Below are 56,335 nucleotides of genomic sequence, written 5' to 3' on the forward strand. Positions count from 1 at the left end.
ATATAAAGTTTGTCAAGTGCTTAACACAGTGGCTAGCATATGCTAAGCAACAGCACACTTCTGAAAAGACAGGAAGCATGGTGCTCGTGGTGACTATTCCCATTACAGTTACAAGAAATTTGAAGCAGCTTTGGACTTGGAGTCAAAGATCAAGCTGGAGTCCAGCTCTGGTTCAGCAGATGGAAGCATGTGATCATTCCCATTACAGTTAAAAGAAATTTGAAGCAGCTTTGGACTTGGAGTCAAAGATCAAGTTGGAGTCCAACACTATGCTTACTAACTGTGTGACCATAAGGAAAACGGTTTCCCTCGTTGAGATTCATTTTCTTCATTTCTGGGATTAGGATTAGTTCTGTCCGTTGAGCATAATAATATATACACTTGCCTACTTCAAGGTATTGCTATGAGGGAAATACTTTTTAAACTTTAAAGCCCCATACAATTAATTATTACCACATAATCATTATAACTATTATTTTTATTGATAGATGAGGCAGCTAGGAGGCATAGGGGATAGAGCGCTGCTTCTGGAATCAGCAGAACTTGAATTTTAATCTAGCCTCAGACACAAACTATATGGGCAAGTCAATCACAACCTCTCTGTGCCTCAGTTTCCCCAACTATAAAGTGGGGACGATAATAGTACCTACTTCCAGGGCTGTTGTGAAGATCAATAGAGAATATTTGTTTAAAAGCGAGCAAACAGACTCTTGGCATATAACATTCCTGTTATTCCTATTATCAGTTAAGAAAACATGCTCAAAGTGATCTGTCCAAAGTCATATATGGGATTAATGGCAGAATCCGGGGAGCGTCCAGAATCTCTGATCTCCCCCCTACACGTGCTATTTCTCCCTCTTTCCGCAAAGGGGCGGGGCCATGAGGATTAACGAGGCTTTGGGATTTTGGAGGAATTGGGGGATTTTGTGGATTAGAAGGGTTGATGTTTAGAAGGTTTAAATCCTATGGGGAAATGGAAGAGGGGAAAGTGTAGCCGGAGACCTGGGAATCCTGCGAATTTTCAGCCGTGGCCCTTGACTCCCTGGCTGGGTTAGGGTTAAAAGTCTTTTTTTTTAATTTTCTTACCTCCCCCGCATCGTCACCCCGCCTCCTCTTCAGGCTCTTCCTGTCCTAGCAGCAATTGCGACACCCTGCTTTCTCCCTCCCTCTTCCCTCCTAGCTTTCTCGGCTACCGCTGCCTGCTTAGGTTCCGACCCTGTTCCCGCCGGGCTTCTGGTACCTGCCGCGGCTCCACTTCTGTCTTCAGGGTTGTGGGCACCTGACTTAGATCTCCATCTCCAAGAGTCTGGCTCGGGTCTGGGACCTCGGAAGCCCGGGCTCCACTCAGGACTGGCTCCCTCGCTCGCTGCTCCCGCAGCTGCCGCGCTGAGCCCTAATGGGGGAGTGAGAAGCTACAGCCAGGCCGGACATGGGCCACCCCACCCTGCCTGGCCTGGTGCCACTGGTGAGAGATGGAAAGAGAACGGGCAATGGTCGGGCTTGGGGGTATGGCTTTTATATAGCGCACTAAGGTGCCAGGCAGAGTTCCTAGGGGGTCAGACCCCGGCTGTCTTGTACCATTCCTGCCCGACCTCCCCCTATCAATGAAAAGAACCCAAATGTAGGTCCTGCGGCAGGTCACCATATTTGTCCCTTAGAGACAGGATCGGAGAATGAAAGGTCTGGGGTTTTGGGGAGAGGGAGAACAGTCCATATGGGGAAAGACAATCAGAGTCTTTGGGGAGAGACAGGTCCTAAGACATTGAAGGGATGTATAGGTTGTCAGGACCGGGCAGGGGACAGGTTTCATAAGGGGTTGTGGGAACTTGAAGTCAACTGAGGAAGAGTGTATTGTATAGTGGGTGGCCGGGCCAATCTGAAGGGTCATTTTGAACTTTGTTGTGCCTGGCAAGAATCCTGGTGAGAGTGGATGAAGAGAAATCTCTGGAGAAAGGAAAAGACAAATGCTAGAGGTGACGGTATAGGGGAGGGGCTGAGCAAAGTGGTCAAGGGGAACAGAATCCTAGGGTAGGGCCTAAAGGGTGGTGGACTGTTTTGAGGTTCTAAGTAACAGGGAATGCTTTTTGAGGGAGGCAGGGACTGAGTAAAATATTCCTGTCTCCCGTTCCAGGCTTATCCTGTCCATTCTTTGACTTGGAAGCCACCCCTAAATTTCCACAGAATTCTAAACATTTACCCTAGCCTGGGAGGTTTCTTGGATTGTACCAGTCATCTCTTTGAAATGATCTGGTAGAGTGTGCTACTTTGTATACCACCTATTCCAACCCTCAAATGGGTATAGTTCAGTTTCTCATCCTACAGTCCCATTTGAGGAAGTTGGAAAGTTGCCTTCGTCATTAGAATGTCCCTTTTCTCTCCCCTCAACCCTGCTGGCTTTAGGCCTCCCTTTTTTCTCTCATTACATAGGTCTTTCTGAAGTCTTCATCTGGATCTTGGCCCTCTTATAGCCTCCCTATCTTCCTGAATGTTTTGTTCTCTATGCTTTTCAGCCTCTGTCTTGTCCATTTCCCCTTTTTTTCTCTTTCCTTAGCCTCTCAACCATTTCTCCTCCATTTTTTTCTTCTGTTTGTTCAATCTCTTTCCCAATTTGGTTCCTCTCCCTCTTGTCTTTTGCCCATATCCTTTGTAATCCTCTTCTCATTTAACCCTGTATTACATCTCTTCTCTTCTCTCTATCATTTGACTTCTCCTTTCCTTTGTTCTTTATGAGGGCTGAGTGCTTAAATCAGGAGAGACCAGCTCAATGCAATGAGTTGGTAGGTTGGATACACAAAAAGTGGTTTAGGGTCCTGGCTCTGCTACTGCAAATCACGTAGTCACCTTTCTTCTGTAGACTTTAGACTCTTCCACCTGTAAAATGGGAGTTGGACCAGATAATCTTTTAAGTTCCTTTCAGCTCTAAATTCTACCATCCTAAATGCATCATAATTTAGTATACTGTGGGGGCAAAAGAGAAATTGGTAAGAAGGGATTAAGCATCCTATGCTTCAAGGAGATGTTTTGAGTTGGGAGACACTGATTGGGAGAGAAGAGGAAGAGGGGAAGATAAGGAAAATGATGTAAGCCATATAGAAGGAAGGGAACAAGCTTGTTTAGTAAGGAGGGCAGTGAGTAGATCAGCTTTGGTGGAGTACAATTAAGAAATGGAAATGGAGAGATCAGGGAGGAAATGAAGACTTTAAATACAAATCTAGGCAAAGGAGATCAGAATTTACATAAGGCAACAGGAAACCATTAAGTTCTTGGGAAGAGGAATGACCAAATGATTATAATTAAAGTTTTTGAGGAAGATTGTTATTTGTTCTTGAAAAGGATTAAGATATCAGAGAGGTGATGTCATGATATGCAAGTGAGTAAGGAAGAACTGTGCAAAGTCACCAACCTCACTTTATCCTCCAGAGCCATCTGGGTCCAGGATGACTGGAGGTAGTCCTGGATGTAGTGGGTGAACCGGTCTTTTTAAGCTAAAGTCCTTAACAGGTCTCAGTTTGATTCAGTCATTGCCCATTCTGTGATGTAGGTCCTAGCTTCTTAAACTGTGGGTCTCAGAACTGAATGTGGGGATTATGAAATTATGATTTATTGTCAGTAAATATTTGATTTGTATATCTGTTATGTATACCTATATACCCAGTGTCATGTAAAAATTTTAAGAAAAAAGTTTAAGAAGCCCTGATTTAGGCTAGGTAAGAATTAAGGAACAGAATCCCTCTTCTACCTATTCTAAAAAAAGAAAAAAATCTTATTGTGGAGGGGTGACCTTCAGAGTTTGGGGCCAGAACAAAAACATTTCCTATTTACATTCACTCTGAGTCAATAAGGGTCCAAACAATGACCAGCTGGGGTTTTGGCCTGGAATCTATTGTTCAAGAAAGAAAAGTTCCTTCCAATCACTGAGCTGTAGATATCTGTTCATTTTCATTCACTTAGTCAACCAGTAGTTGACTCCCTGAGTGAGACATGAGAATGAATTACTACAGTTGTTTGGGGGATGAAGGGAGCCGGGAAAAGCCTAGAAGTGAGACAGTGAGGATATGAACTACTGGGGAGATCGGGAGGATAAAGAAGGGGGTGAATGGAGAGGAAGCCTTGCCAGGATTTACTGATTGATTAGATACAAACAGCACAGAAGAAAAAAAAAAACTGAACCGCAGGAATCATGAAAATGTTAGTACGTGATGATATCTTGGTCAACATAGAAAATGATGGCTCTGGTTTTGGTAAGATTAAGTGGCAAACATTTGGGAAACGTCCAACAGCAGGAGTCTCCAAAGCATCTAGAGCGAGGAAGATGACAAGAACTAGGAGCTGAAGAGATATAGTTCCTTTTTTTTTTTTTTTTTTGGTGGCATTTGAGGTTAAGTGACTTGCACACAGAAAGTGTCTGAGGTAGAATTTGAATTCGTCTTCCCACTTTGACTGTATTCTAATCTACTGCGCCACCTAGTGGTTTCTCCATTTGATTCTTTTTTCCCCCAAAAAAGCATTTATTGAATTCTATGTACAAAACATTGTGCAATGTGGTCGATATGGTTCTCAATATCCAGGAACCTACCATTTAAGTAGATATGTTGTGAAAAGTGCCAAATGAGCATTGTGGACATATTACAAATGGCAAAAGATCATTGTAGCCCAGGAAGGCTGTGGGAGCTCAAGGAGGAAGAAATCATAACCGGATGAGGTTAGCCAGGGAAGGCTTCATGGGAGAAGTGGGAATTGAGGGGTTTTTGGAATATCGAAATCTGAGACTGGATGAGTTCCACCGGGGCAGCTAGGTAGGTGGCGCAGTGGATAAAGCACCAGCCCTGAAGTCAGGAGGATCTGACTTCAAATCCAGCCTCAGATACTTAATGAGTCCTAGATGTGTGACCCTGGGTGAGTCACCTAACCCCAACTGCCTCAGCACAAAAATAAAAAATTAAAATTAAAATTAAAAAAAGATCCACTGAATCCCCCAAGAGTCCTGATAATTAGTGAGTTACACTTATAGGTGTGGATTGAGTTAAAAGCTTGAGTACTTTTGGTAAGTGACTTGGGGGAGGAGTAGGAGAAAGGGTGGAAAGAAGGAAGTAGTTGAGAAAGAACTTGTTATGGGGATACTTAGGGTCAAGATTGGGACTTAAGAATTGTGCTATAACTTTTCTTCCTCTCTCTGACTCTTGATCCCCACTCACCTTAGCACAGGAAATCACACTGAAAAACCCTCCACAACCGGAAGCTGTGGAGGAGGCAGGGGGTGGGGGTGGTTACTGGGCCACCCCCTCAGTGGCCTCCCACTCTCACTGAGTCCCAGCTTCCTACACTTCCTCTGTTCCCTGGACTGGGACCCAAAAACCCATCTCGATTTCTGCTCTGAAGCGCCCTTTTTAGGGTCACCAACAACTGGCCACAAATATTTATTAAGCGCTTCCCATATGCTAAGCACAGGGGTTACAAAAATTAGCCAAAAGAAAGTTTTTTGATGCTGGTTAAGAACTTACATAATAATAGGGGAAGGCAATACATAAAAGGAAGCTGAAAGGGTGGGGTGGGTTTAGAAGGCCCTCTTTAGACCCCGGGTTGGTCAAGTCCAGGGAGTCATTAACACAGCAAGGAGGAGAATTTGAGTTTGACGTTGTTTAGTTGTGGGATAATAGATCTGGAAAGAGAAGACAATGTTGTGTAAGATGTCTGACTTAAATAGTGGTTCTTTTTTTTTTTTTTTAAACATTTGTATGGAGTTTCATACTCTAGAACAATGCTATAATTTTATAAATGAATAAACTAAATCCTATGTGTTTATATAACATGTTCAAGTTTACATTGTCTCTCTCTCTCTCTTTTTTTTTTTTTTACCTGTGTGACCATTTTGTTACATGTAAATCGAGGGGATTGGACTAAATAGTTTTCCAGGTCTCTGTCTGGCAGCTGTATTTCTCTAAGGAGTAGGATTAATTGAAATTTAGCTGAAACAGGATTACTCAACTGGGAAAAAGATGTAGAGGGGGTCTCAGTGGGAAGACGTTAAGGATTATTATGGGAAATAATGAACTGAAGGGCAGGGGGATGGACCGTGATCTGATAGAAAGGAAGTGGAGATCAGGGGATATTTCCCTTTGGGATAGATTGGCAAAGGGGAGTTGAAGTTTCTTGGAATTTGTGGGCTAAACAGCATTGGGGATTGTTAACAGACCTTTTTTGGTTGAGGGGGGGATGTGAAGAGGGGGACCTTGCATGTGAATGCAAGGAATGGGCAGGCACGTGATAGTAGAGGAAGGGGGTGGTGGTACATCCCTGCTGCTGTCTTATCCCTTTCTCCATGTTTCTGGTGAGTCATGACTCCTTCATGACTAGGGAAGCTGCCTGTTCTCCCTCCCACCTTCTGGCCTGAGTCACTAAGGCGGAGTTGCTGGGAAGAGATTTCCCTTTCCCGGAGTTGGATTAACTCCTTAGGTACTAGAGTAGGAAGAAATATGAACCACAAGACTATGTTTTTCATTCCTGGAGTTTAATACTCAAAAGCCCAAGGCAGAATTCTTCTGGAAAAAACCTTCTTAGGATAGAATGGGAGTCTAGGTTTCTGGATTCTGGTTCTGTTGAATAATCATGATACACCCATTTCCTAGGTTCCACTCTTCAGGGGAAAAAAAATCATTCACAATCCTTAGGGTTGCAAAAATTCTTCCCCATAACCAACTTATACCTTTCTCACGGTGATTTAAAACTCCTGCTTTCAGAGGAGGTGAACTGCTTTGTTCTGGGAAATCCTGTATTTTCAAAGGAAAAGAATGCTGGAATTGATGTGGCTGCTGTATTATTGTGCTTGTGTTTGAGAACTTTGCTTCCTCAGTAGTCCTGTACTTGAAGCTTCTAGCTATGTATAAGATAATGAACTCATTTTATCCACTGCAGTGTTATATGGGGCAGCTAGGTGACTCAGTGGATAGCGTCATATTGCTGAGTTCAAATACAGCTTCAGACAGTTATTGTGTGATCCTGAACAAGTCACTTAACTGTTAACCTCAGTTTCTCCATCTGTAAATTGAGCTTGAGAAGAAAATGGCAAACCTCTCCAGTATCTCTATTAAGAAACCACTCAAATGGGGTTGCAGAGAGTTGGACATGACTGAAATGACTCCATAACACCGCAGTATTTTAAGCAGTCCAAATGGTTTATGCATTTGCCTTCTTTAGAGCTACAAAAGGGCAATGGATCAGGAGACTTGACTTATCCACCAGGTGGTGCCATATTCAAACTACCAGCCCAGAAGTATTGGAATCTGTTGAGGGGTGAGGATACCCTAACAGCGATGGGGGTCCCCAGTCCGGTGCTACAGATTTTGCGGAAAGTTTTTGGCAAAATGACTTTATTTCACTGAGAAACTCTCTCTCTGTGGGCCTCTTCCTGATTAGGAAGATAGCGAAGTTTGGGATACAGTCTTGTTTTTTATTTCGCCATCTATGGTTTGCGGCTAGGGAGCGATTATGGGCTAATTTCCAAATCAATAAGGGTGGTGATTGTTTCCCCGACCAAAGTGTTTCCCAGATCGATTCTAAGTGGGAGTTTCCCGTGGGAACCAGGTAGGAGGATGGGGAAGAGTTAAGATTCATGTGGAATCTCAAAGAATTTCCCAGGCCAGGTAGCCCACCCTCCACAAAGATAGGGGACAGAGTTCTATTACATCAAGAATATGGTACTCATTCTTAAGTGCCTCCTTATACCAGAGTCACACAGCTGGGTAAATTAAGACTCATACTAGCTGGGTTAATGGGAATGACATCAAATATTTCTCAGGAAATCTATTGCTCCCTTCCATTTTGGCTTTCTTCTCCCTGCTAAATAACCCCTTTCGTTCATAAAAACACACTGCCAACATTGAGGTCACCTAATTTACTGGGGATAGTAAAAATGCCTTCAGTGCAACTGTCTCCTGTAACTCCCTGTTCTTGGTGCAGTTTAGGGTTCTTGATCCTCACTCATCTACAATTCATTGAAAAGAAATAAGGATAGACATGAGAAAATCATGTCTAACACTCCATAATCTCATTTTGGGGTTTTCTTGACAAAGATACTAGAAATGGTTTGCCATTTCCTTCTCAAGCTCATTTTAAAGATGGAGAAACTGTAGCTAATCCCTAGGGTTAAGTGACTTGCTCAGGATTACATGAGTAGCAATTGTATGAAGCTGGATTTGAACTCAGGAATATGACTCTTTCTGAAGCACACGTGTCCATTGACTACAGAATGTAAGCATGGAGGGCAAGGGCAGTCAGGAAGTGACTGGTCACTACATGGACCTTCACAGTAGCTGGTAGTCTCCTGTTTTTTGGCGTCATCCTCTAATCCTGTTCTTCACTTCTACGTCTGGCCTGCTAACAGCACTGGTCTGAGGCCTGGTATGCAGTTAGCCACAGTCCAGTTTCAGATTTTCTACTGTGAATCCCAGTCACTACAGATACCAATGTGAGTCTTGTGGCAAACAGTAACCCAGATAGCCCACTGTTAAAGTTCACGGGTCTTAGTTGTGTCTTGCAGGGATCCTTAGTCTGATTGTAGGCTTCTTATTTATAAAATGCTTAACAGAGTGCCTGGAACATAGTAGGTGCTAACACACTCGTTCCTTTCCCATCTTCCTTAATTTGCAAAACTCTTTTGAGGGCAAAGAATAGGAAGGAGAGAAAACCCATTTCTGGACACATGTATTTAGTTCTTCCTTCCTATCACATGATTTCCTTCTGAGGTAGAATCCCTTCCACATCTTCCTCCAAGGCTTCTTACCTACTTGGAGTGCTCTCTCTCTTAAAAGTTAGTAGGGGGAAATGGCATAGTGATTCAGCAATGTTGTCTCACTAGTCCTGAACTCATTGTGCCCCGGAGGTCTCAATAAATGATAATTTGGAATAGCTAAAGGCCCAAGGTACATTTATCTGAAAGAGTTGATTTTTGATTTAGCTCTGTTACTCTGCTGAAGGAGCCTAGATTCCTCCTGGTTGTATTTTCTCTGATATGGTTATAATAGGGGTACATCGAGTTCACATAATGAAGTTCTCCAGGATGGCTTCCCTCATGAGAGGGAGATGCTGTTTATTAGGAGAAGCTCTTGCACACATTTTGAGAGTTTAAATTAGAGAGATGATGAAGGACTGGAGCTCATGAAGAACAAAATGGCAACCCTCTTGGAGGTATATTTGCTCTGATCTTGGCCGTGGCATGCCAGTTGCTTTTGCAGATGACAGAGTTGATCTCATAGGTTGCCAGCCTTCCCCTGTCTCTGTAAGGGTGGATGGCATCTTCTGCTAATAACCTGTTCCAATGTGGCTGCCTGCCAAAAGCAGCCCAGGAACATACTTCGCCTTTTCTTTCTATGTGACTCTTTTCTCCTCTTCTTCCAATATAATCAGTGAGTCCTGGAAAAGTCCTGAGATTCTTACTCCTGGAGCTTTCTGTAATGAGCTCCCTTGCCTTGGAGATTATGGGAATTTAAAGCTCCACTTGGAGAGCTCCTTTATGAGCACGTGATATACTGGTACCATTGATGTATACCACCAGCTCATAGTCCTGATCTCCCCATAAGTTAAAATACTTTGAGGACTTGTTTTTCTACTTAAAGAGGGATGAGAGATTGTACTCTCTGAATTGCAAATGAAAAAACAGATATTTCTAGAGAATAAGGAGCTTATCTGTGGTCATACCGTTTAATTGGAGATCTAGGAACTCAAGGGACCTGTTTTAGCATTATGGTAGTGAACCAGGGGTAAATAACCCAAGCACACAGCCCAGAAAGGGGTTATGAAGTATATCTCCCAATTTGGAGGCAAAACATAGAAATCATGGTTTAGGAACTTGATTATCTCTTTGAGGTCATTCAGTCGAATTTCATTCATCCTCGAAATTCATTCATTCATTCATCAGTGAATTTCATTCAATCTAAGGTCAGATCTGTTTATGACCTTTCTGATCCATATGCCTTTCCCCATTCTTTCATTTACCTAATCTATATATTATCACCCAGCTCCTGACCCATGTACTTCTGGCCCCCTATATACTTTTTCACTTTAGTCTTGGGATGATGGTGGAAGAGTAGGTATATTAGTATTCTAGTTCTTGGCATTTGCCTTGGAACATTAAAAAACTAACCACTAACTCTCCCTCTTCTCCACCCCACCCCCCAAAAAAAAACCAATCCAACCCATGATTGTATTTCCTGCCCAATCTCAGTCTTTTTTCTTTGTCTTCCCAGTCTTCTTTTCAGGGCTGTTCATTGGAAAGAACGTAATTAAGAAGGAAAACAAATTAGGAGAGCTGAACTCAGTTTGAGGAGAAAGATGGAATGTAGGCAAAGCATAAAATGTAATAGTTGTCTTTAAGCCAATTGCTATTAATAGTGGAGGGACAAGTAAGAATTGGTGAAGTAATTAGAGAAGGAAGGCTTCCTGGAGGAAGTGAGTCAAGTTAGATCTAAAAAGAGGATGAGATCTGGATAGAATTAAGATCTCTCAAGTTGCTGTGCCTTCACTATCTTTTCCCTGATGGGTTGTTTTTTCTGTCTGATTTTTCTTCAGGTGGCCCTGGCCCTGATAGTGGAACTGTACCTTCCTGTGGTTCCTGGGATGTCTACTCATAAGAGGCATCAAGAAAAGAGAGATATTCAATGTCCCCAGGGGAAATATCCGCATACCACAAATGAATCTATCTGTTGTCTCAAATGTCACAAAGGTATAAAGTGGTGATAGTAGTGGGTTCTTCCCCACTTTTCTGGTAGAAATAAATTTTTGTTAGTAAATCTTGCCTATATCATTTACATGTCCTTAAAATATTTTGGGTAAATTTTTGTTACCTTTTGTAACAGTTTTGTTACCTAAAATATCACCTATATATTCCTTTCTTCTCCAACCAATTTTTTTTTTTTTTACAATTGAATAAAAACAAGTTCAGCAAAGTTGTATTATATTCAGCAAAAATGTATTTAAAAAAAGTCTCATAGTATATGCAGCATTCAACACTCCAAAGCCCGACACTAATGCAAAGAATTGAGAAGTACCTTCTCTTGAGATCTTTCTTGGGGACCAAATGTGGTCATTACCTAGGTGCTTTTCCTAAAGACATCTTGCCCTTCCATACCCAAGATCTCCCTAATGTATTGATTTCTCCAGGCTTCAATTCTCTGGTTTCTCTTCAAGTTGGATCCCCATTTGCCTTGGCCTTGTCCCTGTTGGGATAGGCATTCTCCCCAACCCACAGTTTACCCTATTGCTCTATCTCTCATGCCCCATTGGCCCATTTAGTCTAACTCTCAGTCTAACTCTCTCTCTTACTGTAGGGACTTACTTGAAGGCTAATTGTGGTGGTCCAGATCTTGCCCCTCTCTGTGAGACTTGCGAGGCAGGCACATACACAGAGATAGAGAACTACTCAGAATCATGCCAGCCTTGTTCTGTCTGCAGAAAAGGTGAGTCCTTAGGAGGCAGAGGGAGCCCCTTAGCAGGGAAATGTCACAAATGGTGTCCTCAGGTAAGACTGGTTAGAGGGTGGAGAGCAGTGAGTGAATAGATGTTTGTGTGGTGGAAACCTAATCTGTGTGTATGTATTAAACATATATAAATATAATGTACTATATGTATAAATGTATTTATATATAATATTATATTATTTATTATATTATATATTATTTATATATGATGTAATATATATAAATGTAAATAAATTATATATACACACCCTTTTTAGAGGATGTGGAATGATAAGAAATGATATAAAAGAAGATAGAGTTAAATTTAAAGAGGTCTGTCATCTCTTCCTAACAGAGATGGGTCAGATACTGAAGAAAAAGTGCACAGTCTCATCAAACACAGTGTGTGGATGCCGGGAGAACCAATATCAACAACATCAAGGGGAAAATAAGGGACTCTTTAGATGTGTCAACTGCAACCCATGTCTCAATGGCACAATACAACATCCATGTGAGCACATCATTCCCCAGATCCTCACAATTTCTGCTGTCTATAAGTTCCTCTCCTTCCTTTCTAGAATAAACATTTTAATTTCCCCACTAACAATTCCCTTTTTTCTTTCTGTTGAATGAATATTCTTTCCCCCCCTCCAACTTCCTAAAGAGGTCTCTATAGATCATTTCCCAAAGGCCTTCTCAACTACCCAGACAGTATATCCCCCCTCCCCCTCACTCCTTCCCCTTTCATCCTATCTTGAGAGTTCATCTTAATGCATTACCTTTCCCCACAGGTCAGGAGAAACAGGATACTGTATGTGTCTGTAATACAGATTTCTTTTGGTACAATCACAAATGCATCCATTGTAATGAGTGAGTATTTCTTGTCAGTCCTGGGGGTGAGAGTTGGGTATTGAGGCTGGGAAGGAAGAGAAGGGTTAGGGAAGCTCCTGGGAGGAATGCTGGAAATATTCATGGGGGGTGGGAGGGTACCACATATCCCACTGGCTCTTTGCTTCTAAAGACCAGAAGGCTCACTTCTCCACTTTTCCTCTTCATATTGACGTCCCATGTCCAAGCTCTAAAGTGACATTTCTTTTTATCATTAAGGTCTTTCAGGCAAACTATCCTTTCCATTTTTGTTTTTGTCATGCATTCTGGGAGACCTAAATCCAGTTCTCGTCATTTCAGGATTATATCTTTTGTACAGTCATTTCTTTGTGACTTCGTTTGAGGTTTTCTCAGCAAAGATACTAGACTAGTTTTCCATTTCCTTCTTCAGTTCATTTTAGGAAACAGAGGCAAGCAGGGTAAAGTGACTTGCCCAGGGTCACACAGCTAGGAAGTGTCTGTGACTAGATTTGAACTCAAAAAGATGGGTTTTACTGTCTTGAGGCCTGATATTCTATCCACTGCATCACCTAGCTTCCCAGGACTATGTTTAGGAATGATCAAATATGTGACTGACTGGACTATATCATTTTTCCCAATTTCATTTCTCAATCCCCCAATCTCATTAGCTTTTACTCAGTCCTCAAAACTGAAATACATTTTGGAAATAAGGCATTTAATAATGACAATTTAAGGTAGGGAATTAGGCCTGGCCTACCTGTGATAGTGCCCCATTTATTGTGGCTGTGATGGTTCCATCAGTTTTGAGGATGGGAAGCCTTTCTATGAGATGAACTCGATTTATTCTTTGGACCATGTGCAGAATTCTAGTTGTTGCTATCAGGTGAGCATCTTCCCCCCCTACCCCACCCCCGACCTTTATAGTTTTAGGACTAGAAGACCAAGAACCCAACCTATCTGTTATTTAGATAAAAATTAAAATGTTACTTTATGACCGAAAAAAGTCAATTCAATTCCAAAGATAAAGTAGAATTAAAAAAAAAAAAAGTGCAAAAAAGTAATCTTGTGATTTGATTATCATAAAAGCTCTTTCTTCTCCATTGTTTTAAGTAAAGTCATTGTTCTGTTGTTTTTAAGTATAGTTATCTCTTCCACATCCTCTTGTTAGGGGTTTGGGGTTAGGGATTTCGTGACATCCTCCCCACCCCACACTCCTTGCCATCTGGGTAAAAATTTTTGGCCTTCCCTTGGTATCAGAGAAAAAGTCTGATTTTCCTCTTTTTCTTTTATGGGGTGTTTATATTACTTTATTATAAAACTTAGGTTAAGTATTTGGTCATGGGTTCTGTGTCATTTGCTGGCCTTTGAGTGTTGGCTGTGACTTCCACAAAACTTCCCTAAAATTCCCATTTAATTTCTTATTCTTACTAGTGATATATCAAAACTACATTGGGGAAAGTTGAGATATAGAAGGGATAACTGTACAGTGTTAGTGTTTAAAGACTGTATGAATAAAACTTTGCAACATACTCAGTTACCAAAAGCTGCCCACCATTTGCTCCCCCCCTATCTCCCTAGCCCTATTTTCTTTCCTTCATGCATTCCCACCCAAATTGGGCTACTTGTCCTTCTCCAGACTCAACATTTTACCTTCTGCCTTTGTCCTTTCACATGTGCTCTCTCCCCTGGCTGAAATGATTCCCTCTTCACTACTGCCTTTCTCAGGTTCATTTGGGGCCTCTGCTCAGGTGCCATCTCCTTATGAAGCCTTTTCTGATTCCCCTTGGGATATTGGTGTTCTCCCCGCCTTTAAACTAGTCTTAAAACTCTTGTTCTGATCTTGTCTTTGCGCCCTTTCCTCTTTCCTTTGTATTATGCTCATCTGTGTACATGTTACTTCTCCAGTAAAGAAGGTTAGCTCCTTGGAAACTGAGACTTTTTGTCTTTATGCCATGCATTTGGTGAATGCTTAATAAAATATTTGTTGAATTCAAGCAAAGTTCCTCACAGGAGTATTTGAGCAGTCTTTTTTTTTTTTTTTTTTATAGAAAACAATCTTTTCTGCCCATTTGCTAATTATATTAATCCTACTATTAGTAATTATATAATTAGCCACCTTTGACTGGTGTTTGGTGAAAGTCAATATTTATAACATATATAAATTTATCTACTCAGAATAATTCAATTTAATTTCCTTCTTTACATGATTTATTTCAGATTCTACTTTGGGGCATTTTTACTTGGTATCTGCAAAATCCTTCCTGGGGAACACTCCTCACAGCAATTTTAGTACCCTGGACCCTGCACATTTTTTCCTACCTGTTCAACAGGTCTAGTCTCTTCTGGTTCCGAAGCCTATGCAAGAGAATTTCAGTCTGTGGTATCCCTAAGGGCAAGAGCATTAGCTTTGGAGTCAGAAGGCCATGTTCTAGTTCTGGCTCCAGTACTCACTAGCAATGTGGCCTGGAGTTAGTTACATAAATAATAATACATTATTATGTACATCATACAATAATATGTGATGAAGAAAACATTTGATAAATCTTAAAATACCACATAAATGTAAGGAATATTCCCATAGACTCATTATCAAACTATTACAATCTTTCTTTGTAATCCTTGTCAATTCTCACCTCCTCTAGGAAGTATTTCTAAACTAGCTGGACTCAGTTTTGGCTACTTTAAAACATTTCAAAAGTACTCACATTTAAAAAAAGCTTTCTACCCAGAGGCTCCATGGTAAATGTTTAACAATAGATTACCAGGACACATTTTCAAGTCTAATTGCTATTGTTAACCGTATAATCCATTACTTTCTTAAATTACTTATTTAAACCGACAATAAAACTTTAAACCGTCAAAAATAAATCTCTGATTTGTAGTGTTTTAAGATTTCTGAGGAATACTTAGTGAACTATACCTTTATACCAACTGTTTGCATTTTTAATTGTGTTTGTTTCTATTGTGTTTTCCATGAGCGTATATTTGCTTTATTTTCTGTTAGGCTCTAAATTAAAGAAAGTCTAGGACAAAGATGGTTTGATTCTGGGCAAGTCTCTTAATGCTTCCATACCTCTGTTTCTTCATCAATGGAGTTGCATCAAAGGGTTACGGGGTTGTAGCTTTAGAGATAGAAGGGAGCTTAGAAATCACCTAGTTTAAGGGTTTCAAACTCAGATAGAAACCGGGGCCACTCGAGTGTACATAAGGATCCCTGTGAGTCACATATTAGAAAATCATATATTAATATTATCTGTGTTTGGTGCAAATAATGCAGATATATTATAAATGTACATACATATGTGTATATATGTACATATACCTATATGCATATGTATATATTTTATGAGCAGCTGGTGAATAAAGTACCAGGCAAGAAGTCAGAAAGACCTGCCTTAGATATATGCTAGATGTGTGATCCTGGGCAAGTCATTTAACACTGTTTGCTTCAGTTTCCTCATCCAAAAAAAGAACTGGGGAAGGAAATGGCAAACCCCTCCAGTATCTTTGCCAAGAAAACCCCACAAAGAGTTAGATATGACTGAAAACTACTAAACAACTGCATCTTTTATTTTAATATTTTCCAATTACATTTTAATCTGATTTGGGCTATGTTTCGGAATGTTGTGGACTGCTGACAATGTGTTTGATACCTGTGATCTAGTCCAATTCCCAGGTCCCAGGGAGATTTAAAGTCTTACTCATCCCTTTCACGTCTAAAATTCTTAGATTCTGAGTTTTATTTCTCTATATTTTCCAGTAATATGTAATGCAAGACAAATGCCATTATACTGAATAAAATAACAATGAAAATTTCTGTATGCCAAGATTTCTAAAACCCCATCAAAGCCTGTTTTGTTGAGCTTTTTAAAAATACATTTAGTACATTAAAATGCATTTGAATCAAAATAACCACAATTGTTCAAAAGCCTGTTTGAAAATTATTTCTTGAAACATTATTCAACCAAATTCCAAATATAAGTTATATGAACCACATTTTGGAATTTTTTCAGAAGAGATGACTTTATATTTGACCTTAATAGGAGGTCATGTTTTTATATTGCTGTGATGTTTTTTATATTACTTTAAACTTTGCAAAGTGATTTACATAATTATCTCAGTTGATCTTAACAACCCTGGAAGGTATTTATTACATAGGACACTGAAGTCAAAGAACTCAAGTGATCTCTGTTAAGGAAGCAGAATTTAAATGCAGGTCTTGTTACCTCCAAGTGGACTGGTCTTTCTATCATACCACACTACTTGTTGCTGAGACTTTAGATACATGTGCCTTCCATCGTCATGCTGACTGACTGATTTGTACTTGGCCAGAAGTATTTACTCATTTCTTTCTTGTACTTCAGATGTGTGCCCGAGAAAAACTGCAGAGATTCCTGTCCCTTAACCAGTGTTAACCCAAAAGAAGCAGGTGAGACTTAATCAACTAGGGTATATAGGATGCTCACTTACTCATTTTCCTCCAGCCATGTTCCCTCCATCCATAATTTCCCCTCTGTCTTTCCCCACTCCTCCCCTCCCTCCCCAGTTCACTTATTCAGACTTTCTTTGCCCCTAGGTCCAGTGTTGATGTATTTGGTGATCTTTTTGGGGTTTTGTTGCCTCTCCCTCATCTTCATTGTCCTCATCTGCCATTATCCACGATGGAGGTCCAAACTGTACGTAATTGGTGAGTAGAGCCTTGGGATGATATTTGGTTAGGGTAAGAAATAAGAACTCCTATGGGATGGGCTGTTGGGTAGTTGGCAATGACTTCACTTGTATATAGCTTTATGGTTCACATAACTTCTCGCCCAACATCTGCGAAGTAGGTAGAGCAAGCAGTATGATTTCTGTTTTATAGCTGAAAGAACTCAGGCTGAGGGGGGAAGTTGATCAGCTTGCTGAGGGTTACTACATAGCCCGAGTCAGAGGGTCATAGATTTAAAGCTGGAGGAAGATTAGAGGTCATCTTGTCCAACCCCCACATTTTAAAGATGAGGAAACTGAGGTCCCAGGCGAGGGAAGCGTTAAGAAGTGTACGTCTGCAGCAAAATAACTGTATGGAGATGTATCATATATTGCATTTAACTTATACTTTAACGTATTTAATATGTATTGGTCAACCTGCCATCTGGGGGAGGGGAGGGGGGAGAAAGAGGGGGAGGGGGAGAGGGAAGGGGAGGGGGAAGGGAAAAGTTAGAATAAAAGGTTTTGCATTTGTCAATGCTGAAAAATTACTCATGCATATATCTGGTAAATAAAAAGCTATAATAAAAAAAATAAAAAAGAAGAAGTGCACATCTGGGGCGCGGAGGACTCTCTGCTGAGTCAGGAGTTCCCTCTGGTCCGTGAGAAAGCACACAACCTCTGTTGCGTGTCACCGCAGATCCCTAATGTAATGAGGCTGTTTGTTGAAGGGTGGGAGGTGGGGTAGAGAAGGGAAAGGGAAGGCACGAATGGGGAAGTGAAAATTGTGTTTCTGTTTCTGCTTTTTCAGTCTGTGGCAGGCAGTCTCCTCCTGTAAAAGAGGTAATGATGACACTCTATGTGGGACCCCCTTTAGCCCCGCCTCTCCCTTAGTGGTGGTCTCCGGCTAAACTCTATCCCCCCACATCTCACTCCCTGAATCTCTAACCCCTAAATCTCTCCTGCCTTCTCTCCCTTCCTCGGCACTCCCCTAATCGCTCATCTTCCCTTCTTTCCCACTCCCCTCATCCACAAACAGCCCTCGGGCTCGGGGATAGGAACTCGCCTTTAGATGCCCCAAGGGAGGGATACAGACCGAGACTGAGGGAGGGCCCCGCCCTCTCCCCCGCCCTCTCCCCCGCCCTTCCGGATTGGGGGCGTGGCTCCGGACTGACCCCTCCCCTTTATTTTCCAGGAAGAAAAGGAGCGGCCTCTGGTTTCACCCCTTACCTTGGACTCCCCTCCTGCCCCCACCCCAGCCTTCATCACCATTCCCGCCCCCGCCGCCACCCCAGCCTTCATCAGCACTCCCGGCCCCGCCCCCACCTCCTCCTCCTCCCCCTCCTCCCAGGTCCCTACCTGCCCCTCCGCCCACTCCGCAAGCAATTGGTCGGCTCTGTACGGGGGACAACCAATGGTGACGTTGGCCCCGCCCCACCAGCAGGCCGAGCGCTGCACCGACATCCCATTAGATTACGTCACGCAAAACGTCACCACCGTACACCTTGACAGTGAGTGCTCTGCCCATCCCGCTTGCCCTGGGAGGCACCTGGCTCTTGTCCCCAGCATCGGAAAGAAATGCGCTTGCGCAAAACGGTGTTCGGCAAGGGGAAAGGGTGGGTGGGTTGTGGGGCGATGTGGAGGACAGACGGGGTGAGAATGGTCGGAGTTAGGGAGACTTAGGAGCTTTGTGATCCCAAACGAATGACTTTGCCCCTCCGTGCCCCAGCTACCCCATCCGCAAAATGGGGAAAACGCTAATCTCCATTTATTACTCTAAATGCTTGCTGTCATCTAATAACAGATTTTATGGCTTTTCTTAATATTTACTATTATTAGTAGCACCCGCCTTCTTGCTTTTAGGATAAAACGAAATCATGTTGGTAAAGCCCCTTTCAAACCTTAAAAATGCTATATGAATTTTATTTTATAGAACTTTATGGAATTTTTTAATGAACTTATTATTTTGTAGATGAAGAAATTGAGATTCAGAGGGGATATAGTTTGCCCAGGGTCACAAAAGTCGGGAGTAGGTCACAGAGATGGAGTCCAAGTCTAATTCAGTCCACTAAATAGTGTCTGCTATGTGCCAGGCACTGTGCTGAGCAATTGGGGCGCAATTTAATAAAAAGTACCTCAAGGAGTGGAAAACTTCAAAGGGAAGAATCAAATACTGATAAAGCACTTACTATGTGCAAAGCATTGGACTGAATTCTGAAGATATAAAAATGCAAAGGAAGGTACCCTGGGAGGTTGCGTTTGAAGGAGGAAGAAAAGGCCCATGGGGAGGTTTCAGCTGCAAGCTAGGCTTTCCATGCCCTGTCCCTTCATATGTGCTTCCCTCCTTCCCACAGAGCCAGCCATGCTCTATGCAGTGGTAAAGGAAGTGCCCCCCTCCCGCTGGAAGGAGTTCATCCGTCGTTTGGGACTGAATGAGCATGATATTGAACTCATCGAGATGCAGAACAGCCGCTGCCTGCGAGAAGCACACTACAGCATGCTGGCTGCATGGCAGGAGACAGTTCCTCGGCACCAGGCCACTCTGGATGTAGTGGCCCAGGTGCTCAAGGACATGGACCTATGTGGCTGCCTGCAGAACATCCAGGAGACCTTGAGGCAGGGCAGCCCCTCCGCACATTTGTCCGCTCTCCCTAGGTGAAGCTGTACCAAGCACAGCTTTCCCTTCTTGGGACCTTCACACATGAGGGTCCAAGTCCCCAAGATTTATCTCTCTTCCTGGGAAGGGCTTAGAGGAGCCCCGGGGCAGGCTGGATGGACAACTCTGAAAACACCACGCACCTATCCAAGTGGTCAGGCTTTGGGGGCTCCTAGCTCTTTATTTATTTGGTGCTATATGCTGTCAGTTGTGTGCCAGTTCCGTGTACCCTGACTTTCTCAGCCATTTGCGCACTATGTGAATGTAGAAGAGGGAAGGAACACTTACTTAAGTGGAGTGTTATTTTACTGAACAGTCTGCGTTGTCTCGGTGGGATTGGGGATTCTTGTGGCTGTATCTGAGGATGTAGTTAAAACATGGCGGTCTTGTGCCTGGACTGAATGGATGTAACATGAGCACAGACTACAGAGAAGTATAACGGGTCCAATGGCTTAGTCACCGCTCCTCTGTACATGGTAAACCAGCAATCTTTGTAACAGTTTTTTTACACTAATGTAAACCCAGCATCATTCCTTCCTCCTTATGGTACCTCACGTGGTTTCCTCTCAGCTTAGGGGAATGGAAGCCAAATACTAGGTGTCATAAGAGCTAGAATGCTGGGGCAGATCTTTTTGTAAATAGTGTACACTAAAACTTTTGGAATTAAAGCTCTACATCATTTAGCAAATGGATTGCATTTCTTGGGAGGGAGGGCTTTGGGAGTGAGAGACTGTACAAAGGATATTCTCAGAGGGAGCAAGAGTTGGGTCATAGAACCAGACGACTATCATTTGGACCAGCAGGTGTGAGGACTGAGGACGGAGGCAAAGCTGGAAGACTTCCCAGGAGGAGGAAGATTGGGAGCAATGCCAAAAAGGGATCCATTTTCTAGTTTCTGTGGTGAAAGAACAAAGATGTTGTCCAGACATGTGCTGCCCTCTTCTGGTTTCATCCCAGCTACCACTTTTCATCTCACACTGGACCACTGCAATCAATTTTATCTATAATACAGAATTTTATTTGCATTTAGGGAGTGTTTATGATACAGAAATTTACAGTCTTGATCCCAAACTTTACGTCACAGAGCCTGCATCTGGTTCTTGCGCTGAGGTGGGTGGATGACCAATACTTCTTGGATCAGATAAGAAATCTTAGATGTCTTAGATGAGGCTATACCTCCCTGGAAAAAGATAGAGAGATAGGGTGAGGGGGGCGTCTCTAGCAATCTTATATTCCAAATATATGGGAAAAGGGTGAAAGAGTGAAGAGGGATTGCATAAGAGTGAAGATTCTGGAGAGGATCCTTCCCTCCCTTTGACCAACCCCCCCCCCCTTTTTTTTTTCTGAGGCAATTGGGTGCCTTGCCCAGAGTCACATAGCCAGGAAGTGGCTAAAGCTAGATTTGAACTCAGTCCTTCCAAATTCAGGGCTGGGGCTCTATCCACTGCACCACCTTGCTGCCCCTTGACCAACCCTTTTATTGAGCATTTCACTCTTCATATGACCCCTACTGTTCTTTATACACCCCCCCCTCAAGCCTCCACTGACACTCTTCTAGGCAGTACTTACGATGTGGTTAGCGGGGTATCTAGCTGTATGATTTGAGACCCACGCATCCTCTGGAGTTCACCTATGGTCAGCTTCTTGGGCCGCCCAGCGCTGGACTCTTGGACTGTCTCTGAGATCCCATCGATCCGCTGGCTGGCCAGGTCCTCCCGGATCTCCTGGAGCATTTCTTCTGCCCGTAAGGAGTAGGGCGTGGAATAACGTTTGGGTACCACAAACAGAGGACTTTCTTCCTCATCTTCCCCTGAGGAGTTCCAGGGGCTCTCTCCTGCAGAGTCTACCAGAGATGGCGAGAGAGGTACCTGTCCCCGAAGCCGAGCTCGGTGCAGAGTTTCCATTACCACGTCCCCTCCTGCCGGGGACCCTTCTTCTTTCTCTTTCTCGGACCAGGGTGGGGTCTCCCTCCTCAGAAGGCTGTGCCCTCTCGGGATAATACCATCCTCAGGAAGCTCAGGGGCACTCTGTCTTTGAGGGGCATGGGGATTGGAAGGCTGGAGTCTTCGAGGGATGTCCCGGAGGTCAAGATTGGAGAGGGTCAGTCGGGGATCCTGGCAGAGGGCAGGCCGGAGTCTGTGGTTCAGTGGGGATTGGGACCCCTGCACGGAGCCGGATATTGTGCCGTAGCCACTGTCAGAACCATCATCCAGGCCTAGAGAAGAGTCTTCTCTGTCTTCTGTGACCACCAGGTGAGGGACAAGGACTGAAAACTCTGAAGTTCTGCTAAGGAGGGGAAAACAAGACCGCTCAAATTTTGTCTCTAAAGTTTTTGCTCTACCTAGAAGTGATCTTCCATTCTGAGAAGAGAATATTTCCTAAGAGAGACTTCTTTCCTCTCCCTGATTTCAGTACCAGTGAGAAGGAAAGAATACTAGTTTGGGAATGAATTGACCTGTGTGACCTGAAACAAATCACTTTGAGCCTGTTTTCCTAGCTACAATATGGAAATTTAAGGTTTCTTCTAGCAGTAAAATTCTATAGCTGCATATAGATAGCTTGAAGGTGTGAAAACTCATAATTTGTGTCTCTGTCACTACTTCCCATTACTGATTAACCCCTTAGGCCTATCTAATGCCCTTCAATTAATGTCTGATGCAGATAACCATCCTGGACTCTAGCTAGCCTGGGCTCCAAATACTCTTGACCCATTCCATTCCCTCTGAATGATACATCTCACCCTTTGTTCTCCCTTCCCATAATTCTGTTGCTTGAGGATGTGGATAATTGCATATACCTCCTCTCCAGATTGTGGTCTTCTACACTGCTCTGAGAGCCATTGGGAGACGGGGTTGGGGGCCTTGTGCTGGGAGATTCGATGTCCCTATATAATGCCAGGAGCTCCCTCTTCTGATGTACATATTCCTCTGTCTTTAATTTCTGTAGGGTGGCCTGTTGGATGAAAGAGGAATTAGACTTATTCAGAAGGATCTTAAGACTTGGAGGCAGAAGTATAAAAAACACCTCCCTCCCTAAAATCAATAATAGCTTTCCCTTGCCAGCTCTACCTTTGAACAATAGGCTCCCTTCTGCTGGATTAACCAGTTTGGGAGAAGATACCTACCTTCCAGAAATCCCTCCCACAATTGAAAAGGGGAATAGGATGAATACTCAGATTGTTTTTTGAAGTAGAGTACCCTACCACTAACAAGGCCCTTGGAGGATGATTTGGGTTGGGATGATCCACCTCTCATCAGGGAATTCCAGAGGGAATTTTTCATCTATTTTTCATCTTCTCTATATTTTTATTTTTTTTCCTCTTGCCCCTCTCCCATTACTCTAGGTAAACTTAACTTCCTTATTTGCCTTTAAATCTCTACTCCCTATCTTAAAAACAACAATAATATTTATCTACTCTGAAAAAACATACAAATTATTGTCCTATATTTTTCTTACCCTTCATTGATAAACTATTAAAAAGAGTAATTTGGCTCTACTCCCTTTCCACCTATTCTTCAACCCTTTGCAATCTGTCTTTTAATCTTAGCACTGCATTCAAATTACTCTCTCCATGGTGACTAGGTGGCCTAATAGATAAGAACACTGACCCTGGAATTAAGCACATCGGAGTCCAAATTCAGCCTCAGACACTTCTTACTAGTTGTGTGTCTGTGAGCAAGTCACTTAACTGCTGTCCCCTTCAATTTCTTCATCTGTAAAAAAATACTAAAAACAACTCTTCCCTCTCAGGGTTATTGTAAGAACAAAACAAAATAATATTTATAAGATGCTATGAAAGTCTTTTTTTTTTTTGACTAATGCAGTTGGGGTTAAGTGACTTTCCCAGGGTCACACAGGTAAGAAGTGTTAAATGTCTAATGTCACATTTGAACTCAGGTCCTCCTAATTTCAGGGCTGGTGCTCTATCCACTGCACCACCTAGCTTCCCCTATGCTATGAAAGTCTTAAAGCACAATGCTTACAGATTTCAATAACAGATGAGATGTTCCCTACTTAAAGTAGGTACTGATATATAGTGAATTATTGGGCAGTAATATGGCAGAAATGATTATTTTTCTCTTGTATTTAATAAATAATCATTTAATTAGAACCAAAGGTTTTCCCCTTTTCTACTTCTTGATGAGGTTGGGAAGGGGGCTGGTGTTGTGAGGTATCTCAAAAGAATTTGCAGGCTTGAACCCATTTTCTAGTCAAGGGGCAAAGTTTTATTGCAATTGTAATGCCATTACACGCGGGTTAAGTCCAAAAGAAAGTAGCTAGGAAACCGAAGCAAAGAGACACATTTATCCAGCTTTCTATCAGTGACATGCTAATTCTATGGCCCAGAGAAATGATCTCTGGAATTTTGTTATCACTGAACCACAGGATATCTATCTGACAGCAATGAACTGAGGAGTGATCTGTTTACTATTGTCTCAGAAGTTTGGTCTGTGGGACTATCCTGAGTCCAGAAGCTATCTGACAGAGGAATAGTCTATTCAGAGTCAGTCAGATTGGGCCTGGGAGTTTCTTGAGGCAGACTCCAAAGCCAGATTTAAGATTACGGACTTTTCATTAGAACAGAAGCCCTCTCCCCTCCCTAGAATCAGGGGACCTCAAAATCATTGCTATATTACATCATTCTCACCAGTGGCTTTTTATTTGCCTAACCCAATGGTCTTTCTCAGTTATTATTTTCCTTGGTCTTTTTTCCCCAGCAATTTATATTCTTGACTTTCCTAGCATTATTCTCTTTTAGTTTAACTTTTATTAAGTGACCATTCCTCAGTCTTATTTACTGGGTCACTTTCTTTCTCCCATCCCCTAAGTGGGAGATGCTATGAAAGCTTCCCCTTGCCAGCTCTACCTTTGAACAATAGGTTTACACCTCCTAAGTATGAGTATCTTCCAAGTATCAGAGAAAAATGAGAAAGTCCTCTGTCTTCTGTTTGTGGTACCCAATCTTGTCTCCTTTCTCTATTACATCCCTTGCCAAACATTCATCCCTATTATTTCAATTGTTTTTTTTTTTTTTATGCAGATAATTCCAAAATCTTTATGTCTAGTCCTAATCGCTTCTTTAAGTTCTTCTAAAACAGTTGGACTAAATGGCCCTTGAAGTCCCTTCCAACTGGACATTCTATACTGATATGATCTGGAACAGACCCTTGGAATATCTCTTCATGTCGATATATTACATGAATATCTCCAACTCGACATTTCAGAAACAATTCACTTTCTAACAAATTACAAACTTCCTTTATTCTGGTCACTTGGACACAAAATCTTTAATTCTTTGCCCTTCTTTACATTCAGCTGATTTCCAAGTCTTGTACATTCCATCTCTGCAATATATTTTCCTGCTAGCCCCTCCGCTTCATGTACATGGCTACCATCCTTGGTAAGGGTGGTTGGGGGTGGGTGAAGCAGAAACTAATAATATTATTACAGAATGATATGTAGTGGGACTGAAAATATGGGTCATGGAATCCTGTCCCTATGCCTCCTTGAAGATCTGAAATGGTCACTATTCTAGTTAAGGTGCACAAATATTCATATTATATCATGATTCTTTGTTACACTGTCTGTGACACAGCATTTGAAATAATCCTTAAAAATAACAACAAACTTATTTATACACATGTTGCATCTCCCTTCTTGATTAACTTATAAGATCTCTGAGAGAAGAAACTCATTTTTCATCATTTTATCTCCAGCACCTAAGCAGAATGTCTTGTACTTTTGATAACTTCATTTAGCTGCTTAATTAGTGCTGAGTAAACTGAAATGTTGAACACCTTCATCTATGTCTTCATTCCTTACTGGTATACCTTAACATCTCTTTTTCTACTTGCCATTATGGTACGTATTTCTGGAGCCAAAATTCTATCTCGCTAAAAAAAGGTATTTGTAACATATAAGGAGTTTGAGAAACATAGTTTCTGGGTAATCAATCATTTAATTTATTATGCTATATTATTAATAAAAGGATCATCATTTGGCCATCTCTTTTAGACTAAAGACTCTTCATTGAACCTAATCAAATTTATATGCCATTAGAAGAGTGGATGTTCCTGAGGGTAGAAATCAAATTGGTGAGCAATTAATGAATGAATATTATAATGAGACGTAGACCTATTCTAATGATGGTCTGATGCACATGACTGATCAGTCAGTTTTGGTCACAGAGATTATCCATATTCATATCATCTATCTGACAAAAGGGAGAATTCATATTTTCCATCAAATGATGGAAATGAAACTCATCAATTGACCTAACTTTACCTTTTGAACAGATTTGAGTTCCCCTTCTCAGTATCAGCCCTTGCACTTCAAAGACTGCCTGAGTAACAACTTATAGAAGCTAATTTCTGAATGAGGAAGTAGAAAAGGGGGAAAAACCTTGATTCTAATTCAATGATTATTTATGAAATATAAGAGAGAAACAATCATTCCTCTCATATCCCTGCCCAATAATTCACTATCTGTCCATACCTAGTCTAGATAAGAAATCCTGGGACCATCTCATCTGCTCTTGAAGTCTGTAGGTTTGCGATTTCCTCTGTTCCCAATAAGTTCCAAGTCATCATCGCTTCATGGCTGGATTATTCCTTTAATAACTGACCTTTGTGCCACAGGTCTTTTCCCTACTCCCACTCCAGGCCACCTAAGGTGTGCAGTTAGTTGCCTGGCAAATTTCTCAAATATTGCATTAATTGTGGTACTTCCCTTCTCAAGAATCCACAATGTCTCCTTATTTTCTGCTGCTGCTTACAAATCTAAATTCTTCCCAACCCTGTCCCCAAGCTACCTATCCAAACATTTCTTCCCACTGTTTCCTAATTTGTGACCTATGTTGACTCTCAAACACTGTTCATTCTGCCTTTGCTCACACTATTCTTGCTGTCCGGAAGGCCGTCCCCTCATGTAAATCCTACTCACCCTGCAAAACTCAATTCAAACATCATCCTCTTCCATTTCACCAGGAAAGAATAAAATGAGATGATTTCTAAGGGTCTTTCTAGCTCTAATATGGGCAGCTAGAGGGTGCAGTAGATAATGTCCTGTGGGTTTGGAATCAGAAAGACATCTTCCTGATTTCAAATCCAGCCTCAGAAACTTTCTAGCTGTGTGACCTTGGGTAAATCACTTAACCCCTATCTTCCTCAGTGCTCTAATCCATAAAATGGGAATAATATTAGCATGTCATTTGGGCAAGTCACTTAACCCTGCTTGTCTCAGTTTCCTCATGTGTAAAACAAGAAAGAGAAGGAAGTGGCAAAGTGATTCAAAACCTTTGCCAGAGTTGGACATGACTGAAAAATGACTGAACCATAACTCAAATTCCAGCTCTAAAGCCTCTGATTCTTTGGCCAGTGTGGAATGATGGAAAGAACCTTGGACTTGGGGGTAGACAATATAGCTATAAGAGAAGGCTTCCAGCTAAGTGTTAGATCTGAAGTCAGGAAGATCTAAATTCAAATTTCTTTCAAATTCTTTCTAGCTATATAAACCTGGGCAGAGCTCTAATCCATAAAATTGGAATAATATTAGCATCTACTTTCTAGGCTTATTGTGAGGACAAAATGAGATAATGTCTTTAAAGTGCTTTACAAACATTAAAGTGCTATATAAATTATGGCTATCGTTATTATATCACCTCTCTGAACCTCAGTTTCCTCATTTATGGAGTTGGACTGGATCACTAAGCTCTCTTCTGTTGCCCAAATCGATATTTCTGTAAGTCTCTTTGACTATCCTGGCTCACACTTCTCTGAAATGTCTAGTGTATTCATACTATGCAGTTTGGCACTTAATTGTTTGAAGTATGTTAGTTCTGTCTCAGATTTGCTGGATTATGAAGGCTTTGAGGATATGGATTACAGCCTATATTTTGTTTAACTGGTGACTCTCCCTCATCCTACTTTATGTATCAGTGAGTAAACCGCATCCCTTCATCCAGAAGATCCAGTACCCCAGGAGTCTAGAAGCTACTTATAGTTACTAACCTACCTAGCTGTTTTCTGTGAAGTAGTGATTCTCTCTCTCTCTCTCTCTCTCTCTCTCTCTCTCTCTCTCTCTCTCTCTCTCTCTCCCTTTCTCTCTCTCTCTCTTTCTCCCTTTCTCTCTCTTTCTGTCTGTCTCTCTGTCTCTGTCTCTCTCTTTCTGTCTCTGTCTCTCTCTCTGTCTCTCTCTCTTTTTCCCTTTCTCTCTCTCTCTCTTTCTCCCTTTCTCTCTCTTTCTGTCTGTCTCTCTGTCTCTGTCTCTCTCTTTCTGTCTCTGTCTCTCTCTCTGTCTCTCTCTCTTTTTCCCTTTCTCTCTCTCTTTCTCCTTTTCTCTCTCTTTCTGTCTGTCTCTCTGTCTCTCCCTCTCCTTCCCTCCCTCTCTCTTTCTCTCTCTCTCCTCTTTTTCTTCTCTCTTTCTCTCTCTCCTCTTTCTTTTTTCTCTGTCTCTTTCTCCCTGCCATTTTCCCCCTTTCCTGTTCTATTTCTCAATCGCTCGCTGTGTTTTGCACCCACTCCTCTCCAGCCTGCAGAGTACCTGGGCCTTCTGTATCTTCTCTAGCCAACGGCTACATTCATTTGGATTAGGACAATGGAAAACAAGGGCGCTGGAGACACACTGGAATTCAGTAAGATGGATCATCAGGAAGCTGTCTGGGGTGGAGAAAAAATAGGAAATGTAGGGAGACAGAGGAGAGACTGCTTCCCTCTCCTGCTTCCCCCTCCCTCTTCCCCCTTCACTGAGCCAGCTGGACATTGGGAAGAGGAAGGAGGAAGGACTGAGGTAAAAAGAGGAGGGGTCCAAGGAATGGACTAGGCTAGGAACAACATACTGGGGTCGCGAAGGGCCTGACACACAAGCTTCTCCAGCATGAGAGGTGGGCGTATGACCTTAGCCTTGTCTGCCTTGCGCTGGGGTTTGGTCACCAGAATCACATCAGAGAATAGGAACAGGTACACGTCCACCTAGGAGCAGATGGGGAGGAAATGATGATAAGCTTGATGTAGGATGGTGGGAAGGATGGGATGGGGGGATTCTGGGTGAGAATGTACAAGGACACAGAGATGTATGAGCAGACAGCGAGCACATATCAGAGGGCCAAAGGGGACCTTGAGGGACCTTCACCTAATCTCATCCGCACATTTTATAGATTAAGAAACAGGGCAGGTGAGATCCTGGAATCATAAGCCCAAAGTTCACAACTTGTTAGGAGCAGAGTCAGGGAGGGAACACAACCCAAGTCTCATGACTGAGGTCCAAAGCACATGAGCACATAGTCCAGCGTCATTATGCCATATAGTGATAGACTCAGGAACATAGACATGGGTGCCCACAGAGCCCTTGAGAGTCCCTGAGCCCTCTCTGTCCCACCTTGCAGCTCTCCTGCCCTCCATTCTCCATCCCTCTCCCCATTCTTACCATCTTCTTCCAGCTTTATTGTCTCTCCCTGTCCCCCAGTCTCTGCGCTTTCCCTCACCTTCCCCTCTCGTCCCTCTTTCATTCGAACAGAACCCTCAAGTAGCAGCTGCCGGGTGTGTTGATGGTCGACTCCCAGCATGGGGGAGGTCAGATCTAGGTTGGAGAAGGGACGCAGGTTCTGGGGGGGGGGGGCAAGGAGACCATATTAGTGGATAAAGTACATGACCCCAAACTCCGACGGAACAGATATCGATGCTCTCTCTCTTCCCGTCCTCTCTGCCTCTGGGACAGTTTCATGCTTCTCACTTCCTAAGGCTCTTTCCCCTTCCTTTTCCCTCCTCCTCCTCTTTTTGCCCTGATGCGGGGCTCATCCCCCTCCCCACCCTCCTCCTTTCCCTCCCAAGTCTCTGCCTTTCTTACCTTCTCTATCTCCTCAGTGGATGGTTCCAGCACTTCGTAGGGCCCGATGCGCTGGGCAGCAGCTGCCAAGCTGTCGTGCTCCTCCCCCTGACGCACTTGGCTGTTGATGTGGTGTAGGAAAGCCTCCACGGAAGAAACCTAGGCCCAGGAAATAAGGGGACTGTCACGGGCCAGCCTGTGCTGGTTCTGCCAACCCTCGCCCAAAGAGGGCCGGAAGGATAACGTAGAGAATCAAGAAATGAAATACAGCTATAGTCTAGGAGAGATAGACCCACCACTTCATTTTGTCGATGGAGAAGAGGATTTTCCTCAGGAGTTCCCAGAGACCCTTAAACTCCCTGAAAAGGCCAAACCTTTGTTTATCCATACCATGGAACTGAGAGCATCCTGGACCTGGGGCTCAGGGGTCTTTCTGAGCACAGCCTGGAGCAGCAGAGGGTATTTGGTGATTCTTTGGTGAGGTTTGATGAGCAGATCACTGAGTTGCTGGCGACCAGATCTTTTGTGTTTCTCACACCACTGTGGGAGGGGAGAGAGAGAGAGAGAGAGAGACAGAGAGAGAGAGAGAGAGACAGAGACAAAGAGAGACAGAGACAGAGAGAGAGAGATACAGAGAGACCCACAGAGAGAAACAGAGACAGAGGAAGGTGGGGGAGAGAGAACAGGAGTCAGGAAGTGCCATGGATGAAGGCTGTTATTTGTCCTTTGTCCTTGAAGAAGACCTTGTGGTCAAGGAGATGATGCCATGACATTCGAATGAGTTGGATTTCAGTGAGGTAGGGCAAGGTCACCTGCCTCGCTTTCCCCTCCAGAGCCATCTGGGTCCAGTGGCCAGATATAGGTCAGAAGATGGCCCTGGCTATAATGGGAGACCTCAGCTTTTTAAACTACTCTTTAACAGGTCTCAGTTGGACTGAGGCTACACCCAGTCAATGATTAAGGCTGGGACAGAGTCAATAATAATTATATAACAATAACTTTCACCAAGTGCCTGAGGCTTCACAGTGTTTTCATCTTTTCCTCCTTGAGATTAACAGAGCCTTGGGCTCTTGGAGAGGGGGATGGTTGTTCACTACCCCCTGGAGCAGCCAGTAAAAGCCCTTGCCTGTCCTGGCCCCGATCCTGCCCCTCACCCCCACCCGGATTTCGTCATGGACTAACCCACCTGCACGTAAGTCTGGAAGAGAGGGTTGTTTTCCTGTTGTTCCCGAGCATAGGCCATGGTTTGTTTCACGCGAAGACAGTACTGCACGTATGGCTGGAACCGTTGGCTGAACTTGGGGTGTTGAAGGGTGGGAGCCCAGAGGAATAGGGTCGGAGAAAATAAAAATGATTCAATAGACACTTCAGACCTGTCTGTGGAGACTGCTGGGTGGGCAGTGGTGGTGGCGGTGCGGGAGAGCATCATTGCTCCCCAGACAAACCCTTGGTCATTGGCTTCTGCTGATCCCGTCTTATGTTGAAACTTGTGAGCACAGAGTTGTGGGAGCACTTTTTGATTTCCGCCCTCACTATTATCCTAGATAAAGGTAGCCTTCCCCTTTTCTCTGTCTCTGCATCTAGGGTCTCTGACAACCTTCTGGCCCTGCTGTCCATTTCACATCAATAAGGAAAGAGCAATTTTCATAAAGTGGGCAGGTTCCCATTTCCCTACTGGAGGCAAGGGGGATTTCACAGGAAGCCTAGGGGGCATCTCCTCTTGTAGGTAGAAAGCTTGGGGGTTCAGGAAAGGACTGTTATTTTTGCTATACCGTCCCTCAGTAGGATGTATGGAGCCTGTTCTGGAAAAAACTGTCCCATCACATTTGTCTCTGGGACTTTTGCTCCCTCCCAGTCGCTGTTTCTCTATTTCCATTAAAGCAAACCCATGAAGTGCTTGCCTCCTTCAGCCATCTATTCTTGTTCTTAGTAGGCTGTCAATGGATATTTTATCAATAATTTATCAATTACTTATTTACCAATTTATCAATATTTATCAATAATTATCAGTAATTAAGAGGTTTTCTTGATAAGGGCTTAAGTGCTAATGATCCTTCTTAGAATTATTGTCATTGTACTTTGGGATGCCTAAAGATCCCCAAACCTTTAAGACCTGAAGAAATGAAGTTAAAACAATAGAACTACTGTGGGGAGTTGATTCTTTGAGATGGAAAACTGCCCCTTGTGCCTCCTCAAATCAGAGTGTAGTATAAATCATATAGTCTCTACCTATCTGAAGATCTGACTTGTGGCTCAAAATCTGGAATAATAGGTCAATATGCCAGGTATTATCTGAAGTCCTCAAGCATGACTGATCTGAAAGTACCCCCTCCCCTTAATTCTACCCATTACTCACTGTCAAGAAGCCATCTTGCAGGCCCAGAGGGTCCAGAGGCTGGCCTGAGACCCGGGTCTTCTTCAGGATAGGTCCTAGCACCTCCTCCCAGAAACTCTGATGGGCACGAATCAGGTTTGGTACATTTCCAAACAAGGACTCAACTGGAATCTTGGGGAAAAAAATATGGAGATGTCTCAGAGCTCCTGTTTTCAGCTTCCCTCCTCCCACTGATAGCATTGATGATCTGTGGGCCTGAGGCTCTAAATAAAACAGGCAGCAAGTAGAAAGAGACCCAGACATGGAATGTGAATAGTTCTGCTTTTACTGTTCTTATCACCTAGAGTTTCAGAATGGAGCTTTGGCTACAGATAGTCTGAGTTCTTTGCACCTGGGGAGGGGGAGGACAGATGGGACTAAGAAAAAGTGGGGAGAACTCTGGGAAAAGGGGGTTAGGTGAGCATGACTGGTAACTGGGGCGAACCATTTGTAGCACTGAAATTCATTGTTTAAGGTCTTGCCAGGCCACATGACCAAACCTTGTACATACCCTAGCCCCATACTCACTTCTGTCAGAAGCCCCACTCTTTGTAGATTCAGCAGACCGGCTGCCAGGAGCTAGGGATAGAAAGATTTAGGAACAGACCTCTGAAACACGAATCTCTACCACAATCTTGCATCAAATAATTGATCCCCTCCCTCCCTTGGCTTAACAGGTCAGGAGGTCTGAGGTCAGGAGATATAAACCCAATCCAGAAATTTATTTTTCTTTTCCCTTCTTGGACCTTACAATTGAGGGTAGGATGGGAGTGGGTGCTGAGGAATGCCAATGAAAGCTGGGGAGTTGGAGGACCCCCGTGGGTGGAGACAGGCCTTGGGAATGCTTACATCAGTCATGATCTTCAGCTTTCGGATGTAGGACAGTTCAGTGGTCACTAGCTCCCATAGTGCTTCTTGCTGGTGACAGAGCTCCCGGCTCATCTCCTACGAATGGATGGAGGGCTGGTTCAGTGGGAGGGTGAAGGAGAGGCAAATGGGGAGGGGGAGAGAGGGAAGGACAGACGGATCTCCCAGTTTCTTTGGATCACCTTTTCTTAGAAGTGTGGGGGCCAGTATGTGTTTGCCCGTGACTGTATGTGCATGTACACATGGGAGCATCATTTTATTTTTATTTATAAAGCTCTTTATTTTCACAGATAATTTTTCAACGTTGACCCTTGCATAGCCTTTTGTTTCAGATTTTCCCCTCCTTCCCTCCCTTGTGCATAGGATGGTAATGTGTTCCCAGCCTCATCTGCACCTTATGTCCAGGTACCAGTTCTATCCAGGACTTCTCGATGGTCAAGCCTCTGTACCAGCTCTCCCCGATCTCCCAGTATCTCCGATCCTCAGGGGGCAGGCGAGGCATCCCGAACATGCTGAAGGTATGCAGCCTCATCTCCAGCTGCCTGGCCTTGGCCACTTCCTGGGTAATACAGGGACCGAGGTCAGGGCCGGAGCCCCCAGGCAGAGTGCTGACCCTGAGCAGCGGGAGCCCCCAGTCCAGTCGCTGGCAGAGGGGAGGGGCAATTCTAAGGTTTAAAGTAGGGTGGTGGGAAAATGGCTAGAGGGAGCCCAGTCCTTCAGATCCCCTCTCAGACTGTACAGAGGAAGCTTTCTAAATGGACTTTTCTCAGTGATTCAGACAGAAATCCCAAAGCATCTAGGGATCCTGCCTCTTTCTGCCTCATAGAATCCAGGTAGCAGAGCTAGAAGGGACATTAGAGTTCATTTCACCCAACAACCCATTGGACAGAAGAGAAACTTTGAGATAAAATGGTTTACTCAGGGTCACTAAGATTCAACATCACAGTTATAATTAGGACTCACATCTTCTGATTACCTATCCAGGAATCCAATTTTCCACCATGCCATTCTTTCTTTAGTTTCTTCTACTACTTTCTAGTTTTTTTTTTTTCTTTGAGATATACTTTACACAGCTGTTGTGAGGATGAAATGAGATAATATATGTAAAACTTATAATTGACTCCTCATTTTTTAGAAGAGAAGATTATATTAGATGACCTCTGTGATCTTTTACTAAGCAGATAAATCATGGGGACTTGCTTAAGATACATAGAGGTTCAGTGACTTACCTAACATAGAGCAAGAGAATGTCGAAGATGAGGTGTGCACATAAATGTCTTTTCAGACTAGGATATGTATGCAGTTTTTTTGTTTTTCTTTTTCAGATATATAATCAATTTAATGTTGCTTTCAAAGTTGTCTTGTTCATCTCTGTTTCCTTTGGAATTTCTTTCTATTAACTTGTGGGGTTCCCCCCCCCCATTTTAAAAAAGCTCTTTATTTTCAAAACATATGCATGGATAATTTTTCAACTTTTTTTTTTGCTGAGGCAATTAGGGTTAAGTGACTTGCCCAGGGTCACACAGCTAGGACGAGTTAAGTGTCTGAGATTAGATTTGACTCAGGTTCTCTTGAGTTCCTGGTGCTCCATCCACTGCTCCACCTAGCTGCCATAATTTTTCAACATTGACCCTTGCAAAACATTGTGTTCCAAGTAATCCAGTATATGTTAAACATGTTAAAAATATGTTAAATGCAATATATGTATACATATTTGTATAATTGTTGTGTTACACAAAAAAAAAACCTGAGAAACAAAACAAAATAATAACAAAAAAAGTGAAAATGATTCACACTCAGTTCCCACAGTCCTCTCTCTGTGTATAGATGGTTCTATTCATCACAAGATCATTGGAACTGGCCTCAATAATTTCATTTTTGAAAAGAGACACATAGAATATGTATTAATAATAAAATAACTTAAACTTACTTAATTTCTTTTTTTCTTCTTTTCTTCCTTTCTATTTTCTTTATTCTTTTCTTTCTATTTCTTTCTTTTCTTTCTCTCTCTGTCTCTCTCTGTCTTTGTCTCTCTGTCTCTCTCTCTCTTTTTCTCTTTCTCTCCCTCCCTCTCTTTCTTCCTTTCCCCTATTATAGGAGCTTGCTAGGGCAGCAAGGAAGGGGAACTTTGGAAAAGGTCCTTTACCTTGACTTTGGGAGAGTTTAAGGGACTCGACCCAAAATATCCACCATGCTTTTTGTCCGGCTCTGGCTCTTTCAGCCTCAGTGGCGACAAGCCTCTGGATTGGGGAGAATTCTTGGTGAAGGGGACAAGGTCCTGCAGTCGGTGGTGGGAAGAATCCTAAGACAGGGAGGAGGGATGAGAAAGGGGCATTTCTGGGAATGTTCATGGGGTGGTCCACGCCAAGCTTTTGCTCCTGGCACGCCCTCTCCTGCCCTTCTCCCTGGGCTCCGTTTCCCTAAACTTCTCCCTCCAAACGAGTTTGGTGCAGGGGCCCCTCCCAGCCTTGAGTCACAGAAGGCGCTGCCAGAGAGGCTTGGCCGAGAAGGGGCATGTTGGCCTGGCACTGGGAGCAGGCCCCGGGGCAGACACAACTTCTCCCGGGAGAAGCACAAGCCCCTACTCGCACTCTCCCTCAGGCCTTCACCCAGGTGGGCGCTTGCTGCCCGGTGGTACATCTCACACACATGGCTCCATCCCGTGTCCCCTGCAGCCATGGGCCTGCCGGACCCATTTTACAGCTTGGTTCCCTTCCTGTTCCTGTGCGTTCCCACCCCCCATGTATCCCCCTCTCTGCTGCGCTCCCACATGCATGTTCATGTACGGAGACTGTTCACGGTCTGTTTCCTCCCCTGACTGGGAGGGGGCTTGCCCTTCCCTGGGCAGGTCCAGCCACATTCCTCGGGCCTACAGGTGGCCTGAATCATATCTCCTCTCCTCCCCTTCCCTAGGCCATATGCACTCCCCTTCACCTTCCCCCAGTTTGAGCCCTCAAGAGGTGCCCTGGAGCTCCTCACTCTCTAGGAAGCAGGAATTTGGGAAAACAGCACAGTGTAGAGGGAAAAAGTGAGGGATGGCATCAGGAGAGACCTGGGTTAAAATCTGATCTTTGAACTGTGCCTGTGAACACACCACTTGAAACCTTCAAACCTTAATGCCCACATCTGTAAAATGGGGATAATCATAGCATCAACCTCAGGGGGTTGTTGTGAAGCTCAAATATGGTAACAAGGGTAAATATCTTCTTGACTACAAAAGAGGCGCAAGGGATAGAAGTGAAGGGAAGATAGTAAAAGAAGGAAAAGAGGGTGGGGAGAAAGAAGAATGGGGAAATGAGAGTGAAAAAAAGGACAGGGAGGAGAAAAGGGGCAAAGGAAGAGGAAGAGGACAACAGAGAAAGGAATGGAGGAAGAAAAGGAGGGATGAGGGGAAGGAAGGCAGTGGGAAGGATAAGAAGCTGGAACTGAGGAAGAATAAGGAAGCTAAATAATTCCCTGTCCCACAATTCTACCACCACCTTAGTCCGTGCAGGGAAGTGGAAGAAGGTTTACCTTTCTTGAGGAAAAGGGGAAAAAAAATAATAACCAAGATTTATAATGCTCTTTAAAATTTGCAGACATCTACATTATTTAACTCTCACAATAACCCTGTGAGGTAGGTAATTATTATGTATTTCCATTTTATAGATAAAGAAACTGACATATGTATTAAAGTTTGCAGAAGTCTATATTTTTATCTTATTTGGTTCTCACAACAACCCTGTGAGGTAGGTAATTATTATGTATTTCCATTTTACAGATAAAGAAACAGGATATATATAGTGTGTATGTATATATATATATACATATACATACATATATATTTGTGTGTACACACACACACACACACACACACACACACACATTTATATGGGAAGGGCACTCCGGAGCAGTTTATACATGTCCAAAGAGGAAAGACTTGAATTAAAGTAGCTAAGAAATTCTGCCTCCTCACCGGTCAAAACCCCAGGAAGATGGAAAGAAGGCAAGACCAGGGTAGGGGAGAACGAAATAGGGAAGCCAAGGTTCTTACCTGTTGAGCAGTCCCTCGTAGGTACAGGTTCTTGATGTTTTTATGGTTTGGGGGTTTCCCCCCATAGGTTTCAATTCGAGAGGCCACCAATCCATGGACCGGGTGGCCCTCATCTGGGATACTGAACCCCTTCATTCCCTATGCTCTCGGTCATCTCTGAGGTAACATGGTTAAGAAGGGAGGGATCACCTGAGGCTGCAATAGAAGGGAGAGAAAGGTCAGTCTCATAACAGATTTTGGTGTGGAGATGTGTGTGGGGTATGTGAAAGTCGTGGGACACACACCCAGGGACAGACTGAGTCAGAGACTGAAAGAGAGAGAAAAACAGAAAGAGAGAAATAGGGATCCCTAAGGCCTGAGAGGGGGATAGGCAAGAAGGCCCAAAGGGAAGATTTTTCTTGGGTAAGATTGGTATGTTCTTGACAAGTCATGGAAGGGATGGGCTGGATCATAGTGGTCTGAGGCTGGCCAGCTAGTACGCATGAGGGGGTGTTTGTTGACATTGGTGAGTATGTGTGGGCAAACTATCTATATAGAAAAGTCCTTCTTTGGGGAGTGGAGGAGGAGGATGAAAGAAACACAAGCATGCATATATAATACACACACACACACATATAAATGCATACATATAAATATAACAAAACTAAACAAATACATAGGGCAAAGTCCTCCAATCCTGTTCTAATTTAGGAGGAAGACCTAGACTCAACGGGGAGCTGTGGCTGGTCTCTGAGTCGCTGAGCCCGGTCTCTTGGCTTTCTTACCTGTATATTCCCACGCACTATTAGCACCCTTCTCCCTTGATCCTAAGACCCTTGCCCCTTGGTCTCACCTTATACTTCCTGTTCCTCTATCCTTGGGTAAAAGGTACAGGGGGAAGCTCCAGGATTTAGAAAGCCAGGTAGAAGTATTCAGGGGGAAAAAAAGGTCCCGGAAAGAGAGACTAGGGTCCAGGAGTAGAGACAAAGGAAGCTGAAAGATGAGGGTCCCCGGAGGGAGGGAGAGTAGGAGTTTAAGTTCTTGTTCTATTCCACACCAAGCCCCCACCCCTGAAGAAAGACTTCAGATTCTCTGAATCAATATCCTAGAGGTGCTCTGCCTCCCTTGCCTCTCTTCTACCTCCCTTCGCTGACAACAAGCCTTTCTAAACTTTTTTGTGCATTATCTAATTACCCATTACCAGTCTAATGAAGACTAAGAACTCCTCGGAAGAATGTTTCTTAAATGCATAACATAAAATATTTTTCTTAAATGCATAAAATAAAATATATAGAATTGCAAAGGAAACAGACTTTGTATTGAACTAAAGCTGTAATATTTTTCCCCATATAAGTTCCGTTCATGGGCCCCTTGGGAGTCCGAGGATTTCAGAATAAGAACCTTTGGGCTAGAGATTCCTCTGGCAGGGGGTGGGCCAGGTTGGGCTGGGGGACTATGGGAGCAGAGAGTCAAATAGTGACTGTGGCTACATCCTCCTCCCCTCTGCCTTAAGTCTGCAAACACTTTTCATTGGGCTCCTTGGCCCTTTGGGAGCTGCCCATCTCCGCCCCCCTCCAGTTTTTCACTCTTCTCCCCCTTCTCGACTACCTCAACTCCCCTCTTTTCTCCCGCGTCAGAACCGCTCTGCTCCTTATTGCCTGGACTCTGCACTCCCATGCCCTCTTCTCCCAGCACCTGCCCAGCCTCTCCACCCTCCCTCCGGTGCCTTCCTGCCTCCCCGAGAGCTGCCGCCCGCTCCCTCCGGGGCACTCCTTCCCCCCTGCGTCCTTATGTCCCCGGGGCCTCCTGCGGGCCCTCGCTTCCCCCTCCGCCCTCCCTCCCGCTGTCCACACCTGCCCCTGCCCCCTCCCTCCCTGCCACTCCTCCCCTTCCATCCCTCTCCCTCTAACCTGTTCCCCCAGGTGGCCCCGCTCCTGTCGCCCCTCCAGGAGTTCCCTCCTATGCGCAGCTCGCTGGATACGGCAGCAGGGCCAGCCCGGTCCGTGGTCCGGCAGGCACTGGGACAGAGCGGCCCGGCCGGCCCGGCAGCAGAACTGGTGTCAGGTCGGGGAGGCCGGGAAGGAGAAAAGGGCGGGGCTGGGCTACGGTCCCGCCCAGCCTCCCCGGGACTGGGACAGTGTATGTACTCTGTGGGAGGCTTCCCTCCGATTCCACCCTGCAATTTACTCACTCTTCTCCCTACTTTCTTTTCTATCAAGATATTGTCCTGCACAGTCGGATACTCCTCTGTCAGTCCCACTGCACCTTTTAAAAAGGGATCCTCTTCCAGACACGGCTAAATTAATTACTCAGGTGCGCCAGGTCTGCCTCCTTCCTCCTTGTAATCCACAATGTGCATCCCCTACCCCGCCAGGATGGAAACCGCAGGAACAATTATTATTGTTATTAACGACCACAGCAGTAATTGCGTCACTATCACTGTGGCTACCACTTCTATTAGTACTAAATTTTTTCTAAACTAATGGAAACCCTAAAAGTCATGGAACACATTGAAGGAGAAATAAATAGAAGTGACCATGGGAAATGGGAAGGTGTCTAGAGCAGGGCTTCTTAAACTTTTTCTACTCGTTTTTTTTTTTTTTTTTTGGCCTGAGAAATTTTTATATGATATATAGGTATATAAAATAGGTATGCAAATCAAGCATTTACTGATAATAAATCATAATTTTATGACCTCACATGGAGTCATGATCTCAGTTGAAGAAGCTTTTGTCAGAGGAAATATATATCCAGAATATGCATTAGAATTTTTCTTTGCTTTTTTAAAAAAAGTAATAGCTTTTTATTTTCAAAATACATGCATATGTTTAACATATATTATTAGATTACTTGCCATCTAGGGAAGGTGGGAGGAAGGGAAGGAGAAAAATTTGGAGCACAAGGTTTTACAAAGGGGAATGTTGAAAACTATCTTTGCATGTATTTTTTTTTAAAAGCTTTTTATTTTCAAAGCATATGCATGGATAATTTTCAACACTGACCCTTCCAAGACTTTGTGTTCCAAATCTTTCTCCCTCCCTTTCCCCTATTCACTCCCCTAGACAGCAAGTAATCCAATGTATGTTAAACATGTGCAATTGTATACATATTTCCCACATTTATCACGCTACACAAGAAAAATAAAATGAAAAAGGAAAAAAATGAGAAAGAAAAAAAAACAAGCAAACAACAACAAAAAGATGAAAATACTCTGTTGTGATCCACATTCAGTTCCCACAGTCCTCTCTCTGGATCCAGAAGGCTCTCTCTATCATAAATCTATTAGAATTGACCCAAATCACTCTATTGTTGAAAAGATCCAATAGACTTTTTCTTTAATCAAACATATATAAAACTTGAGAGTGGTTTTTAATCTGTGTTATGGTTTTTCTTTTTAAAACATTTCACTTTAGGAATCTGTATTCAAGGGTGGCCTATATTTGGATCAATAAAATAATTTCCATTTGGACTTTGGTTGTTCCTAAATGGACAATGCTCCTCAGATTCTCCACCGTGGTCATTGGTGGTAGCCCAGTGGTAACCACAGACTTTGTGAAAGGTACCATAATAGATAGCATGATAAATGCACAATAGGGTTCTCTAGGGAAGGAGACTTAGTACTGTGGGCAAGGAGGGAGGATAAAGTCATGAGCACAGAGTACCACTCTGGTTGAGCTCAGTGTCCTAAGAAAGGATAAGATATTTCCCTTATCTGACTCTGACAGTTTCTCCCATTTGACTTGACAGAGACACATTTCCTAAATAGGAAAGGAATATTAAAAACAATGAGGATAGGAAGATGGAATCCAGGTATCTTTTATCCTTAGCCTCTGAAGAGTTAACAGTTGGGCTTGCTTGATTAAAGAGTTCAAAGTGTGACCCTTATCTCTAAGAGAGTCCCCAGCATGTTTCCTCCACCCTGGTGCTGGGAAGAGGGCAGTTTGATCAGACATTGTTCCTGGACTTTGCTCGTAGGATAGAACCTTTTAGGGCCTTGTGCCAGGCTGAGATTTCCCTCCCCATCCTAAGAGGCCAGGTTCAGGCTTAGGCCTTAGATCTCAGATATATGGGAGGGAGATCATTCCCAATTCTCATAAAGGCTCATTTGTTGCCTGGGATGTTCCCTCCTCTTTTCTATCTGCCTTCTCCCAAATTCTGCTCAAATTAACTTCACTGGATTTGGATTATCTTTCCACTCAGTGTTCACAGACTTAATATTCCTTGTCTCACTAGTCCTTCTAGGGTGCATTCCCTTGGAACTTGTAAGAATCCTCACTGCAGCCATGGTGAAGAAGGAAAGGGGAGAACATCTTGTTAGGCTGGATAGTGGATCCCAAGTGATGGCTATATTTCAGTCACTTTATGAAAGGCAGCAAAGAATAGTGGATAGAGTCAGGGCTTGAGGTCAGGAAGAACTGGATTTGATAGCTATCTACTTGTACTGGACCACTTCTTTTTTTTTTTTTAATTATTTATTAAAGCTTTTTATTTTCAAGACATGTACATGAATAACTTTTCAACACTGACCCTTGCAAAATCTTGTTTTCCAAATTTCCCCCCTTCTCCTCTCCACCCAGATGCCAAATAATCCAACATTTGTTAAATCCAATATATGTATACATATTTATACAATTATCTTGCTGCACAAGAAACATCAGATCAAAAAGGAAAAAAAATGAGAAAGAAAACAAAAAACAAGCAAACAATAACAAAAAAGTAAAAGTGCTATGTTATGATCCACACTCAGTCCCTAGAGCCTTCTCTCTGGGTGTAGATGGCTCTCTTCATGACAAGATCAGTGGAACTTATCTTAATTATCTCATTGAGATTAATTATCTCATGAAAGAGATACTGGACTACTTCTAAAGCCATATTTAAATGTTAGCTTTTATCATGGACAATTGCTGCAGATTTGTCATAACCTTTATAAAATGAGTAAAGAAGGCTATTTATGTGAAACAAATGGGCACTATGATCTTGAAAAAATCAGACCTTCAAATAACTAGATTTTTGGCATTGATTGGGACCAACTTCAGTTTGTTCAAAATTCTGGTAGAATGCTGCAGAATGGAGGTTGGTACTTGAAGATCCATAGTTTCGATGCTTACAGGAAAATAGAAGATATATTAGTGGGGAATGTCTAGGAAGCATTGATTTCTCCAACTTAAAAGTGGATTGAAGGAAGTTCTCTTTTTTTAGTTCTTCCAAGCTCTGGAAATTAGAAAGATTACCTGAGGAAGAAACGAGGTGATACAGTATTTCTCCACCAGGTCTGGACCTGGAGTCTTCTAGAACTATGTTCAAAGACAACTTCAGACACTTGTTAGATATATAAGCCTGGACAAATCACTTAATTTCTGTGTTTGCCTTCACTTCTTTAAATGTAAAGTGGGGATGACAACAAAACTCACCTTAAAGAGTTGTTATGAGGACTAAATAAAATACTTAGCATATGCCTTACACAGATGTATAGTAGTAAGTATTTGATTCCTTCCTATGGTTGTCTTATTTTCATTATGTGAATGGGGTATGGAACATATATAAGGAGTTATGCATACAACCCACTTTTTTCAGAGTGCTATCAGAAACTTTCTCTTTGAGAAGAACTTTAGGGACCATTTGAATGGGGCATCTTTGTTATTTTTTAATTTATTTATTTTTCAATTAATGAAAATCTTCCTTCTCTCTCTTTTACCTCCCCTATCAATCACTAAGAAAGAAAAACAGAACTCCCTCCTATTGCAAATATATATAGTCAAGCAAAACAAATTTTCAAATTGGACACACATGTATGCACCTATATGTGTTTGTATAAATGTATATATGTGTGTATATAAACATATATATCTCAGTCTTCACTCTATGTTCATGAAGTGAATATTTTTTTTTATTCTCAGTTCTCTGGAATTACTCATGTTTGGTCATTTCATTGATCAGAGTTCTTAAATCTTTTAAAATTATGTTTACAATATTCTCTTTTTATTTATGCATTTTTTAATAGTTCTACTCACTTCACTTGGTATCAGTTCATTCAAGTCTTCCCCATATTTTCTGAAACCATCTCCAAAAGGTCATCTTTGGCACTGTCATAGAACCCTATAATCTATATGTCTCACACATAGGGATGGTATGCAAGAACACTTTGAAGATTAGGGCGTATCTGGACTATTGGACTTTGAAAAAGCAGGTGAAGATGGATCATTGTACCATGTCATCAGAAAAGATGCCCTGACTTATAATTGGCTGCTTCCTTCCTTCCTTCCTTCCTTCCTTCCTTCCTTCCTTCCTTCCTTCCTTCCTTCCTTCCTTCCTTCCTTCCTTCCTTCCTTCCTTCCTTCCTTCCTTCCTTCCTTCCTTCCTTCCTTCTTTACTTCCTCTCTTCCTTTCTCTCTCCCTTCTTCCCTCTCTTCTTTTCCCCTCCCCCCTCCCTCCCTCCCTCTCTTTCTCCTTTCCTTCTGCCTATAATTTGTATATATTTCAGGGACTAAAATTTTCTGACGGAGGGGGATGATGTCATATAGCAAGACTCCTACATTTCCCAGTGTGCTGTGCTGCAAACACAAAGTTATCTGACTATTACTTCACCTTCTAGGAAATTGATACCTGGGTACAGGGAAGAGGAGAAGAAAGAATCCAAGGGGGAGGATGAGATGTGGTGTCTGGAAAGTCCTGAGTTTCCAAGGGTGGAGTGTTGAACTACAATGACATATCAACTACTTAGCAATGTGTCAACTCTAAGCAGGTGAGGCACTAATGCCATGGAGACTGCCAGAACTGCAGGCCAAGTGGAGTAGTGGACAAGAGTTATTTGTGTCAGAGCTCAGGGTTCCCCAAATACCCACTGTTTCCCCCAGGATTCAGGCTAGAACTAGGATATAGGAGACTTTTATCTCCAGAGTCCAGGGGTCCTCAAACTATGGCCCATGGGCCAGATACAGCAGCTGAGGACATTTATCCCCCTCACCCAGGGCTATGAAGTTTTTTTATTTAAAGGCCCACAAAACAAAATTTTTGTTTTTACTATAGTCCAGCCCTCCAATAGTCTGAGGGACAGTGAACTGGCCCCTTATTTAAAAAGTTTGAGGACCCCTGCTCCAGACTGAAAGGCTTAGGAGTCTCTAAGGTTGGCTCAGGAAGAAGGAAACAGGAAGGTATTCATTTAGGGAATGGATGTTTTACTTCTCTTTTTATGTCAAGGAAGTGGTTCTACTGAGTCTAGGTTATGGTTCCAATTTTTTTTCTTCTTCTTAGCATTATAATAATTGAGTATTAGACCAAGTTGATTTTAGAAGTTTGAAATTGCATGTTGCAGTGGGGGCTCAAGCCATGACTGAGATTTGCTTATTTTTAAAATTCCCCATTTAGTATTCCATTGGAACTAGAGAGATGAGTAGAAAATGGGCAACATATTTATAATCTTCAGTTCCTCTAGTTCACTATGAATTTCCTTATCTTTAAAATGAAAGGTTTAGATTAGATGATCTCTAAATTCCTTTCTAGGTTTAAATCTTATGTTCCTATAATTGGAGAAAAGCAACAGGTATTGACAGGAACAGCTAAGTGACACAGTGAATAGATCTCTGGGCCTGGAGTTAGGAAGACCTGTGTTTCAGATACTTACTAGCTGTGTGACTTTGGGTACCACTGTTTACCTCAGTTTCCTTATCTGTAAATTGGTGAATAATAATAACATTTACTTTCTAGAGTTGTTGAGAAGATCAAATCAGCTAATAATTATATACACTTAGCCTGTGCCTGACACAGTGTTATAAAAATGATTAGTTATTGCTATTATATCTCCTTTAGCTCATAGCACTCAGAGTTGATACTGAAATAATAATGTTCCTCTTTTTTGTCCCTCATGGGTCTTATGGCAAGAAGTGGAAGTGGAGCTGATGGAAGGAAGAAATCCACATGCTTCCCTATTCTTCTGCCCAATTCCTGCTAATGAGTTCTGAAAGTATTCACAGGGGAAAGGATTTCTTTTAATATGGATATCCTTCATTTTTTTCCCAATAGAAAATAAACATAGAGAAAAATATGAAACAAGGTTTTGCAAGGGTAAATATTGAAAACTATCTTTGCATGAATTTTGAAAAATAAAAAGGTATTATAAAAATAAATAAAAGTTAGCATTTAGGCTTTAAAAAAAAATAAAATAAAATCTGTGAAATAAAAAAAAAAAATCTTTTCATTTTACCCTCCTGGACCCTTCACCTAACATAAATCTATCCTTTTTCAATTTAAAACAACAACAACAATAACCACACACACACACAAAAAAAACCTTTAGACATAGAACCAGAAAACCTAGTTTCAAATCCTGAATATGCTGTTTACTACCGGATATACAATAAGTTACTTAACCTCTTTGTGTATTAAAGTTTTCTTATCTGTAAAATGGAGCATATTAATAACAGTAAGGAATAAATAAGATAAAGTGTGAAAATTCTTAGCCTAATTAGGGCTAAGAAGCTCAAAGTGCTTTGTAGAGCCCAATTTTATTTTCCTTTTAATATTCCCCAAGAAGAAGAAAGAGGATTCAACAGAGAGGAGAAGTGAGTTCATTCCAGGAATGGGGGTACTTCTCTCAAGCCAAGAAGAGAATCTAAAATTTCTTTAGCTAAATTTTGTTGACCAGGGCACAGAGACTCAAATATATTTTTTCCATCGTTCTTTATTACATGTAATTTTTATTGCATCATGATCCAAAAAGGATGCATTTACTATTTCTGTCTATCAGCATCAAATATATATTTTGGCAACTGAGTCCTTCTCAGCTATATAAAGACCTCTCTACACAGCCTGAGCATGAATTATTTCTGTTTATGCCTGTTTCCTTTTCATTGAGAACAGCCCTCATTCGTCAATAGCTGATTATAGCAATGCTACTTTAAGTGGGAGGATCATGTCCATCCATGGTAATGATTTCCTGGGATTAACTGCTTTAGCCAGATGGCAATTAATGGCATAATAGTCTATGATCTGAGTTGTCTCAGATTTTTGGAAGAATCTGGCTGCTTCAAATCCTGCTTCTCTCTACCTTCTCTTGGCAGAAGGCTCAGGAAGGTTCCCTAGAGCTGCTAAAACTATTAAGGGGTGACTTAAGGGGGTGCCTAACATCTTCACCCAGCCCTCATCTCTCAAGGAAGGAGATAATAGTTATTATGGATAATGAAGCATTAATAGGTATTAGCAACTGGTCAACACCCTTCCATCCTGGGAAGAAGGGTTTGATACTGCCCCAACAATGAAGAACCTACATTTGTTAAGTGATGGAGCACAGGTGAGTCCGCTCAGGTGGACCAAGCATCTAGGTAGAGCTCCCAGAGCTGCAGGCCATTGTCAATTCTCTATTAAAAGAGTCAGATTGGTGTAGGAGGGAAAAGCACTATTCTCAAAACCTGGGTACAAATCTCAGCTCTGTTATTATCTAGCTTGATTAAGTCAGTCAGTCATCTATTTGAGGTTAATTTTCTCAATTATAAAATTAGTGAATTGAGCTAAATGGTCTCTAAGATACTTTTTAGCTTCAAAATTTTGATTCTATGATTTGTACTCTCTCTTCCCACAAATGTGCAAAAAGACAGGTTTTCCTAAAAATCAGAAGGAAAATACTTCCATTCACTTCAGCTAAGAGATCACAGAGACTGTTTTGTTCTTAGAGGATTGTCATAATAGATAATATCTATAATGTCTTGTGTCCCCACCAAGGTTGACAAGGTGAGAAAAAAACCACCCTCCTAAAAAAGCAGATAAGTAAAACCTTTGAACACATCAACTAAATATGATAGTATATAAAATATGAAATATTTTATTGTCCCCTATCTCTAAAAAGAAGAGAGGGAGGTGAATTTTCTATTTCTATCTTTGGTGACAATGTGGTCATTATTATTACACAGCATATCTTTCATAGTAATCATTTTTTAAGAGCACAATAATATTCTATTACATATATAACTCCACTTTGTTTAGCCATTCCCTAATCAAGGAATGTTGATTTTATTTTCAGCTTTCTGCTACTATAAAAAATACTGTTTTAAATTTTTTTATTAAAATAATAATAGCTTTTTATTTTTTTAAATATATGCAAAGATAGTTTTCAACATTCAGCCTTGCAAAACTTTGTGTTCCACATTTTTTCTCTCTCTCTCCACCTGCTCCCTCCTCTGGGCAGCAGTAATCCATATAGGTTAAACATGTGCAATTCTTCCACATTTATTATGCTGCACAAGAAAAATCAGATCAAAAGGGGGAAAAATGAGAAAGAAAAATAATAAGCAAAAAAATCACAAAAAAGGTGAAAATACTATGCTGTAATCTACATTCAATCTCCATAGTCTTCTTTTTGAATGCAGAAGGTTTTTTTCCATCACAAGTCTATTGGAATTGCCTTGAATCACCTTGTTACTGGATGCAATACAATATTTTTCTGGTTCTGCTCACCTCACTTGGCATCAGTTCATGTATATCTTTCCTGAAATCAGCTTGCTCATCATTTCTTATAGAACAATAATCTTCTGTTATATTTATATACCATGACTTATTCAGCCATTGTCCAACTTATGAGCATCTACCAGTTTCTAGTTCCTTGCCACTACAAAAAAGGTTGCTACAATAATTTTTATAGATGTGAATCCTTTTCCCTTTTTTATGATCTCTTTGGAATACAGACTCAGTAGAGACACTGATGGATCAAGGGATATGCATAGTTTTATAGCCCTATGGGCATAGTTCCAAACTACTTTCCAGAATGGTTGGATCAGTTCACAGTTCCACCAACAATGTATCAGTGTCCCAGTTTTCCCACATCCCCTCCAATATTCATCCTTATCTTTTCCTGCCATCTTAGCCAATCTAAAAGGTGGGAAGTGATACCTCAGAGTTGTCTTAATTTGCATTTCTCTAATTAGGAGTGATTTAGAGCATTTTTTTATATGATTAGAGATGGCATTAATTTTTTCATCTGAAAATTTGTCTGTTCACATCCTTTGACTATCAATTGGAATAGCTTGTATTTGTACAAATTTGAGTCAATTCTCTCTATATTTTAGAAAGGAAGAAATACTGGATGTACAATTTCCCCCCAGTTTTCTGTTTCCCTTCTAATCTTAGCTGCATTGATTTTGTTTGTACAAAAGCTTAAAAAAATACTGTTATTAATATTTTGGTATATATGAGATCTTTTAATCTTTGAACATATTGAGGTTTATAACTAGAAGTGGGGCCCCTGGGTCAAAGGATTTGGATATTTTCAGACTTCATGTCCTATATCAGGACCATGATTGAGGCCTACCTCTTAGAGGAAAGAGTTTCTTTGGGGTGCTCTATGCTAAGAGATCACAGACTTTCTGGAGGTTGTTGCATTTAAGGTGAGCCTTGAAGGATATACCAAAATGAAATTGGACTTAGGGTTAGGAAATGTGTGAAAGCAAACACATTGTGGCCAAAAAGTATTTGGAACTACTGAGGAGTTTGACTGAAGTGAAGAAGACTTGATAGAGAGAAGATGGAATGGGTAGAAGGGAAAGAACATTTGATTTGGTATCAGAAGACCTGAATTCAAATTCCGATTTTGCTATTTTTCTATGGCAAATTGTTTTCTTTCCTTAGAAGCAGACAGGTGGCTCATTGGAGGCCTGAAGTCATCATGGAAGACTTGAGTTCAAATAAAGCCTGAGATATTAGTAGCTGTGTGACTCTGGGCAAGTCACTTTACTTCTGCCTTTTTTTCCCCTCCCAAGTATAAAATGGAGACAATAAAAGCACTTACCTCCCAGGATTGTGAAGATTAATAAGATAATATCTGTAAAATGTTTAGCATGGTGCTCGGCATGTAGTGGGCACTTAATGCTTGTTTCCTTCCTCCCAGAGTCTCAACTTCTTCATCTAACTAAAAGGAGGATGTTAAGTTATTCATAGGTTCTTAATGTGGACCTTTTGGCCTGTGGGTGTCATCTCAGAATCATGTTTGCATAAGCATGCATAAATGCATAACGCAATACATTCAAATATGATTATCAAAAATATATAAATTAAAAAAAAAAAAAACAAATTCACAGACTTTAGATGACCTTTCAAGTCCCTTTGCTGTTCTGAAAAGTCCCCAAATTGTAGAAGATTTTGAGAAAGGGGATTGCAAAGACAATTAATTACATTCAAATATGGTTATCAAAAAAACATATATTTTTAAAAAACCAAATTCACAGACTCAGGTAGATTTAATGCACTTTCAAGTCCCTTTGCCGTTCTGGGAAGTCCCCAAACTATAGAAGATCTTGAGAGAGGGGATATGTAATAAGACAAAGGAATACAAGAACATCGTAAAATCACAAAGTACTCTATGAACATAAGCCATTTTTCTGATTCATGATTTTTCCCAGGACCATCCCTGCCCTTGGTTTGGACCTGTTCCCACTCAAGGGTGGAGTATAAGAACTAGGGAAGAGCCTGATCCCTAAGGCTAAGAAGGACTACGGAGAGAAGGTATTGGCTAGAAGGGTAAACTATCTGGGTCATTTAAGGCACCTCCTTGAATCCTTCCCAGTCTTACTTGCTCTAAAGTCAGGTTCCTTGAAACGATAAAAATAAACCCCAAATGATTTAGTTCCCCATTTATTCCCTGACAATGCTGTTTCTCTCAATCACTTGCCACAGTTTCACCACCTACATTGGAGGATACATAGCTCCACCTTGCTGATTGTCCCTGGAAATACAATCTAATTTGACTTGGTCTTTGTAACAAAATAGATAGTCCTAAGCCCTCGAGCCCTCTCTAACAGAGTTCCCTGGCTCCCCTTTTACCACTCACATTATAGTGGAGTCACATTTACGAATAGACTCCATAATTCTTAGGGCAGAGAGGGAACGTCCAGTGGGGAAAATATTGTGGACTATAACTCCCAGGAGGTTGTGGATGGTAATTTCCAGCAGGTACTCTGATTGGGTAAGCATAATTCCAACCAAGAGTCTCATGGGGGTGGAAAGATTTAGAGTTGTGATCAGGGTTATTGTGAAGCTCAAATGACATAATGGATGTAGATGCTACAACAGTAGCCTACATTCACCAAGGCCTCCAGTCTGGTAATGACTTCATTCCCTAAACCTTCTACTGTAGAACTGCTGAGCTCCAGCAGTGTTTATAGAGCCCACTATAGGGGTGTGCTGGCAAATATTTAACAACCTGACTTTCTAGGAAAACAAAATATTCACACACTTTTGGGTTTGATCTGCACTATTAATACTTTCTGACGTCTAGCCATGGAAACAATGAGTGAGTTTGAAGTCTAGCAATTGGTGATTCCTGAGGTGTAAATGTTCCCCCTGAAAACTGGAAGACTTTAGGCTTTTTAGAATTGGCTCTATCTTACTTCTGGTCATGATAGCTGGAAGTACAGGGATATCCAAGAGGGAGAACAGAACCTGAAGAAAATGCAGCTGCCTCCTGAGTTCCTACATCTTATCCAGACTTTGATAATGATGGTAACAATTGCAGCCCAAGGTTTCAAGATGTTTTTGGCTACTCTCCTGGGGAATTAGTTCTCCCAAGATTGTTACTGCACTGAGAAAGAAATGGATGTGACCCAGATAGAGCCTTCTTAGAATGCTAGACTCCAGCATCCCTCAGTGAATGGGCTAATATGGAACCCTTCCAGTTGTATTAGGAAGACACATCAACTAGAACATCTAGGTGGATAGATATCTTTGTGCTTAGAAAGCTGAACCTGGAGTCCAGATCCAAGTTCTGATCCAACCTTGGACATTTACTAGCTACATGATCCTGACCAAGTTACTCAATCTCTGTCTGCTTCGGCTTTCTCATCTATACAAGGGGGGAAATAATAGCACCTCTTTCCATGGTTCTTGTGACTATCAAATGAGGCACTTTGTAAATAATAATACTTTGGTATTATTATTGTCTTCTGGAGACTTTTGGTAGTGGAAATAGATAGGGTATGTGATCAATATGTGATCTAATTCCTTATTATTTTTACTTAGCCATTTTTTTGACTGTTACTTCTGGGGAATTCAAGTGAAGAATGAACTTTCTTTGTAACTCCAAGTCTTAAGAACATGTGCCTGGGGCTCTTATAAATTAAGTGACTTTTTTTGGGTTGTACACTTCAAATATGTCAGAGATAGTATTTGAATTACCTAATTTCTGGGCCATCTCTTTATCCAATATGCCACATTACCTCCTACTCTTTCACATTATTTTTCTTAAATGTTTATTACTTTGATTTTAAGAGTCATCTGGTTTGGGTGGCCAAAAGTTGTCTAGGGATTTAGAGCTATGAATTTGAAAAAAAAATCCAAATAGAACCACCAACTTGAGTAAGGCTGAGAAGGGTTACCAGACCACTAAGATTAGTGCTGAAAGACACTTAGATTAGACTCAAACCGATCTCTTCTTTCTGCAGATCTATTTTGGCATGCTTGTTATTAATAAAACTAGAAGAGAGAGTCTCCACAGGATAGTAGGTCTAAACACCCTAGGCTTGAATTTTGGACCCTGACCACTTGTATGATTTTGGGCAAGCAAAAGTGAAGGGACTAGATTATATGATTCTAGAGTTTCTTCTGAGTTTCAATTTATCTATTATTTATAGATATAAATATAATATAAATTATATTATTAATAAGTATAATATATAACATTATTTCTACACATATAATAAAATATCACATAAATAATATACAATAAATAAAAATACATAATAAATAATTTATAACAAAATAAGATATGTAAATATATAATATTAAACTATGTAAATAAAATATGGTTGATAATAAAAATATATGATAAATATTAATAATATCAATTTATTAGCTACATATATAGCTAATTACACAACTCTTAAAGATTTGCAAAAAGCTTTACAGATATCATCTCACTTCATCCTCACAATAACTCAGGGAGGAAGATTTTATTATTATAACACCCTTTTACAGATGAAGGAACCAAGACTGAAGGAAATTAAATGATTTGCCTAGGGATACTGCTAGTAAATTATTTGAGCTGGATTTGAATGCAGATCCTCCTTACTATGGTGCCACCTAGCAGCCTCTGTGGCAATGGAGATGGGCTCACCGTTTGTTGAGAACGTAATAAGTATCATTTATATAGCATTTTATAATCATCATCTCATTTGACTCTCACAACAACCCTTGGAGATAGGAACTATTATTATCATTCCAATTTTGCAAATGGGAAAACTGAGGCAAACAGAGGTTACTAAGTGATTTTCCCACTTACATAGTAACTGATAAACTAAAAAATAGTAAATTTTTTCATTTGAATTCAGATCTTCCTGACTCTAGATTCAGTGCTCTGTGCACTATGACACACCTAATTGCTGCTGTGGAAATGGAGCTCATCTTTTGTTGAGAAGGAGGGGTTAACAGATGGAAAGCTCATAGGGGACTTTGGAATCATAAAAGTCCTCCAGAACATATGGAGGATTGGAGCAAGAATTATACAGAATGGGGGGATTGGCTTTGCTACCGTATCGATGAAATCAGTTCTACTAAAGCACCAAAATACCTTAAACCCTCTTGGGACTTCTGTAAATATTACGATTTATGTCAGTAAGTTTCAAACTCTATTTGCTGACAGAATTGTATTCTTTGCCATTAGGAACCATAGCAAACCAAACATTTAAATTGGCAATGTAGCTACATGTGCAGTTTTTTTAATGTATAAAATTCTTTCCATTGGGCTCTTTGTGAGTTTGAAGACTGATGTGTTTTGAAGTTAGTGTGTACATGTGTAGCATCCCTCTGAGCTCACTCTCCTAATTTTCATTCATACTTTTAGGTCGGATCCTCGGAAGATAGTTATTTCTCCTTCAGAACTCTAGGGATAACCCGGAGAGGCTGCAGTTTCTTGCTCAAAAACCCTATTATGCTTCCCATTTCAAACAACCAGTAGGTATCAATTAGCTTTTTTTTTTAGCAAAGGGCATTTATTAAGGTACTATATAATAAGAAGAGTCTCTCCCCTTGCACATACAAGTTCATGGAGAAAGTGGTCTCATATCTAAAGAACAATAGACAGCAAAGCACATGTGTAGGGAATATATATATCATTAAAGGGGTTCTTTGAAAGTCTTGGTTTCCAGAAATATCCTCTCTCTTTATAGAGTTTTTATGAAATTCCCCCTAATTGTAACTCTTTTCGGGTTCTGAGAATCAGTGCCTTTCTGGCATTCCTAACCGGTTAGGACTGATTTACATCATGAGGAATTATGATTCCTGTTATGCTGTTGCTGTTCAGCTGGATTATGATAGCAACCGGTCCCTGTTAGGGTTCTGCTGCATCTCTCAAACTCACACAGTTGACTCTATAATCTACTCTTGGAATATTTATCCCCCCAGGAACAAGGAAGAATAAGTGTGAAATATCTGGCCACTGGGTCCAGATGGCTCCAGAGGGGAAAGTGAGGTAGGTGACCTTGCCCAGCCTCCCTCAGTTAAATCTGATTCACTTCATGTTATGGTATCACTTCCCTGATGTCATGGTTCCCTTCGAGAAGGAAGAATAAACAACAAATGACTTCTAAACCAATCATTAAAAAATAGGTTTATTTATGGAATATAGAACACATACACATTCATTCATTTACGGAAAACACACACAGATTTTCCTCCTCTTCCCAAACTTATTATGAAGATCGAGTGAAATAATATTTCTAAAATGTTTAGCACAGTGCTGAGCATGCACTACTTAAATATTAACCATTATGATTTTTTTAATACAAAAAACTTTATAATTGTCATATAACAAGTAAACAATTTAAGCAAGATAGCAAATAGAAACTGGTGAATTATTACAGGAAATACTAAGGGTGAAAGCTTCTCTGTTAGGATTGAGATAAGATCTCAGCTCAAACCAAAAGAGAGGCCTTGATCTTACCCAAGAGGAAATTCTCTCTCTCTGGGGTCTAAGTAAGCAAGCTGGAAATCAAGGACACATAGAGGAACCAGCTTCCTCTACACGAGTGCGGCTTCCAAAGGCTTCCTCTCTACTGGTGTCTGTCTGCTGAACAGTCACCGGCACTTTATGTCTCTTCCCTAAGAAGCTCTCCTGTAAGTATCATCTCAGCATTTTCTACCTCGGGGAATCACTTCTCTCTTTATATGGGACCTCCTCCACCACGTGGGTGGGAGCCCTGGTTACAAATAATGAAAACAACCTTAGAAACACAGAAACTGAATAGAGGCAGAAATGTTGGTGGCCGTAGAAGCAGCAGCCAAAAAAAACTAGACAAGCTAAAACCACTGGGGAGTCTCAACGCAGACATCAAAATATTTTTATTGATGAAATGATATTTCTTTTTTTAAATTAAAACTTTTTATTTTTAAAACATATGCATAGATACATTCAACATTCACTCTTACAAAATCTGTGTTCTAAAAAATTTTTTTCCCTCCTTTCCCCTCTTCCCCCTCCCTGGATGGCAAATAAGCCATATATGTCAAACATGTGCAATTCTTCTATACATATTTCCACATTTATCATACTGTACAAGGAAAAGAAGATCAAAAAGGAAGAAAATGAGAAAGAAAAGAAAATACAAGCAATAAACAACAAAAGGTGAAAATGTTATGTTGTGATCCACATTAAGTCCCCACAGGTCACTCTCTTGCCACCACAAAGAGGGCTGCCACAAACATTTTTGCACATGGGGGTTTTTTCCCTTCTTTAAGATCTCTTTGTGATATAAGCCCAGTAGAGACACTGCTGGGTCAAAGGGTATGCACATTTTGATAACTTTGTGAGCATAGTTACAAATTGCTCTCCAAAATATTTGGATCAGTGCATAACTCCACCAACAATGCATTAGTGTCCCAGTTTTCCCACTTACCCTCCAACATTCATCATTATTTTTTTCTGTTATTTTAGCCAATCTGAGAGGTGTGTAGTGGTACCTCAGAGCTGTCTTAATTTGCATTTCTCTGATCAATAATGATTTATAGCATTTTTTCATATGACTAGAAATGGTTTTAATTTTTTCATCTGAAAATTGTTCATATCCTTTGACTATCAGTTGGAGAATAGCTTGATTTCTTATAAATTTGAGTCAATTCTCTATATATTTTAGAAATGAGACCTTTATTAGAACCCTTGAATATAAAAATGTTTTAATGGGATGATATTTCTATAAACATTTTTAATAGGAATTAGAATGGCTTTGAAAGTCTCTAGGAAAGTTATTTGAAATCAGGAAGGTAAAGCAGCTATAGTAGCTCTTAGCTTCAAAAATTTGAATACCTTCCATGACTCTAGAGTAGGGAGTAAGGTTGACAATTTTGTGCAACTTTGCCTTAATTAAATCTAATTAACTCAGATGTCAAGACACCATTCTTGGGACCTCCTTGGTCCTCACAACATGAAGACCTTCAAGTACGAAGAAAATCACCTGCAGGTGCTCATCCAACATGGAGGCTGCTCTGAAAGAACATTTAGTACAAAACTCCTGAGGTGAATCAGCAGGAGCCCCTTTCAACCTGCCATTCAAATTGAGGTCATTGAGTTTGGCTCAAGCCAGTTTACTCCTCCTGTAGAGAGGTCTGGCTCTAGGCCAACCCAATTTGGCTGTCAATGAGACCAAAGTGTTTCATTCAATGTGACCAACCAGAACTGCAGGAACAATGGCATTTTTTTAATTGATGGGGATGAGGAATAGACCAGGTGATACTGGTAAGAACCAGGTGACTGAGTGAATATGAATAAAATGAAGAATCCAGCATATTGAACCTGCTTCTTTTAGATCCTGCCCAATGTTGTTTCATTTTGATACTTCTCTATCCGACTCAACCAGGCTACATGGTCAAATCAGCTTTGCCCACATAGACCACAAAGCAGACAAAACAACAAGTCATGGTCCACTGGACCAATCACCAAATCTTAACTCAACAGCCACAAAGTAGGGGAACCTCTTGAGGAATGCAAAGAGGCATGAGCCAATGTCTCTGACTTTTTGATGCTTGTAGCCTCTTTGGGGAAAAAAGGCAAAGCAAAAACATAAGAAGCAGAAAAAGGCAGTACCCAATTAATTGCTAAATGAGTGGTTGTCAGTAACTGCTATTGTATTAATTGGAGGCAGAATTTGCTGTTGGATGGAGGTGGGAAGGGAAGGAAGAGGGAAGACGTAGAAACAGAATAAAAATGTCTGAAGAATGAAAGTGATATTATAGACACACAAATCCCCAAGATTAATTAATTAACCCCAAAGCTCTAATAGAGCTGTTGAATATGTCCCAGATAAAAGGACCAGCATCTGACATAATTTAGCAAAATTATGAGGTGGGGCAAGAAGAATCTCTTTTTGAGTTGGGAGTAACAGGACCCAAGTAAAGATACAATTACAAACCAAAAGGCTAAGCTGCATTAGTCCCCAGAGTGCCATTAGCCAAAAGGTGAAATAATAGGAAAGCTGGAGGATAGCTTTAGGCCAGAGGGGCAGGACCAGATTGGGAGGCACAATACATAACAAGCAGAACATTACTTGTGTCCTTGGTCACCAGTATAATGTGTCAATATGGTCCATGGCTAGGTTCACCGTGATCCCTATTGAACAAGTTGCAAAAACTCAAATCTTGGGTTCAGTTACTCC

General features: G+C 41.6%; 2 protein-coding genes across 4 annotated transcripts; one reads left to right on the forward strand and one right to left on the reverse strand.

Moving 5' to 3' along the window:
- Positions 1-1,129: 1,129 nt before the first annotated feature.
- On the forward strand, positions 1,130-20,324 carry TNFRSF1A (TNF receptor superfamily member 1A). Its single transcript, XM_031938299.1, has 10 exons — positions 1,130-1,465; positions 10,564-10,717; positions 11,322-11,450; positions 11,806-11,961; positions 12,242-12,320; positions 16,664-16,728; positions 16,876-16,986; positions 17,797-17,828; positions 18,181-18,496; positions 19,340-20,324. The coding sequence occupies exons 1-10, from the start codon at positions 1,430-1,432 to the stop codon at positions 19,642-19,644; spliced, it is 1,383 nt and encodes a 460-aa protein (XP_031794159.1). The 5' UTR covers positions 1,130-1,429; the 3' UTR covers positions 19,645-20,324.
- A 198-nt stretch (positions 20,325-20,522) lies between these two features.
- Positions 20,523-38,814, reverse strand: PLEKHG6 (pleckstrin homology and RhoGEF domain containing G6). Of its 3 annotated transcripts, none has more exons than XM_023504557.2 (16): positions 38,627-38,814; positions 36,738-36,932; positions 34,851-35,006; positions 33,099-33,263; positions 32,687-32,782; positions 32,366-32,416; positions 31,820-31,969; positions 30,650-30,760; positions 29,854-30,003; positions 29,485-29,622; positions 29,123-29,242; positions 28,478-28,610; positions 28,183-28,298; positions 22,439-22,593; positions 21,211-21,924; positions 20,523-20,821 (listed from the first exon to the last, which is right to left on the reverse strand). In XM_023504557.2, exons 2-16 carry the CDS (start codon positions 36,870-36,872, stop codon positions 20,812-20,814), a joined length of 2,400 nt encoding a protein of 799 aa, XP_023360325.1. In that variant the 5' UTR covers positions 36,873-36,932; positions 38,627-38,814; the 3' UTR covers positions 20,523-20,811. The 3 variants fall into 3 exon arrangements, with proteins under 3 accessions (XP_023360325.1, XP_012406180.1, XP_031794158.1); XM_012550726.3 differs by having other exon boundaries at positions 21,211-21,927; XM_031938298.1 differs by lacking the exons at positions 34,851-35,006; positions 36,738-36,932; positions 38,627-38,814 and adding an exon at positions 33,668-33,750 and having other exon boundaries at positions 21,211-21,927.
- Positions 38,815-56,335: the final 17,521 nt, after the last annotated feature.

This window comes from Sarcophilus harrisii, chromosome 5, assembly GCF_902635505.1.
Source record: "Sarcophilus harrisii chromosome 5, mSarHar1.11, whole genome shotgun sequence".
NCBI classification, from domain to species: Eukaryota; Metazoa; Chordata; class Mammalia; order Dasyuromorphia; family Dasyuridae; genus Sarcophilus; species Sarcophilus harrisii.

Bases quoted from the DNA above. Each gene is read 5' to 3' on its own strand.
- TNFRSF1A (XM_031938299.1), top strand. From the start codon at position 1,430: ATGGGCCACCCCACCCTGCCTGGCCTGGTGCCACTG. The intron at 1,466-10,563 runs GTGAGAGATGGA...ATTTTTCTTCAG, and splicing joins TGCCTGGCCTGGTGCCACTG to GTGGCCCTGGCCCTGATAGT. The intron at 18,497-19,339 runs GTGAGTGCTCTG...TCCTTCCCACAG, and splicing joins CACCACCGTACACCTTGACA to AGCCAGCCATGCTCTATGCA.
- PLEKHG6 (XM_012550726.3), bottom strand. From the start codon at position 36,872: ATGAAGGGGTTCAGTATCCCAGATGAGGGCCACCCGGTCCATGGATTG. The intron at 30,761-31,819 runs GTGAGTAATGGG...CAACACCCCAAG, and splicing joins TGCAAGATGGCTTCTTGACA to TTCAGCCAACGGTTCCAGCC. The intron at 28,299-28,477 runs GTATGTTGTTCC...TCTCCACCCCAG, and splicing joins TCAGGCCCTTCGCGACCCCA to ACAGCTTCCTGATGATCCAT.